The sequence below is a fragment of the Phyllobates terribilis genome, unplaced genomic scaffold, assembly GCF_046119375.1.
Source record: "Phyllobates terribilis strain yellow unplaced genomic scaffold, ASM4611937v1 Scaffold_253__1_contigs__length_2831437, whole genome shotgun sequence".
Lineage (NCBI taxonomy): Eukaryota > Metazoa > Chordata > Amphibia > Anura > Dendrobatidae > Phyllobates > Phyllobates terribilis.
Window position 1 is genome coordinate 1130740 of NW_027363013.1, and position 72089 is coordinate 1202828.

Sequence of the window (72089 nt, forward strand, 5' to 3'; positions counted from 1 at the left end):
TGAAAACGACTAAATATTAAGGACTCATTGGGCGAATCGCTCTGGAACTGAAATCTGAACGCTCACTGACATTTCCCCTATCTGTGAAAGTCTGATAAACGCCGGAAAAATTACTAAGTCCCAAAAAAAAATGTTTTCAACTTTTTTCAATTTTACCCCCGTGGGATATATATTCTACCAACACACGTTTGGAATTCTCCTGGGGTACCCTCACACATATTATTCTCTCATTTAGTGAATATTTTCACAAAAAAGTGAAATTTTCAAAAATCCAGAAAATTGGCTGAAAACGACTAAATATCAAGGACTCATTGGGCGAATCGCTCTGGAACTGAAATCGGAATGCTCGCTGACATTTCCCCTATCTGAAAGTCTGATGTACGCCGGAAAAATTACTAAGTCCAAAAAAAATTTTTTTTCAACTTTTTTCAATTTCATCCCCGTGGGATATATATTCTACCCACACACATTTGGAACTCTCCTGGGGTACCCTCACACATATTATGCCCTCATTTAGTGGATATTTTCACAAAAAAGTGAAATTTTCAAAAATCCAGAAAATTGGCTGAAAACAACTAAATATCATGGACTCATTGGGCGAATCGCTCTGGAACTGTAATCGGAACGCTCACTGACATTTTCCCTATCTGAAAGTCTGATAAACAACGGAAAAATTACTAAGTCCAAAAAAAATTTTTTTTTAACTTTTTTCAATTTTACCCCCGTGGGATATATATTCTACCCACACACATTTGGAACTCTCCTGGGGTACCCTCACACATATTATTCTCTCATTTAGTGGATATCTTCACAAAAAAGTGAAATTTTCAAAAATCCAGAAAATTGGCTGAAAACGACTAAATATCAAGGACTCATTGGGTGAATCGCTCTGGAACTGAAATCTGAACACTCACTGACCTTTCCCCTATTTGAAAGTCTGATAAATGCCGGAAAAATTACTAAGTCCAAAAAAAAATTTTTTTCAACTTTTTTCAATTTTACCCCCGTGGGATATATATTCTACCCACACACATTTGGAACTCTCCTGGGGTACCCTCACACATATTATTCCCTCATTTAGTGGATATTTTCACAAAAAAGTGAAATTTTCAAAAATCCTAAAAATTGGCTGAAAACGACTAAATATCAAGGACTCATTGGGCAAATCGCTCTGGAACTGAAATCGGAACGCTCACTGACATTTCCCCTATCTGTGAAAGTCTGATAAATGCCGGAAAAATTACTAAGTCCAAAAAAAATTTTTTTTAAACTTTTTTCAATTTTACCCCCGTGGGATATATATTCTACCCACACACATTTGGAACTCTCCTGGGGTACCCTCACACATATTATTCTCTCATTTAGTGGATATCTTCACAAAAAAGTGAAATTTTCAAAAATCCAGAAAATTGGCTGAAAACGACTAAATATCAAGGACTCATTGGGCGAAGCGCTCTGGAACTGAAATCTGAACGCTCACTGACATTTCCCCTTTGTGAAAGTCTGATAAACGCAGGAAAAATGACTAAGTCCAAAAAAAAAAATTTAAAAACTTTTTTCAATTTTACCCCCGTGGGATATATATTCTCCCCACACACATTTGGAACTCTCCTGGGGTACCCTCACACATATTATGCCCTCATTTAGTGGATATTTTCACAAAAAAAGTGAAATTTTCAAAAATCCAGAAAATTGGCTGAAAACGACTAAATATCAAGGACTCATTGGGCGAATCGCTCCTGAACTGAAATCTGAACGCTCACTGACATTTCCCGTATCTGAAAGTCTGATAAATGCCGGAAAAATTACTAAGTCCAAAAAAAAATGTTTTTCAACTTTTTTCAATTTTACCCCCGTGGGATATATATTCTACCCACACACATTTGGAACTCTCCTGGGGTACCCTCACACATATTATTCTCTCATTTAGTGAATATTTTCACAAAAAAGTGAAATTTTCAAAAATCCAGAAAATTGGCTGAAAACGACTAAATATCAAGGACTCATTGGGCGAATCGCTCTGGAACTGAAATCGGAATGCTCGCTGACATTTCCCCTATCTGAAAGTCTGATGTACGCCGGAAAAATTACTAAGTCCAAAAAAAATTTTTTTTCAACTTTTTTCAATTTCATCCCCGTGGGATATATATTCTACCCACACACATTTGGAACTCTCCTGGGGTACCCTCACACATATTATGCCCTCATTTAGTGGATATTTTCACAAAAAAGTGAAATTTTCAAAAATCCAGAAAATTGGCTGAAAACAACTAAATATCATGGACTCATTGGGCGAATCGCTCTGGAACTGTAATCGGAACGCTCACTGACATTTTCCCTATCTGAAAGTCTGATAAACAACGGAAAAATTACTAAGTCCAAAAAAAATTTTTTTTTAACTTTTTTCAATTTTACCCCCGTGGGATATATATTCTACCCACACACATTTGGAACTCTCCTGGGGTACCCTCACACATATTATTCCCTCATTTAGTGGATATTTTCACAAAAAAGTGAAATTTTCAAAAATCCTAAAAATTGGCTGAAAACGACTAAATATCAAGGACTCATTGGGCAAATCGCTCTGGAACTGAAATCGGAACGCTCACTGACATTTCCCCTATCTGTGAAAGTCTGATAAATGCCGGAAAAATTACTAAGTCCAAAAAAAATTTTTTTTAAACTTTTTTCAATTTTACCCCCGTGGGATATATATTCTACCCACACACATTTGGAACTCTCCTGGGGTACCCTCACACATATTATTCTCTCATTTAGTGGATATCTTCACAAAAAAGTGAAATTTTCAAAAATCCAGAAAATTGGCTGAAAACGACTAAATATCAAGGACTCATTGGGCGAAGCGCTCTGGAACTGAAATCTGAACGCTCACTGACATTTCCCCTTTGTGAAAGTCTGATAAACGCAGGAAAAATGACTAAGTCCAAAAAAAAAAATTTAAAAACTTTTTTCAATTTTACCCCCGTGGGATATATATTCTCCCCACACACATTTGGAACTCTCCTGGGGTACCCTCACACATATTATGCCCTCATTTAGTGGATATTTTCACAAAAAAAGTGAAATTTTCAAAAATCCAGAAAATTGGCTGAAAACGACTAAATATCAAGGACTCATTGGGCGAATCGCTCCTGAACTGAAATCTGAACGCTCACTGACATTTCCCGTATCTGAAAGTCTGATAAATGCCGGAAAAATTACTAAGTCCAAAAAAAAATGTTTTTCAACTTTTTTCAATTTTACCCCCGTGGGATATATATTCTACCCACACACATTTGGAACTCTCCTGGGGTACCCTCACACATATTATGCCCTCATTTAGTGGATATTTTCACAAAAAAGTGAAATTTTCAAAAATCCAGAAAATTGGCTGAAAACGACTAAATATCAAGGACTCATTGGGCGAATCGCTCTGGAACTGAAATCGGAATGCTCACTGACATTTCCCCTATCTGAAAGTCTGATAAATGCCGGAAAAATTACTAAGTCCAAAAAAAAATTTTTTTCAACTTTTTTCAATTTTACCCCCGTGGGATATATATTCTACCCACACACATTTGGAACTCTCCTGGGGTACCCTCACACATATTATTCCCTCATTTAGTGGATATTTTCACAAAAAAGTGAAATTTTCAAAAATCCTAAAAATTGGCTGAAAACGACTAAATATCAAGGACTCATTGGGCAAATCGCTCTGGAACTGAAATCGGAACGCTCACTGATATTTCCCCTATCTGTGAAAGTCTGATAAACGCCAGAAAAATTACTAAGTCCCAAAAATAAATGTTTTCAACTTTTTTCAATTTTACCCCCGTGGGATATATATTCTACCCACACACATTTGGAACTCTCCTGGGGTACCCTCACACATATTATGCCCTCATTTAGTGGATATTTTCACAAAAAAGTGAAATTTTCAAAAATCCAGAAAATTGGCTGAAAACGACTAAATATCAAGGACTCATTGGGCGAATCGCTCTGGAACTGAAATCGGAATGCTCGCTGACATTTCCCCTATCTGAAAGTCTGATGAACGCCGGAAAAATTACTAGGTCCAAAAAAAATTTTTTTTCAACTTTTTTCAATTTCATCCCCGTGGGATATATATTCTACCCACACACATTTGGAACTCTCCTGGGGTACCCTCACACATATTATGCACTCATTTAGTGGATATTTTCACAAAAAAGTGAAATTTTCAAAAATCCAGAAAATTGGCTGAAAACAACTAAATATCAAGGACTCATTGGGCGAATCGCTCTGGAACTGTAATCGGAACGCTCACTGACATTTTCCCTATCTGAAAGTCTAATAAACAGCGGAAAAATTACTAAGTCCAAAAAAAATTTTTTTTAAACTTTTTTCAATTTTACCCCCGTGGGATATATATTCTACCCACACACATTTGGAACTCTCCTGGGGTACCCTCACACATATTATGCCCTCATTTAGTGGATATTTTCACAAAAAAAGTGAAATTTTCAAAAATCCAGAAAATTGGCTGAAAACGACTAAATATCAAGGACTCATTGGGCGAATCGCTCTGGAACTGAAATCGGAACGCTCACTGACATTTCCCCTATGTGAAAGTCTGATAAACGCCGGAAAAATAACTAAGTTAAAAAAAAATTTTTTTTCAACTTTTTTCAATTTTATCCCCGTGGGATATATATTCTACCCACACACATTTGGAACTCTCCTGGGGTACCCTCACACATATTATTCTCTCATTTAGTGGATATTTTCACAAAAAAGTGAAATTTTCAAAAATCCAGAAAATTGGCTGAAAACGACTAAATATCACGGACTCATTGGGCGAATGGCTCTGGAACTGAAATCGGAACGCTCACTGACATTTCCCCTATGTGAAAGTCTGATAAACGCCGGAAAAATGACTAAGTTCAAAAAAAAAATTTTTTCAACTTTTTTCAATTTTACCCCCGTGGGATATTTTCCTGACCTTTCTGATAAACGCAGGTAAAATGACAAAGTCCAAAAAAAAAAATTTTTAAACTTTTTTCAATTTTACCCCCGTGGGATATATATTCTACCCACACACATTTGGAACTCTCCTGGGGTACCCTCACACATATTATGCCCTCATTTAGTGGATATTTTCACAAAAAAAGTGAAATTTTCAAAAATCCAGAAAATTGGCTGAAAACGACTAAATATCAAGGACTCATTGGGCGAATCGCTCTGGAACTGAAATCTGAACACTCACTGACATTTCCCCTATCTGAAAGTCTGATAAATGCCGGAAAAATTACTAAGTCCAAAAAAAAATGTTTTTCAACTTTTTTCAATTTTACCCCCGTGGGATATATATTCTACCCACACACATGTGGAACTCTCCTGGGGTACCCTCACACATATTATGCCCTCATTTAGTGGATATTTTCACAAAAAAGTGAAATTTTCAAAAATCTAGAAAATTGGCTGAAAACGACTAAATATCAAGGACTCATTGTGCGAATCGCTCTGGAACTGAAATCGGAACGCTCACTGACATTTCCCCTATGTGAAAGTCTGATAAACGCCGGAAAAATAACTAAGTTCAAAAAAATATTTTTTTCAACCTTTTTCAATTTTACCCCCGTGGGATATATATTCTACCCACACACATTTGGAACTCTCCTGGGGTACCCTCACACATATTATGCCCTCATTTAGTGGATATTTTCACAAAAAAGTGAAATTTTCAAAAATCCAGAAAATTGGCTGAAAACGACTAAATATGAAGGACTCATTGGGCGAATCGCTCTGGAACTGAAATCGGAACGCTCACTGACATTTCCCCTATGTGAAAGTCTGATAAACGCCGGAAAAATAACTAAGTTCAAAAAAAAAATTTTTTCAACTTTTTTCAATTTTATCCCCGTGGGATATATATTCTACCCACACACATTTGGAACTCTCCTGGGGTACCCTCACACATATTATTCTCTCATTTAGTGGATATTTTCACAAAAAAGTGAAATTTTCAAAAATCCAGAAAATTGGCTGAAAACGACTAAATATGAAGGACTCATTGGGCGAAGCGCTCTGGAACTGAAATCTGAATGCTCACTGACATTTCCCCTATGTGAAAGTCTGATAAACGCTGGAAAAATGACTAAGTTCAAAAAAAAAATTTTTTTCAACTTTTTTCAATTTTACCGCCGTGGGATATTTGCCTGACCTTTCTGATAAACGCAGGAAAAATTACTAAGTCCAAAAAAAAAAATTTTTCAACTTTTATCAATTTTACCCCCGTGGGATATATATTCTACCCACACACATTTGGAACTCTCCTGGCGTACCCTCACACATATTATGCCCTCATTTAGTGTATATTTTCACAAAAAAGTGAAATTTTCAAAAATCCAGAAAATTGGCTGAAAACGACTAAATATCAAGGACTCATTGGACAAATCGCTCTGGAACTATAATCGGAATGCTCACTGACATTTTCCCTATCTGAAAGTCTGATAAACAGCGGAAAAATTACTAAGTCCCAAAAAAAATTTTTTAAACTTTTTTCAATTTTACCCCCGTGGGATATATATTCTACCCACACACATTTGGAACTCTCCTGGGGTACCCTCACACATATTATGCCCTCATTTAGTGGATATTTTCACAAAAATGTGAAATTTTCAAAAATCATGAAAATTGGCTGAAAACGACTAAATATCAAGGACTCATTGGGCGAATCGCTCTGGAACTGAAATCGAAACGCTCACTGACATTTCCCCTATGTGAAAGTCTGATAAACGCAGGAAAAATGAGTGTCCAAAAAAAAAAATTTTTAAACTTTTTTCAATTTTACCCCCGTGGGATATATATTCTACCCACACACATTTGGAACTGTCCTGGGGTACCCTCACACATATTATTCCCTCATTTAGTGGATATTTTCACAAAAAAGTGAAATTTTCAAAAATCCAGAAAATTGGCTGAAAACGACTAAATATCAAGGACTCATTGGGAGAATCGCTCTGGAACTGAAATCTGAACGCTCACTGACATTTCCCCTATGTGAAAGTCTGATAAACGCAGGAAAAATGAGTGTCCAAAAAAAAAAATTTTTAAACTTTTTTCAATTTTACCCCCGTGGGATATATATTCTACCCACACACATTTGGAACTGTCCTGGGGTACCCTCACACATATTATTCCCTCATTTAGTGGATATTTTCACAAAAAAGTGAAATTTTCAAAAATCCAGAAAATTGGCTGAAAACGACTAAATATCAAGGACTCATTGGGAGAATCGCTCTGGAACTGAAATCTGAACGCTCACTGACATTTCCCCTATCTGAAAGTCTGATAAATGCCGGAAAAATTACTAACTCCAAAAAAATTTTTTTTTCAACTTTTTTCAATTTTACCCCCGTGGGATATATATTCTACCCACACACATTTGGAACTCTCCTGGGGTACCCTTACACATATTATTCCCTCATTTAGTGGATATTTTCACAAAAAAGTGAAATTTTCAAAAATCCAGAAAATTGGCTGAAAACGACTAAATATCAAGGACTCATTGGGCGAATCGCTCTGGAACTGAAATCGGAACGCTCACTGACATTTCCCCTATGTGAAAGTCTGATAAACGCCGGAAAAATAACTAAGTTCAAAAAAAAAATTTTTTCAACTTTTTTCAATTTTATCCCCGTGGGATATATATTCTACCCACACACATTTGGAACTCTCCTGGGGTACCCTCACACATATTATTCTCTCATTTAGTAGATATTTTCACAAAAAAGTGAAATTTTCAAAAATCCAGAAAATTGGCTGAAAACGACTAAATATCACGGACTCATTGGGCGAATCGCTCTGGAACTGAAATCGGAACGCTCACTGACATTTCCCCTATGTGAAAGTCTGATAAACGCCGGAAAAATGACTAAGTTCAAAAAAAAAATTTTTTCAACTTTTTTCAATTTTACCCCCGTGGGATATTTTCCTGACCTTTCTGATAAACGCAGGTAAAATGACTAAGTCCAAAAAAAAAAATTTTTAAACTTTTTTCAATTTTACCCCCGTGGGATATATATTCTACCCACACACATTTGGAACTCTCCTGGGGTACCCTCACACATATTATTCTCTCATTTAGTGGATATTTTCACAAAAAAGTGAAATTTTCAAAAATCCAGAAAATTGGCTGAAAACGACTAAATATCACGGACTCATTGGGCGAATCGCTCTGGAACTGAAATCGGAACGCTCACTGACATTTCCCCTATGTGAAAGTCTGATAAACGCCGGAAAAATGACTAAGTTCAAAAAAAAAATTTTTTCAACTTTTTTCAATTTTACCCCCGTGGGATATTTTCCTGACCTTTCTGATAAACGCAGGTAAAATGACTAAGTCCAAAAAAAAAAATTTTTAAACTTTTTTCAATTTTACCCCCGTGGGATATATATTCTACCCACACACATTTGGAACTCTCCTGGGGTACCCTCACACATATTATTCCCTCATTTAGTGGATGTTTTCACAAAAAAAAGTGAAATTTTCAAAAATCCAGAAAATTGGCTGAAAACGACTAAATATCAAGGACTCATTGGGTGAATCGCTCTGGAACTGAAATCTGAACGCTCACTGACATTTCCCCATCTGAAAGTTTGATAAATGCCGGAAAAATTACTAAGTCCAAAAAAAATTTTTTTCAACTTTTTTCAATTTTACCCCCGTGGGATATATATTCTACCCACACACATTTGGAACTCTCCTGGGGTACCCTCACACATATTATTCTCTCATTTAGTGGATATTTTCACAAAAAAGTGAAATTTTCAAAAATCCAGAAAATTGGCTGAAAACGACTAAATATCAAGGACTCATTGGGCGAAGCGCTCTGGAACTGAAATCTGAACGCTCACTGACATTTCCCCTATGTGAAAGTCTGATAAACGCAGGAAAAATGACTAAGTCCAAAAAAAAAAAATTTAAAACTTTTTTCAATTTTACCCCCGTGGGATATATATTCTACCCACACACATTTGGAACTCTCCTGGGGTACCCTCACACATATTATTTTCTCATTTAGTGGATATTTTCACAAAAAAGTGAAATTTTCAAAAATTCAGAAAATTGGCTGAAAACGACTAAATATCAAGGACTCATTGGGCGAATCGCTCTGGAACTGAAATCGGAACGCTCACTGACATTTCCCCTATCTGAAAGTCTGATAAATGCCGGAAAAATTACTAAGTCCAAAAAAAAATTTTTTTCAACTTTTTTCAATTTTACCCCCGTGGGATATTTGCCTGACCTTTCTGATAAACGCAGGAAAAATTACTAAGTCCAAAAAAAAAATTTTTTAAACTTTTATCAATTTTACCCCCGTGGGATATATATTCTACCCACACACATTTGGAACTCTCCTGGCGTACCCTCACACATATTATGCCCTCATTTAGTGTATATTTTCACAAAAAAGTGAAATTTTCAAAAATCCAGAAAATTGGCTGAAAACGACTAAATATCAAGGACTCATTGGGCAAATCGCTTTGGAACTATAATCGGAATGCTCACTGACATTTTCCCTTTCTGAAAGTCTGATAAACAGCGGAAAAATTACTAAGTCCCAAAGAAAATTTTTTAAACTTTTTTCAATTTTACCTCCGTGGGATATATATTCTACCCACACACATTTGGAACTCTCCTGGGGTACCCTCACACATATTATTCCCTCATTTAGTGGATGTTTTCACAAAAAAAAGTGAAATTTTCAAAAATCCAGAAAATTGGCTGAAAACGACTAAATATCAAGGACTCATTGGGCGAATCGCTCTGGAACTGAAATCTGAACGCTCACTGACATTTACCCTATCTGAAAGTCTGATAAATGCCGGAAAAATTACTAAGTCCAAAAAAAATTTTTTTTCAACTTTTTTCAATTTTACCCCCGTGGGATATATATTCTACCCACACACATTTGGAACTCTCCTGGGGTACCCTCACACATATTATGCCCTCATTTAGTGGATATTTTCACAAAAAAAGTGAAATTTTCAAAAATCCAGAAAATTGGCTGAAAACGACTAAATATCAAGGACTCATTGGGCGAATCGCTCTGGAACTGAAATCTGAACACTCACTGACATTTCCCCTATCTGAAAGTCTGATAAATGCCGGAAAAATTACTAAGTCCAAAAAAAAATGTTTTTCAACTTTTTTCAATTTTACCCCCGTGGGATATATATTCTACCCACACACATTTGGAACTCTCCTGGGGTACCCTCACACATATTATTCTCTCATTTAGTGGATATTTTCACAAAAAAGTGAAATTTTCAAAAATCTAGAAAATTGGCTGAAAACGACTAAATATCAAGGACTCATTGGGCGAAGCGCTCTGGAACTGAAATCTGAACGCTCACTGACATTTCCCCTATGTGAAAGTCTGATAAACGCAGGAAAAATGACTAAGTCCAAAAAAAAAAATTTTAAAACTTTTTTCAATTTTACCCCCATGGGATATATATTCTACCCACACACATTTGGAACTCTCCTGGGGTACCTTCACACATATTATTCCCTCATTTAGTGGATGTTTTCACAAAAAAGTGAAATTTTCAAAAATCTAGAAAATTGGCTGAAAACGACTAAATATCAAGGACTCATTGGGCGAATCGCTCTGGAACTGAAATCTGAACGCTCACTGACCTTTCCCCTATGTGAAAGTCTGATAAACGCAGGAAAAATGACTAAGTCCAAAAAAAAAATTTTTCAACTTTTTTCAATTTTACCACCGTGGGATATATATTCTACCCACACACATTTGGAACTCTCCTGGGGTACCCTCACACATATTATGCCCTCATTTAGTGGATATTTTCACAAAAAAAGTGAAATTTTCAAAAATCCAGAAAATTGGCTGAAAACGACTAAATATCAAGGACTCATTGGGCGAATCGCTCTGGAACTGAAATCTGAACACTCACTGACATTTCCCCTATCTGAAAGTCTGATAAATGCCGGAAAAATTACTAAGTCCAAAAAAAAATGTTTTTCAACTTTTTTCAATTTTACCCCCGTGGGATATATATTCTACCCACACACATTTGGAACTCTCCTGGGGTACCCTCACACATATTATTCTCTCATTTAGTGGATATTTTCACAAAAAAGTGAAATTTTCAAAAATCCAGAAAATTGGCTGAAAACGACTAAATATGAAGGACTCATTGGGCGAATCGCTCTGGAACTGAAATCGGAACGCTCACTGACATTTCCCCTATGTGAAAGTCTGATAAACGCCGGAAAAATGACTAAGTTCAAAAAAAAAATTTTTTCAACTTTTTTCAATTTTACCCCCGTGGGATATTTTCCTGACCTTTCTGATAAACGCAGGTAAAATGACTAAGTCCAAAAAAAATTTTTTTTCAACTTTTTTCAATTTTACCCCCGTGGGATATATATTCTACCCACACACATTTGGAACTCTCCTGGGGTACCCTCACACATATTATGCCCTCATTTAGTGGATATTTTCACAAAAAAAGTGAAATTTTCAAAAATCCAGAAAATTGGCTGAAAACGACTAAATATCAAGGACTCATTGGGCGAATCGCTCTGGAACTGAAATCTGAACACTCACTGACATTTCCCCTATCTGAAAGTCTGATAAATGCCGGAAAAATTACTAAGTCCAAAAAAAAATGTTTTTCAACTTTTTTCAATTTTACCCCCGTGGGATATATATTCTACCCACACACATTTGGAACTCTCCTGGGGTACCCTCACATATATTATGCCCTCATTTAGTGGATATTTTCACAAAAAAGTGAAATTTTCAAAAATCCAGAAAATTGGCTGAAAACGACTAAATATCAAGGACTCATTGGGCGAAGCGCTCTGAAACTGAAATCTGAATGCTCACTGACATTTCCCCTATGTGAAAGCCTGATAAACGCCGGAAAAATGACTAAGTTAAAAAAAAAATTTTTTTCAACTTTTTTCAATTTTACCCCCGTGGGATATTTGCCTGACCTTTCTGATAAACGCAGGAAAAATTACTAAGTCCAAAAAAAAAAATTTTTAAACTTTTATCAATTTTACCCCCGTGGGATATATATTCTACCCACACACATTTGGAACTCTCCTGGGATACCCTCACACATATTATGCCCTCATTTAGTGGATATTTTCACAAAAAAGTGAAATTTTCAAAAATCCAGAAAATTGGCTGAAAACGACTAAATATCAAGGACTCATTGGGCGAATCGCTCTGGAACTGAAATCGGAACGCTCACTGACATTTCCCCTATCTGAAAGTCTGATGAACGCCGGAAAAATTACTAAGTCCAAAAAAAATTTTTTTTCATCTTTTTTCAATTTTATCCCCGTGGGATATATTTTCTACCCACACACATTTGGAACTCTCCTGGCGTACCATCACACATATTATGCCCTCATTTAGTGTATATTTTCACAAAAAAGTGAAATTTTCAAAAATCCAGAAAATTGGCTGAAAACGACTAAATATCAAGGACTCATTGGGCAAATCGCTCTGGAACTATAATCGGAATGCTCACTGACATTTTCCCTATCTGAAAGTCTGATAAACAGCGGAAAAATTACTAAGTCCCAAAAAAAATTTTTTAAACTTTTTTCAATTTTACCCCCGTGGGATATATATTCTACCCACACACATTTGGAACTCTCCTGGGGTACCCTCACACATATTATTCTCTCATTTAGTGGATATTTTCACAAAAAAGTGAAATTTTCAAAAATCGAAAAAATTGGCTGAAAACGACTAAATATCAAGGACTCATTGGGCGAATCGCTCTGGAACTGAAATCGGAACGCTCACTGACATTTTCCCTATGTGAAAGTCTGATAAACGCAGGAAAAATGACTAAGTCCAAAAAAAGAAATTTTTCAACTTTTTTCAATTTTATCCCCGTGGGATATATATTCTACCCACACACATTTGGAACTCTCCTGGGGTACCCTCACACATATTATGCCCTCATTTAGTGGATATTTTCACAAAAAAGTGAAATTTTCAAAAATCATGAAAATTGGCTGAAAACGACTAAATATCAAGGACTCATTGGGCGAATCGCTCTGGAACTGAAATCGAAACGCTCACTGACATTTCCCCTATCTGAAAGTCTGATAAATGCCGAAAAAATTACTAAGTCCAAAAAGAATTTTTTTTCAACTTTTTTCAATTTTACCCCCGTGGGATATATATTCTACCCACACACATTTGGAACTCTCCTGGGGTACCCTCACACATATTATGCCCTCATTTAGTGGATATTTTCACAAAAAAGTGAAATTTTCAAAAATCCAGAAAATTGGCTGAAAACTACTAAATATCAAGGACTCATTGGGCGAATCGCTCTGGAACTGAAATCGGAATGCTCACTGACATTTCCCCTATGTGAAAGTCTGATAAACGCAGGAAAAATGACTAAGTCCAAAAAAAAAAAGTTTTCAACTTTTTTCAATTTTACCCCCTTGGGATTTATATTCTACCCACACACATTTGGAACTCTCCTGGGGTACCCTCACACATATTATTCCCTCATTTAGTGGATGTTTTCACAAAAAAGTGAAATTTTCAAAAATCCAGAAAATTGGCTGAAAATGACTAAATATCAAGGACTCATTGGGCAAATCGCTCTGGAACTGAAATCGGAATGCTCACTGACATTTCCCCTATCTGAATGTCTGATGAACGGCGGAAAAATTACTAAGTCCAAAAAAAAATTTTTTTAAACTTTTTTCAATTTTACCCCCGTGGGATATATATTCTACCCACACACATTTGGAACTCTCCTGGGGTACCCTCACACATATTATTCTCTCATTTAGTGGATATTTTCACAAAAAAGTGAAATTTTCAAAAATCCAGAAAATTGGCTGAAAACGACTAAATATCAAGGACTCATTGGGCGAATCGCTCTGGAACTGAAATCGGAACGCTCACTGACATTTCACCTATCTGAAAGTCTGATAAACGCAGGAAAAATGACTAAGTCCAAAAAAAGAAATTTTTCAACTTTTTTCAATTTTATCCCCGTGGGAAATATATATTCTACCCACACGCATTTGGAACTCTCCTGGGGTACCCTCACACATATTATGCCCTCATTTAGTGGATATTTTCACAAAAAAGTGAAATTTTCAAAAATCCAGAAAATTGGCTGAAAACGACTAAATATCAAGGACTCATTGGGCGAATCGCTCTGGAACTGAAATCGAAACGCTCACTGACATTTCCCCTATGTGAAAGTCTGATAAACGCAGGAAAAATGAGTGTCCAAAAAAAAAAATTTTTAAACTTTTTTCAATTTTACCCCCGTGGGATATATATTCTACCCACACACATTTGGAACTCTCCTGGGGTACCCTCACACATATTATTCCCTCATTTAGTGGATATTTTCACAAAAAAGTGAAATTTTCAAAAATCCAGAAAATTGGCTGAAAACGACTAAATATCAAGGACTCATTGGGCGAATCGCTCTGGAACTAAAATCGGAACGCTCACTGACATTTCCCCTATGTGAAAGTCTGATAAACGCAGGAAAAATGACTAAGTCCAAAAAATAAAATTTATCAACTTTTTTCAATTTTTTCCCCGTGGGATATATATTCTACCCACACACATTTGGAACTCTCCTGGGGTACCCTCACACATATTATGCCCTCATTTAGTGGATATTTTCACAAAAAAGTGAAATTTTCAAAAATCCAGAAAATTAGCTGAAAACGACTAAATATCAAGGACTCATTGGGCGAATCACTCTGGAACTGAAATCTGAACGCTCACTGACTTTTCCCCTATCTTAAAGTCTGATAAATGCCGGAAAAATTACTAAGTCCAAAAACAATTTTTTTTAAACTTTTTTCAATTTTACCCCCGTGGGATATATATTCTACCCACACACATTTGGAACTCTCCTGGGGTACCCTCACACATATTATTCTCTCATTTAGTGGATATTTTCACAAAAAAGTGAAATTTTCAAAAATCCAGAAAATTGGCTGAAAACGACTAAATATCAAGGACTCATTGGGCGAATCGCTCTGGAACTGAAATCGAAACGCTCACTGACATTTCCCCTATGTGAAAGTCTGATAAACGCAGGAAAAATGAGTGTCCAAAAAAAAAAATTTTTAAACTTTTTTCAATTTTACCCCCGTGGGATATATATTCTACCCACACACATTTGGAACTCTCCTGGGGTACCCTCACACATATTATGCCCTCATTTAGTGGATATTTTCACAAAAAAGTGAAATTTTCAAAAATCCAGAAAATTAGCTGAAAACGACTAAATATCAAGGACTCATTGGGCGAATCACTCTGGAACTGAAATCTGAACGCTCACTGACTTTTCCCCTATCTTAAAGTCTGATAAATGCCGGAAAAATTACTAAGTCCAAAAACAATTTTTTTTAAACTTTTTTCAATTTTACCCCCGTGGGATATATATTCTACCCACACACATTTGGAACTCTCTTGGGGTACCCTCACACATATTATTCTCTCATTTAGTGGATATTTTCACAAAAAAGTGAAATTTTCAAAAATCCAGAAAATTGGCTGAAAACGACTAAATATCAAGGACTCATTGGGCGAATCGCTCTGGAACTGAAATCGAAACGCTCACTGACATTTCCCCTATGTGAAAGTCTGATAAACGCAGGAAAAATGAGTGTCCAAAAAAAAAAATTTTTAAACTTTTTTCAATTTTACCCCCGTGGGATATATATTCTACCCACACACATTTGGAACTCTCCTGGGGTACCCTCACACATATTATTCCCTCATTTAGTGGATATTTTCACAAAAAAGTAAAATTTTCAAAAATCCAGAAAATTGGCTGAAAACGACTAAATATCAAGGACCCATTGGGCGAATCGCTCTGGAACTGAAATCGGAATGCTCACTGACATTTCCCCTATGTGAAAGTCTGATAAACGCAGGAAAAATGAGTGTCCAAAAAGAAAAATTTTAAATTTTTTTTTCAATTTTACCCCCGTGGGATATGTATTCTACCCACACACATTTGGAACTCTCCTGGGGTACCCTCACACATATTATTCCCTCATTTAGTGGATATTTTCACAAAAAAGTGAAATTTTCAAAAATCCAGAAAATTGGCTGAAAACGACTAAATATCAAGGACTCATTGGGAGAATCACTCTGGAACTGAAATCTGAATGCTCACTGACATTTCCCCTATCTGAAAGTCTGATAAATGCCGGAAAAATTACTAAGTCCAAAAAAAATTTTTTTTCAACTTTTTTCAGTTTTACCCCCGTGGGATATATATTCTACCCACACACATTTGGAACTCTCCTGGGGTACCCTCACACATATTATTCCCTCATTTAGTGGATATTTTCACAAAAAAGTGAAATTTTCAAAAATCTAGAAAATTGGCTGAAAACGACTAAATATCAAGGACTCATTGGGCGCATCGCTCTGGAACTGAAATCGGAATGCTCACTGACATTTCCCCTATGTGAAAGTCTGATAAACGCAGGAAAAATGACTAAGTCCAAAAAAAAAAAGTTTTCAACTTTTTTCAATTTTACCCCGTGGGATTTATATTCTACCCACACACATTTGGAACTCTCCTGGGGTACCCTCACACATATTATTCCCTCATTTAGTGGATGTTTTCACAAAAAAGTGAAATTTTCAAAAATCCAGAAAATTGGCTGAAAACGACTAAATATCAAGGACTCATTGGGCAAATCGCTCTGGAACTGAAATCGGAATGCTCACTGACATTTCCCCTATCTGAAAGTCTGATGAACGCCGGAAAAATTACTAAGTCCAAAAAAAAATTTTTTTCAACTTTTTTCAATTTTATCCCCGTGGGATATATATTCTACCCACACACATTTGGAACTCTCCTGGGGTACCCTCACACATATTATTCTCTCATTTAGTTGATATTTTCACAAAAAAGTGAAATTTTCAATAATCCAGAAAATTGGCTGAAAACGACTAAATATCAAGGAATCATTGGGCGAATCGCTCTGGAACTAAAATCGGAACGCTCACTGACATTTCCCCTATGTGAAAGTCTGATAAACGCAGGAAAAATGACTAAGTCCAAAAAAAAAAATTTATCAACTTTTTTCAATTTTTTCCCCGTGGGATATATATTCTACCCACACACATTTGGAACTCTCCTGGGGTACCCTCACACATATTATGCCCTCATTTAGTGGATATTTTCACAAAAAAGTGAAATTTTCAAAAATCCAAAAAATTGGCTGAAAACGACTAAATATCAAGGACTCATTGGGCGAATCGCTCTGGAACTGAAATCGGAACGCTCACTGACATTTCACCTATCTGAAAGTCTGATAAACGCAGGAAAAATGACTAAGTCCAAAAAAAGAAATTTTTCAACTTTTTTCAATTTTATCCCCGTGGGAAATATATATTCTACCCACACGCATTTGGAACTCTCCTGGGGTACCCTCACACATATTATGCCCTCATTTAGTGGATATTTTCACAAAAAAGTGAAATTTTCAAAAATCCAGAAAATTGGCTGAAAACGACTAAATATCAAGGACTCATTGGGCGAATCGCTCTGGAACTGAAATCGAAACGCTCACTGACATTTCCCCTATGTGAAAGTCTGATAAACGCAGGAAAAATGAGTGTCCAAAAAAAAAAATTTTTAAACTTTTTTCAATTTTACCCCCGTGGGATATATATTCTACCCACACACATTTGGAACTCTCCTGGGGTACCCTCACACATATTATTCCCTCATTTAGTGGATATTTTCACAAAAAAGTGAAATTTTCAAAAATCCAGAAAATTGGCTGAAAACGACTAAATATCAAGGACTCATTGGGCGAATCGCTCTGGAACTAAAATCGGAACGCTCACTGACATTTCCCCTATGTGAAAGTCTGATAAACGCAGGAAAAATGACTAAGTCCAAAAAATAAAATTTATCAACTTTTTTCAATTTTTTCCCCGTGGGATATATATTCTACCCACACACATTTGGAACTCTCCTGGGGTACCCTCACACATATTATGCCCTCATTTAGTGGATATTTTCACAAAAAAGTGAAATTTTCAAAAATCCAGAAAATTAGCTGAAAACGACTAAATATCAAGGACTCATTGGGCGAATCACTCTGGAACTGAAATCTGAACGCTCACTGACTTTTCCCCTATCTTAAAGTCTGATAAATGCCGGAAAAATTACTAAGTCCAAAAACAATTTTTTTTAAACTTTTTTCAATTTTACCCCCGTGGGATATATATTCTACCCACACACATTTGGAACTCTCCTGGGGTACCCTCACACATATTATTCTCTCATTTAGTGGATATTTTCACAAAAAAGTGAAATTTTCAAAAATCCAGAAAATTGGCTGAAAACGACTAAATATCAAGGACTCATTGGGCGAATCGCTCTGGAACTGAAATCGAAACGCTCACTGACATTTCCCCTATGTGAAAGTCTGATAAACGCAGGAAAAATGAGTGTCCAAAAAAAAAAATTTTTAAACTTTTTTCAATTTTACCCCCGTGGGATATATATTCTACCCACACACATTTGGAACTCTCCTGGGGTACCCTCACACATATTATGCCCTCATTTAGTGGATATTTTCACAAAAAAGTGAAATTTTCAAAAATCCAGAAAATTAGCTGAAAACGACTAAATATCAAGGACTCATTGGGCGAATCACTCTGGAACTGAAATCTGAACGCTCACTGACTTTTCCCCTATCTTAAAGTCTGATAAATGCCGGAAAAATTACTAAGTCCAAAAACAATTTTTTTTAAACTTTTTTCAATTTTACCCCCGTGGGATATATATTCTACCCACACACATTTGGAACTCTCTTGGGGTACCCTCACACATATTATTCTCTCATTTAGTGGATATTTTCACAAAAAAGTGAAATTTTCAAAAATCCAGAAAATTGGCTGAAAACGACTAAATATCAAGGACTCATTGGGCGAATCGCTCTGGAACTGAAATCGAAACGCTCACTGACATTTCCCCTATGTGAAAGTCTGATAAACGCAGGAAAAATGAGTGTCCAAAAAAAAAAATTTTTAAACTTTTTTCAATTTTACCCCCGTGGGATATATATTCTACCCACACACATTTGGAACTCTCCTGGGGTACCCTCACACATATTATTCCCTCATTTAGTGGATATTTTCACAAAAAAGTAAAATTTTCAAAAATCCAGAAAATTGGCTGAAAACGACTAAATATCAAGGACCCATTGGGCGAATCGCTCTGGAACTGAAATCGGAATGCTCACTGACATTTCCCCTATGTGAAAGTCTGATAAACGCAGGAAAAATGAGTGTCCAAAAAGAAAAATTTTAAATTTTTTTTTCAATTTTACCCCCGTGGGATATGTATTCTACCCACACACATTTGGAACTCTCCTGGGGTACCCTCACACATATTATTCCCTCATTTAGTGGATATTTTCACAAAAAAGTGAAATTTTCAAAAATCCAGAAAATTGGCTGAAAACGACTAAATATCAAGGACTCATTGGGAGAATCACTCTGGAACTGAAATCTGAATGCTCACTGACATTTCCCCTATCTGAAAGTCTGATAAATGCCGGAAAAATTACTAAGTCCAAAAAAAATTTTTTTTCAACTTTTTTCAGTTTTACCCCCGTGGGATATATATTCTACCCACACACATTTGGAACTCTCCTGGGGTACCCTCACACATATTATTCCCTCATTTAGTGGATATTTTCACAAAAAAGTGAAATTTTCAAAAATCTAGAAAATTGGCTGAAAACGACTAAATATCAAGGACTCATTGGGCGCATCGCTCTGGAACTGAAATCGGAATGCTCACTGACATTTCCCCTATGTGAAAGTCTGATAAACGCAGGAAAAATGACTAAGTCCAAAAAAAAAAAGTTTTCAACTTTTTTCAATTTTACCCCGTGGGATTTATATTCTACCCACACACATTTGGAACTCTCCTGGGGTACCCTCACACATATTATTCCCTCATTTAGTGGATGTTTTCACAAAAAAGTGAAATTTTCAAAAATCCAGAAAATTGGCTGAAAACGACTAAATATCAAGGACTCATTGGGCAAATCGCTCTGGAACTGAAATCGGAATGCTCACTGACATTTCCCCTATCTGAAAGTCTGATGAACGCCGGAAAAATTACTAAGTCCAAAAAAAAATTTTTTTCAACTTTTTTCAATTTTATCCCCGTGGGATATATATTCTACCCACACACATTTGGAACTCTCCTGGGGTACCCTCACACATATTATTCTCTCATTTAGTTGATATTTTCACAAAAAAGTGAAATTTTCAATAATCCAGAAAATTGGCTGAAAACGACTAAATATCAAGGAATCATTGGGCGAATCGCTCTGGAACTAAAATCGGAACGCTCACTGACATTTCCCCTATGTGAAAGTCTGATAAACGCAGGAAAAATGACTAAGTCCAAAAAAAAAAATTTATCAACTTTTTTCAATTTTTTCCCCGTGGGATATATATTCTACCCACACACATTTGGAACTCTCCTGGGGTACCCTCACACATATTATGCCCTCATTTAGTGGATATTTTCACAAAAAAGTGAAATTTTCAAAAATCCAAAAAATTGGCTGAAAACGACTAAATATCAAGGACTCATTGGGCGAATCACTCTGGAACTGAAATCTGAACGCTCACTGACTTTTCCCCTATCTGAAAGTCTGATAAATGCCGGAAAAATTACTAAGTCCAAAAACAATTTTTTTAAAACTTTTTTCAATTTTACCCCCGTGGGATATATATTCTACCCACACACATTTGGAACTCTCCTGGGGTACCCTCACACATATTATTCTCTCATTTAGTGGATATTTTCACAAAAAAGTGAAATTTTCAAAAATCCAGAAAATTGGCTGAAAACGACTAAATATCAAGGACTCATTGGGCGAATCGCTCTGGAACTGAAATCGGAACGCTCACTGACATTTCACCTATCTGAAAGTCTGATAAACGCAGGAAAAATGACTAAGTCCAAAAAAAGAAATTTTTCAACTTTTTTCAATTTTATCCCCGTGGGAAAAATATATTCTACCCACACGCATTTGGAACTCTCCTGGGGTACCCTCACACATATTATGCCCTCATTTAGTGGATATTTTCACAAAAAAGTGACATTTTCAAAAATCCAGAAAATTGGCTGAAAACGACTAAATATCAAGGACTCATTGGGCGAATCGCTCTGGAACTGAAATCGAAACGCTCACTGACATTTCCCCTATGTGAAAGTCTGATAAACGCAGGAAAATTGAGTGTCCAAAAAAAAAATTTTTTAAACTTTTTTCAATTTTACCCCCGTGGGATATATATTCTACCCACACACATTTGGAACTCTCCTGGGGTACCCTCACACATATTATTCCCTCATTTAGTGGATATTTTCACAAAAAAGTGAAATTTTCAAAAATCCAGAAAATTGGCTGAAAACGACTAAATATCAAGGACTCATTGGGAGGATCGCTCTGGAACTGAAATCTTAACGCTCACTGACATTTCCCCTATCTGAAAGTCTGATAAATGCCGTAAAAATTACTAAGTCCAAAAAAAATTTTTTTTCAACTTTTTTCAGTTTTACCCCCGTGGGATATATATTCTACCCACACACATTTGGAACTCTCCTGGGGTACCCTCACACATATTATTCCCTCATTTAGTGGATATTTTCACAAAAAAGTGAAATTTTCAAAAATCCAGAAAATTGGCTGAAAACGACTAAATATCAAGGACTCATTGGGCGAATCGCTCTGGAACTGAAATCGGAATGCTCACTGACATTTCCCCTATGTGAAAGTCTGATAAACGCAGGAAAAATGACTAAGTCCAAAAAAAAAAAAGTTTTCAACTTTTTTCAATTTTACCCCCGTGGGATTTATATTCTACCCACACACATTTGGAACTCTCCTGGGGTACCCTCACACATATTATTCCCTCATTTAGTGGATGTTTTCACAAAAAAGTGAAATTTTCAAAAATCCAGAAAATTGGCTGAAAACGACTAAATATCAAGGACTCATTGGGCGAATCGCTCTGGAACTGTAATTGGAACGCTCACTGACATTTTCCCTATCTGAAAGTCTGATAAACAGCGGAAAAATTACTAAGTCCAAAAAAAATTTTTTTAAAACTTTTTTCAATTTTACCCTGTGGGATATATATTCTACCCACACACATTTGGAACTCTCCTGGGGTACCCTCACACATATTATTCCCTCATTTAGTGGATATTTTCACAAAAAAGTGAAATTTTCAAAAATCCAGAAAATTGGCTGAAAACGACTAAATATCAAGGACTCATTGGGCGAATCGCTCTGGAACTGAAATCTGAACGCTCACTGACATTTCCCCTATCTGAAAGTCTGATAAATGCCGGAAAAATTACTAAGTCCAAAAAAAATTTTTTTTAAACTTTTTTCAATTTTACCCCCGTGGGATATATATTCTACCCACACACATTTGGAACTCTCCTGGGGTACCCTCACACATATTATTCCCTCATTTAGTGGATATTTTCACAAAAAAGTGAAATTTTCAAAAATCCAGAAAATTGGCTGAAAACGACTAAATATCAAGGACTCATTGGGCGAATCGCTCTGGAACTGAAATCTGAACGCTCACTGACATTTCCCCTATCTGAAAGTCTGATAAATGCCGGAAAAATTACTAAGTCCAAAAAAAAATTTTTTAAAACTTTTTTCAATTTTACCCCCGTGGGATATATATTCTACCCACACACATTTGGAACTCTCCTGGGGTACCCTCACACATATTATTCCCTCATTTAGTGGATATTTTCACAAAAAAGTGAAATTTTCAAAAATCCAGAAAATTGGCTGAAAACTACTAAATATCAAGAACTCATTGGGCGAATCGCTCTGGAACTAAAATCGGAACGCTCACTGACATTTCCCCTATGTGAAAGTCTGATAAACGCAGGAAAAATGACTAAGTCCAAAAAATAAAATTTATCAACTTTTTTCAATTTTTTCCCCGTGGGATATATATTCTACCCACACACATTTGGAACTCTCCTGGGGTACCCTCACACATATTATGCCCTCATTTAGTGGAAATTTTCACAAAAAAGTGAAATTTTCAAAAATCTAGAAAATTGGCTGAAAACGACTAAATATCAAGGACTCATTGGGTGAATCACTCTGGAACTGAAATCTGAACGCTCACTGACTTTTCCCCTATCTGAAAGTCTGATAAATGCCGGAAAAATTACTAAGTCCAAAAACAATTTTTTTTAAACTTTTTTCAATTTTACCCCCGTGGGATATGTATTCTACCCACACACATTTGGAACTCTCCTGGGGTACCCTCACACATATTATTCCCTCATTTAGTGGATGTTTTCACAAAAAAGTGAAATTTTCAAAAATCCAGAAAATTGGCTGAAAAAGACTAAATATCAAGGACTCATTGGGCGAATCGCTCTGGAACTGAAATCGGAATGCTCACTGACATTTCCCCTATCTGAAAGTCTGATGAACGCCGGAAAAATTACTAAGTCAAAAAAAATTTTTTTTAAACTTTTTTCAATTTTACCCCCGTGGGATATATATTCTACCCACAAACATTTGGAACTCTCCTGGGGTACCCTCACACATATTATGCCCTCATTTAGTGGATATTTTCACAAAAAAGTGAAATTTTCAAAAATCCAGAAAATTGGCAGAAAACGACTAAATATCAAGGACTCATTGGGCGAATCGCTCTGGAACTGAAATCGGAATGCTCACTGACATTTCCCCTATCTGAAAGTCTGATGAACGCCGGAATAATTACTAAGTCCAAAAAAAAATTTTTTTAAACTTTTTTGAATTTTACCCCGGTGGGATATATATTCTACCCACACACATTTGGAACTCTCCTGGGGTACCCTCACACATATTATTCCCTCATTTAGTGGATATTTTCACAAAAAAGTGAAATTTTAAAAAATCCAGAAAATTGGCTGAAAACGACTAAATATCAAGGACTCATTGGGCGAATCGCTCTGGAACTGAAATTGGAACGCTCACTGACATTTCCCCCATGTGAAAGTCTGATAAACGCCGGAAAAATGACTAAGTTAAAAAAAAAATTTTTTTCAACTTTTTTCAATTTTACCCCCGTGGGATATTTATTCTACCCACACACATTTGGAACTCTCCTGGGGTACCCTCACACATATTATGCCCTCATTTAGTGGATATTTTCACAAAAAAGTGAAATTTTCAAAAATCCAGAAAATTGGCTGAAAACGACTAAATATCAAGGACTCATTGGGCGAATCACTCTGGAACTGAAATCTGAATGCTCACTGACTTTTCCCCTATCTGAAAGTCTGATAAATGCCGGAAAAATTACTAAGTCCAAAAACAATTTTTTTTAAACTTTTTTCAATTTTACCCCCGTGGGATATATATTCTACCCACACACATTTGGAACTCTCCTGGGGTGCCCTCACACATATTATTCCCTCATTTAGTGGATGTTTTCACAAAAAAGTGAAATTTTCAAAAATCCAGAAAATTGGCTGAAAACGACTAAACATCAAGGACTCATTGGGCGAATCGCTCTGGAACTGAAATCGGAATGCTCACTGACATTTCCCCTATCTGAAAGTCTGATGAACGCCGGAAAAATAACTAAGTCCAAAAAAAAAATTTTTTCAACTTTTTTCAATTTTATCCCCGTGGGATATATATTCTACCCAAACACATTTGGAACTCTCCTGGGGTACCCTCACACATATTATGCCCTCATTTAGTGGATATTTTCACAAAAAAGTGAAATTTTCAAAAATCCAGAAAATTGGCAGAAAACGACTAAATATCAAGGACTCATTGGGCGAATCGCTCTGGAACTGAAATCGGAAAGCTCACTGACATTTCCCCTATCTGAAAGTCTGATGAACGCCGGAATAATTACTAAGTCCAAAAAAAAATTTTTTAAACTTTTTTGAATTTTACCCCCGTGGGATATATATTCTACCCACACACATTTGGAACTCTCCTGGGGTACCCTCACACATATTATTCCCTCATTTAGTGGATATTTTCACAAAAAAGTGAAATTTTCAAAAATCCAGAAAATTGGCTGAAACGACTAAATTTCAAGGACTCATTGGGCGAATCGCTCTGGAACTGAAATCGGAACGCTCACTGACCTTCCCCTATCTGAAAGTCTGATAAATGCCAGAAAAATTACTAAGTCCAAAAAAAATTTTTTTTCAACTTTTTTCAATTTTACCCCTGTGGGATATATATTCTACCCACACACATTTGGAACTCTCCTGGGGTACCCTCACACATATTATTCCCTCATTTAGTGGATGTTTTCACAAAAAAGTGAAATTTTCAAAAATCCAGAAAATTGGCTGAAAACGACTAAATATCAAGGACTCATTGGGCGAATCGCTCTGGAACTGAAATCGGAATGCTCACTGACATTTCCACTATCTGAAAGTTTGATGAACGCCGGAAAAATAACTAAGTCCAAAAAAAAATTTTTTTCAACTTTTTTCAATTTTATCCCCGTGGGATATATATTCTACCCAAACACATTTGGAACTCTAGTGGGGTATCCTCACACATATTATGCCCTCATTTAGTGGATATTTTCACAAAAAAGTGAAATTTTCAAAAATCCAGAAAATTGGCAGAAAACGACTAAATATCAAGGACTCATTGGGCGAATCGCTCTGGAGCTGAAATCGGAATGCTCACTGACATTTCCCCTATCTGAAAGTCTGATGAACGCCGGAATAATTACTAAGTCCAAAAAAAAATTTTTTTAAACTTTTTTGAATTTTACCCCCGTGGGATATATTTTCTACCCACACACATTTGGAACTCTCCTGGGGTACCCTCACACATATTATTCCCTCATTTAGTGGATATTTTCACAAAAAAGTGAAATTTTTAAAAATCCAGAAAATTGGCTGAAAACGACTAAATATCAAGGACTCATTGGGCGAATCGCTCTGGAACTGAAATCTGAACGCTCACTGACATTTCCCCTATCTGAAAGTCTGATAAATGCAGGAAAAATTACTAAGTCCAAAAAAATTTTTTTTTAAACTTTTTTCAATTTTACCCCCGTGGGATATATATTCTACCCACAAACATTTGGAACTCTCCTGGGGTACCCTCACACATATTATGCCCTCATTTAGTGGATATTTTCACAAAAAAGTGAAATTTTCAAAAATCCAGAAAATTGGCTGAAAACGACTAAATATCAAGTACTCATTGGGCGAATCGCTCTGGAACTGAAATCTGAACGCTCACTGACATTTCCCCTATCTGAAAGTCTGATAAACGCCGGAAAAATGACTAAGTTCAAAAAAAAATTTTTTTCAACTTTTTTCTATTTTACCCCCGTGGGATATATATTCTACCCACACACATTTGGAACTCTCCTGGGGTACCCTCACACATATTATTCCCTCATTTAGTGGATATTTTCACAAAAAAGTGAAATTTTCAAAAATCCAGAAAATTGGCTGAAAACTACTAAATATCAAGGACTCATTGGGCGAATCGCTCTGGAACTGAAATTTGAACGCTCACTGACCTTTCCCCTATCTGAAAGTCTGATAAATGCCGGAAAAATTACTAAGTTCAAAAAAAAATTTTTTTCAACTTTTTTCAATTTTACCCCCGTGGGATATGTATTCTACCCACACACATTTGGAACTCTCCTGGGGTACCCTCACACATATTATTCCCTCATTTAGTGGATGTTTTCACAAAAAAGTGAAATTTTCAAAAATCCAGAAAATTGGCAGAAAATGACTAAATATCAAGGACTCATTGGGCGAATCGCTCTGGAACTGAAATTGGAATGCTCACTGACATTTCCCCTATCTGAAAGTCTGATGAACGCCGGAATAATTACTAAGTCCAAAAAAAAATTTTTTTAAACTTTTTTGAATTTTACCCCCGTGGGATATATATTCTACCCACACACATTTGGAACTCTCCTGGGGTACCCTCACACATATTATTCCCTCATTTAGTGGATATTTTCACAAAAAAGTGAAATTTTCAAAAATCCAGAAAATTGGCTGAAACGACTAAATTTCAAGGACTCATTGGGCGAATCGCTCTGGAACTGAAATCGGAACGCTCACTGACCTTCCCCTATCTGAAAGTCTGATAAATGCCAGAAAAATTACTAAGTCCAAAAAAAAATTTTTTTCAACTTTTTTCAATTTTATCCCCGTGGGATATATATTCTACCCAAACACATTTGGAACTCTAGTGGGGTATCCTCACACATATTATGCCCTCATTTAGTGGATATTTTCACAAAAAAGTGAAATTTTCAAAAATCCAGAAAATTGGCAGAAAACGACTAAATATCAAGGACTCATTGGGCGAATCGCTCTAGAACTGAAATCGGAATGCTCACTGACATTTCCCCTATCTGAAAGTCTGATGAACGCCGGAATAATTACTAAGTCCAAAAAAAAATTTTTTTAAACTTTTTTGAATTTTACCCCCGTGGGATATATATTCTACCCACACACATTTGGAACTCTCCTGGGGTACCCTCACACATATTATTCCCTCATTTAGTGGATATTTTCACAAAAAATGAAATTTTCAAAAATCCAGAAACTTGTCTGAAAACGACTAAATATCAAGGACTCATTGGGCGAATCGCTCTGGAACTGAAATCGGAACGCTCACTGACCTTTCCGCTATGTGAAAGTCTGATAAACGCAGGAAAAATTACTAAGTCCAAAAAAATTTTTTTTAAACTTTTTTCAATTTTACCCCCGTGGGATATATATTCTACCCACACACATTTGGAACTCTCCTGGGGTACCCTCACACATATTATTCTCTCATTTAGTGAATATTTTCACAAAAAAGTGAAATTTTCAAAAATCCAGAAAATTGGCTGAAAATGACTAAATATCAAGGACTCATAGGGCGAATCGCTCTGGAACTGAAATCTGAACGCTCACTGACATTTCCCCTATCTGAAAGTCTGATAAATGCAGGAAAAATTACTAAGTCCAAAAAAATTTTTTTTTAAACTTTTTTCAATTTTACCCCCGTGGGATATATGTTCTACCCACAAACATTTGGAACTCTCCTGGGGTACCCTCACACATATTATGCCCTCATTTAGTGGATATTTTCACAAAAAAGTGAAATTTTCAAAAATCCAGAAAATTGGCTGAAAACGACTAAATATCAAGTACTCATTGGGCGAATCGCTCTGGAACTGAAATCTGAACGCTCACTGACATTTCCCCTATCTGAAAGTCTGATAAACGCCGGAAAAATGACTAAGTTCAAAAAAAAATTTTTTTCAACTTTTTTCTATTTTACCCCCGTGGGATATATATTCTACCCACACACATTTGGAACTCTCCTGGGGTACCCTCACACATATTATTCCCTCATTTAGTGGATATTTTCACAAAAAAGTGAAATTTTCAAAAATCCAGAAAATTGGCTGAAAACTACTAAATATCAAGGACTCATTGGGCGAATCGCTCTGGAACTGAAATTTGAACGCTCACTGACCTTTCCCCTATCTGAAAGTCTGATAAATGCCGGAAAAATTACTAAGTTCAAAAAAAAATTTTTTTCAACTTTTTTCAATTTTACCCCCGTGGGATATGTATTCTACCCACACACATTTGGAACTCTCCTGGGGTACCCTCACACATATTATTCCCTCATTTAGTGGATGTTTTCACAAAAAAGTGAAATTTTCAAAAATCCAGAAAATTGGCAGAAAATGACTAAATATCAAGGACTCATTGGGCGAATCGCTCTGGAACTGAAATTGGAATGCTCACTGACATTTCCCCTATCTGAAAGTCTGATGAACGCCGGAATAATTACTAAGTCCAAAAAAAAATTTTTTTAAACTTTTTTGAATTTTACCCCCGTGGGATATATATTCTACCCACACACATTTGGAACTCTCCTGGGGTACCCTCACACATATTATTCCCTCATTTAGTGGATATTTTCACAAAAAAGTGAAATTTTCAAAAATCCAGAAAATTGGCTGAAACGACTAAATTTCAAGGACTCATTGGGCGAATCGCTCTGGAACTGAAATCGGAACACTCACTGACCTTCCCCTATCTGAAAGTCTGATAAATGCCAGAAAAATTACTAAGTCCAAAAAAAAATTTTTTTCAACTTTTTTCAATTTTATCCCCGTGGGATATATATTCTACCCAAACACATTTGGAACTCTAGTGGGGTATCCTCACACATATTATGCCCTCATTTAGTGGATATTTTCACAAAAAAGTGAAATTTTCAAAAATCCAGAAAATTGGCAGAAAACGACTAAATATCAAGGACTCATTGGGCGAATCGCTCTAGAACTGAAATCGGAATGCTCACTGACATTTCCCCTATCTGAAAGTCTGATGAACGCCGGAATAATTACTAAGTCCAAAAAAAAATTTTTTTAAACTTTTTTGAATTTTACCCCCGTGGGATATATATTCTACCCACACACATTTGGAACTCTCCTGGGGTACCCTCACACATATTATTCCCTCATTTAGTGGATATTTTCACAAAAAATGAAATTTTCAAAAATCCAGAAACTTGTCTGAAAACGACTAAATATCAAGGACTCATTGGGCGAATCGCTCTGGAACTGAAATCGGAACGCTCACTGACCTTTCCGCTATGTGAAAGTCTGATAAACGCAGGAAAAATTACTAAGTCCAAAAAAATTTTTTTTAAACTTTTTTCAATTTTACCCCCGTGGGATATATATTCTACCCACACACATTTGGAACTCTCCTGGGGTACCCTCACACATATTATTCTCTCATTTAGTGAATATTTTCACAAAAAAGTGAAATTTTCAAAAATCCAGAAAATTGGCTGAAAATGACTAAATATCAAGGACTCATAGGGCGAATCGCTCTGGAACTGAAATCTGAACGCTCACTGACATTTCCCCTATCTGAAAGTCTGATAAATGCAGGAAAAATTACTAAGTCCAAAAAAATTTTTTTTTAAACTTTTTTCAATTTTACCCCCGTGGGATACATATTCTACCCACACACATTTGGAACTCTCCTGGGGTACCCTCACACATATTATTCTCTCATTTAGTGGATATTTTCACAAAAAAGTGAAATTTTCAAAAATCCAGAAAATTAGCTGAAAACGACTAAATATCAAGGACTCATTGGGCGAATCGCTCTGGAACTGAAATCGGAACGCTCACTGACATTTCCCTTATGTGAAAGTCTGATAAACGCAGGAAAAATGACTAAGTCCAAAAAAAAAAATTTTTTCAACTTTTTTCAATTTTATCCCCGTGGGATATATATTCTACAAACACACATTTGGAACTCTCCTGGGGTATCTCACACATATTATGCCCTCATTTAGTGGATATTTTCACAAAAAAGTGAAATTTTCAAAAATCCAGAAAATTGGCTGAAAACGACTAAATATCAAGGACTCATTGGGCGAATCGCTCTGGAACTGAAATCTGAACGCTCACTGACATTTCCCCTATCTGAAAGTCTGATAAACGCCGGAAAAATGACTAAGTCCAAAAAAAAAATTTTTTCAACTTTTTTCAATTTTACCCCCGTGGGATATATATTCTACCCACACACATTTGGAACTCTCCTGGGGTACCCTCACACATATTATTCTCTCATTTAGTGGATATTTTCACAAAAAAGTGAAATTTTCAAAAATCCAGAAAATTGGCTGAAAACGACTAAATATCAAGGACTCATTGGGCGAATCGCTCTGGAACTGAAATCTGAACGCTCACTGACCTTTCCCCTATCTGAAAGTCTGATAAACGCAGGAAAAATGACTAAGTCCAAAAAAAGAAATTTTTCAACTTTTTTCAATTTTATCCCCGTGGGAAATATATATTCTACCCACACGCATTTGGAACTCTCCTGGGGTACCCTCACACATATTATGCCCTCATTTAGTGGATATTTTCCTATCTGAAAGTCTGATAAATGCTGGAAAAATTACTAAGTCCAAAAAAAATTTTTTTTCAACTTTTTTCAATTTTACCCCTGTGGGATATATATTCTACCCAAACACATTTGGAACTCTCCTGGGGTACCCTCACACATATTACTCTCTCATTTAGTGGATATTTTCACAAAAAAGTGAAATTTTCAAAAATCCAGAAAATTAGCTGAAAACGACTAAATATCAAGGACTCATTGGGCGAATCGCTCTGGAACTGAAATCGGAACGCTCACTGACCTTTCCGCTATGTGAAAGTCTGATAAACGCAGGAAAAATTACTAAGTCCAAAAAAATTTTTTTTAAACTTTTTTCAATTTTACCCCCGTGGGATATATATTCTACCCACACACATTTGGAACTCTCCTGGGGTACCCTCACACATATTATTCTCTCATTTAGTGAATATTTTCACAAAAAAGTGAAATTTTCAAAAATCCAGAAAATTGGCTGAAAATGACTAAATATCAAGGACTCATAGGGCGAATCGCTCTGGAACTGAAATCTGAACGCTCACTGACATTTCCCCTATCTGAAAGTCGGATAAATGCAGGAAAAATTACTAAGTCCAAAAAAATTTTTTTTTAAACTTTTTTCAATTTTACCCCCGTGGGATACATATTCTACCCACACACATTTGGAACTCTCCTGGGGTACCCTCACACATATTATTCTCTCATTTAGTGGATATTTTCACAAAAAAGTGAAATTTTCAAAAATCCAGAAAATTAGCTGAAAACGACTAAATATCAAGGACTCATTGGGCGAATCGCTCTGGAACTGAAATCGGAACGCTCACTGACATTTCCCCTATCTGAAAGTCTGATAAACACCGGAAAAATGACTACGTCCAAAAGAAAAAAAATTTCAACTTTGTTCAATTTTACCCCGGTGGGATATATATTCTACCCACACACATTTGAAACTCTCCTGGGGCACCCTCACACATATTATTCCCTCATTTAGTGGATATTTTCACAAAAAAGTGAAATTTTCAAAAATCCAGAAAATTGGCTGAAAACGATTAAATATCAAGGACTCATTGGGCGAATCGCTCTGGAACTGAAATCGGAACGCTCACTGACATTTGCCGTATCTGAAAGTCTGATAACCGCCGGAAAAATGACTAAGTCCAAGAAAAAATTTTTTTCAACTTTTTTCAATTTTACCCCCGTGGGATATATATTCTACCCACACACATTTGGAACTCTCCTGGGGTAACCTCACGCATATTATTCCCTCATTTAGTGGATACTTTCACAAAAAAGTGAAATTTTCAAAAATCGAGAAAATTGGCTGAAAATGATTAAATATCAAGGACTCATTGGGCGAATCGCTCTGGAACTGAAATCGGAATGCTCACTGACATTTCCCCTATCTGAAAGTCTGATAAACACCGGAAAAATGACTAAGTCCAAAAAAAAAAAATTTCAACTTTTTTCAATTTTACCCCGGTGGGATATATATTCTACCCACACACATTTGGAACTCTCCTGGGGCACCCTCACACATATTATTCCCTCATTCAGTGGATATTTTCACAAAAAAGTGAAATTTTCAAAAATCCAGAAAATTGGCTGCAAACGATTAAATATCATGGACTCATTGGGCGAATCGCTCTGGAACTGAAATCGGAACGCTCACTGACATTTCCCCTATCTGAAAGTCTGCTAAATGCCTGAAAAATGACTAAGTCCCAAAAAAAATTTTCTTAAACTTTTTTCAATTTTACCCCTGTGGGATATATATTCTACCCACACACATTTGGAACTCTCCTGGGGTACCCTCACACATATTATTCCCTCATTTAGTGGATATTTTCACAAAAAAGTGAAATTTTCAAAAATACAGAAAATTGGCTGAAAACGACTATATATCAAGGACTCATTGGGCGAATCGCTCTGGAACTGAAATCGGAACGCTCACTGACATATACCCTATCTGAAAGTCTCATAAATGACGGAAAAATTACTAAGTCCAAAAAAAATTTTTTTCAACTTTTTTCAATTTTACCCCCGTGAGATATATATTCTACCCACACACATTTGGAACTCTCCTGGGGTACCCTCACACATATTATTCCCTCATTTAGTGGATATTTTCACAAAAAAGTGAAATTTTCAAAAATCGAGAAAATTGGCTGAAAATGATTAAATATCAAGGACTCATTGGGCGAATCGCTCTGGAACTGAAATCGGAATGCTCCCTGACATTTCCCTATCTGAAAGTCTGATAAACACCGGAAAAATGACTAAGTCCAAAAAAAAAAAATTTCAACTTTTTTCAATTTTACCCCGGTGGGATATATATTCTACCCACACACATTTGAAACTCTCCTGGGGCACCCTCACACATATTATTCCCTCATTTAGTGGATATTTTCACAAAAAAGTGAAATTTTCAAAAATCCAGAAAATTGGCTGAAAACGATTAAATATCAAGGACTCATTGGGCGAATCGCTCTGGAACTGAAATCGGAACGCTCACTGACATTTCCCCTATCTGAAAGTCTGATAAACACCGGAAAAATGACTAAGTCCAAAAAAAAAAAAATTTCAACTTTTTTCAATTTTACCCCACGTGGGATATATATTCTACCCACACACATTTGGAACTCTCCTGGGGTACCCTCACACATATTATTCCCTCATTTAGTGGATACTTTCTCAAAAAAGTGAAATTTTCAAAAATCCAGAAAATTGGCTGAAAATGATTAAATATCAAGGACTCATTGGGCGAATCGCTCTGGAACTGAAATCGGAACGCTCACTGACATTTCCCCTATCTGAAAGTCTGATAAACACCGGAAAAATGACTAAGTCCAAAAGAAAAAAAATTTCAACTTTGTTCAATTTTACCCCAGTGGGATATATATTCTACCCACACACATTTGGAACTCTCCTGGGGTAACCTCACGCATATTATTCCCTCATTTAGTGGATACTTTCACAAAAAAGTGAAATTTTCAAAAATCCAGAAAATTGGCTGAAAACGATTAAATATCAAGGACTCATTGGGCGAATCGCTCTGGAACTGAAATCGGAACGCTCACTGACATTTCCCCTATCTGAAAGTCTGCTAAATGCCTGAAAAATGACTAAGTCCAAAAAAAAATTTTTTCAACTTTTTTCAATTTTACCCACGTGGGATATATATTCTACCCACACACATTTGGAACTCTCCTGGGGTACCCTCACACATATTATTCCCTCATTTAGTGGATACTTTCTCAAAAAAGTGAAATTTTCAAAAATCCAGAAAATTGGCTGAAAACGACTAAATATCAAGGACTCATTGGGCGAATCGCTCTGGAACTGAAATCGGAACGCTCACTGACATTTGCCGTATCTGAAAGTCTGATAACCGCCGGAAAAATGACTAAGTCCAAGAAAAAATTTTTTTCAACTTTTTTCAATTTTACCCCCGTGGGATATATATTCTACCCACACACATTTGGAACTCTCCTGGGGTAACCTCACGCATATTATTCCCTCATTTAGTGGATACTTTCACAAAAAAGTGAAATTTTCAAAAATCTAGAAAATTGGCTGAAAATGATTAAATATCAAGGACTCATTGGGCGAATCGCTCTGGAACTGAAATCGGAATGCTCACTGACATTTCCCCTATCTGAAAGTCTGATAAACACCGGAAAAATGACTAAGTCCAAAAAAAAAAAAATTTCAACTTTTTTCAATTTTACCCCACGTGGGATATATATTCTACCCACACACATTTGGAACTCTCCTGGGGTACCCTCACACATATTATTCCCTCATTTAGTGGATATTTTCACAAAAAAGTGAAATTTTCAAAAATCCAGAAAATTGGCTGAAAACGATTAAATATCAAGGACTCATTGGGCGAATCGCTCTGGAACTGAAATCGGAACGCTCACTGACATTTCCCCTATCTGAAAGTCTGCTAAATGCCTGAAAAATGACTAAGTCCAAAAAAAATTTTTTTCAACTTTTTTCAATTTTACCCACGTGGGATATATATTCTACCCACACACATTTGGAACTCTCCTGGGGTACCCTCACACATATTATTCCCTCATTTAGTGGATACTTTCTCAAAAAAGTGAAATTTTCAAAAATCCAGAAAATTGGCTGAAAACGACTAAATATCAAGGACTCATTGGGCGAATCGCTCTGGAACTGAAATCGGAACGCTCACTGACATTTGCCGTATCTGAAAGTCTGATAACCGCCGGAAAAATGACTAAGTCCAAGAAAAAATTTTTTTCAACTTTTTTCAATTTTACCCCCGTGGGATATATATTCTACCCACACACATTTGGAACTCTCCTGGGGTACCCTCACACATATTATTCCCTCATTTAGTGGATATTTTCACAAAAAAGTGAAATTTTCAAAAATCGAGAAAATTGGCTGAAAATGATTAAATATCAAGGACTCATTGGGAGAATCGCTCTGGAACTGAAATCGGAATGCTCACTGACATATCCCCTATCTGAAAGTCTGATAAATGCCGGAAAAATGACTAAGTCCAAAAAAATTTTTTTTCAACTATTTTCAATTTTACCCCCGTGGGATATCTATTCTACCCACACACATTTGGAACTCTCCTGGGGTACCCTCACGCATATTATTCCCTCATTTAGTGGATATTTTCCCAAAAAAGTGAAATTTTCAAAAATCCAGAAAATTGGCTGAAAACGACTAAATATCAAGGACTCATTGGGCGAATCGCTCTGGAACTGAAATCGGAACGCTCACTGACATTTCCCCCATCTGAAAGTCTGATAAACTAAGGAAAAATGACTAAGTCCAAAAAAATTTTTTTTAAACTTTTTTCAATTTTACCCCCGTGGGATATATATTCTACCCACACACATTTGGTACTCTCCTGGGGTACCCTCACACATATTATTCCCTCATTTAGTGGATACTTTCATAAAAAAGTGAAATTTTCAAAAATCGAGAAAATTGGCTGAAAATGATTAAATATCAAGGACTCATTGGGCGAATCGCTCTGGAACTGAAATCGGAACGCTCACTGACATTTCCCCTATCTGAAAGTCTGATAAACACCGGAAAAATGACTACGTCCAAAAGAAAAAAAATTTCAACTTTGTTCAATTTTACCCCGGTGGGATATATATTCTACCCACACACATTTGAAACTCTCCTGGGGCACCCTCACACATATTATTCCCTCATTTAGTGGATATTTTCACAAAAAAGTGAAATTTTCAAAAATCCAGAAAATTGGCTGAAAACGATTAAATATCAAGGACTCATTGGGCGAATCGCTCTGGAACTGAAATCGGAACGCTCACTGACATTTCCCCTATCTGAAAGTCTGCTAAATGCCTGAAAAATGACTAAGTCCAAAAAAAATTTTTTTCAACTTTTTTCAATTTTACCCACGTGGGATATATATTCTACCCACACACATTTGGAACTCTCCTGGGGTACCCTCACACATATTATTCCCTCATTTAGTGGATACTTTCTCAAAAAAGTGAAATTTTCAAAAATCCAGAAAATTGGCTGAAAACGACTAAATATCAAGGACTCATTGGGCGAATCGCTCTGGAACTGAAATCGGAACGCTCACTGACATTTGCCGTATGTGAAAGTCTGATAACCGCCGGAAAAATGACTAAGTCCAAGAAAAAATTTTTTTCAACTTTTTTCAATTTTACCCCCGTGGGATATATATTCTACCCACACACATTTGGAACTCTCCTGGGGTAACCTCACGCATATTATTCCCTCATTTAGTGGATACTTTCACAAAAAAGTGAAATTTTCAAAAATCGAGAAAATTGGCTGAAAATGATTAAATATCAAGGACTCATTGGGCGAATCGCTCTGGAACTGAAATCGGAATGCTCACTGACATTTCCCCTATCTGAAAGTCTGATAAACACCGGAAAAATGACTAAGTCCAAAAAAAAAAAAATTTCAACTTTTTTCAATTTTACCCCACGTGGGATATATATTCTACCCACACACATTTGGAACTCTCCTGGGGTACCCTCACACATATTATTCCCTCATTCAGTGGATATTTTCACAAAAAAGTGAAATTTTCAAAAATCCAGAAAATTGGCTGCAAACGATTAAATATCAAGGACTCATTGGGCGAATCGCTCTGGAACTGAAATCGGAACGCTCACTGACATTTCCCCTATCTGAAAGTCTGCTAAATGCCTGAAAAATGACTAAGTCCCAAAAAAAATTTTCTTAAACTTTTTTCAATTTTACCCCTGTGGGATATATATTCTACCCACACACATTTGGAACTCTCCTGGGGTACCCTCACACATATTATTCCCTCATTTAGTGGATATTTTCACAAAAAAGTGAAATTTTCAAAAATACAGAAAATTGGCTGAAAACGACTATATATCAAGGACTCATTGGGCGAATCGCTCTGGAACTGAAATCGGAACGCTCACTGACATATACCCTATCTGAAAGTCTCATAAATGACGGAAAAATTACTAAGTCCAAAAAAAATTTTTTTCAACTTTTTTCAATTTTACCCCCGTGAGATATATATTCTACCCACACACATTTGGAACTCTCCTGGGGTACCCTCACACATATTATTCCCTCATTTAGTGGATATTTTCACAAAAAAGTGAAATTTTCAAAAATCGAGAAAATTGGCTGAAAATGATTAAATATCAAGGACTCATTGGGCGAATCGCTCTGGAACTGAAATCGGAATGCTCACTGACATTTCCCCTATCTGAAAGTCTGATAAACACCGGAAAAATGACTAAGTCCAAAAAAAAAAAATTTCAACTTTTTTCAATTTTACCCCGGTGGGATATATATTCTACCCACACACATTTGGAACTCTCCTGGGGCACCCTCACACATATTATTCCCTCATTTAGTGGATATTTTCACAAAAAAGTGAAATTTTCAAAAATCCAGAAAATTGGCTGAAAACGATTAAATATCAAGGACTCATTGGGCGAATCGCTCTGGAACTGAAATCGGAACGCTCACTGACATTTCCCCTATCTGAAAGTCTGCTAAATGCCTGAAAAATGACTAAGTCCCAAAAAATTTTTTCTTAAACTTTTTTCAATTTTACCCCTGTGGGATATATATTCTACCCACACGCATTTGGAACTCTCCTGGGGTACCCTCACACATATTATTCCCTCATTTAGTGGATATTTTCACAAAAAAGTGAAATTTTCAAAAATACAGAAAATTGGCTGAAAACGACTATATATCAAGGACTCATTGGGCGAATCGCTCTGGAACTGAAATCGGAACGCTCACTGACATATACCCTATCTGAAAGTCTCATAAATGACGGAAAAATTACTAAGTCCAAAAAAAATTTTTTTCAACTTTTTTCAATTTTACCCCCGTGAGATATATATTCTACCCAAACACATTTGGAACTCTCCTGGGGTACCCTCACACATATTATTCCCTCATTTAGTGGATATTTTCACAAAAAAGTGAAATTTTCAAAAATCGAGAAAATTGGCTGAAAATGATTAAATATCAAGGACTCATTGGGCGAATCGCTCTGGAACTGAAATCGGAATGCTCACTGACATTTCCCCTATCTGAAAGTCTGATAAACACCGGAAAAATGACAAAGTCCAAAAAAAAAAAAATTTCAACTTTTTTCAATTTTACCCCGGTGGGATATATATTCTACCCACACACATTTGAAACTCTCCTGGGGCACCCTCACACATATTATTCCCTCATTTAGTGGATATTTTCACAAAAAAGTGAAATTTTCAAAAATCCAGAAAATTGGCTGAAAACGATTAAATATCAAGGACTCATTGGGCGAATCGCTCTGGAACTGAAATCGGAACGCTCAATGACATTTCCCCTATCTGAAAGTCTGATAAACACCGGAAAAATGACTAAGTCCAAAAAAAAAAAAATTTCAACTTTTTTCAATTTTACCCCACGTGGGATATATATTCTACCCACACACATTTGGAACTCTCCTGGGGTACCCTCACACATATTATTCCCTCATTTAGTGGATACTTTCTCAAAAAAGTGAAATTTTCAAAAATCCAGAAAATTGGCTGAAAACGACTAAATATCAAGGACTCATTGGGCGAATCGCTCTGGAACTGAAATCGGAACGCTCACTTACATTTGCCGTATCTGAAAGTCTGATAACCGCCGGAAAAATGACTAAGTCCAAGAAAAATTTTTTTTCAACTTTTTTCAATTTTACCCCCGTGGGATATATATTCTACCCACACACATTTGGTACTCTCCTGGGGTACCCTCACACATATTATTCCCTCATTTAGTGGATACTTTCATAAAAAAGTGAAATTTTCAAAAATCGAGAAAATTGGCTGAAAATGATTAAATATCAAGGACTCATTGGGCGAATCGCTCTGGAACTGAAATCGGAACGCTCACTGACATTTCCCCTATCTGAAAGTCTGATAAACACCGGAAAAATGACTAAGTCCAAAAGAAAAAAAATTTCAACTTTGTTCAATTTTACCCCAGTGGGATATATATTCTACCCACACACATTTGGAACTCTCCTGGGGTAACCTCACGCATATTATTCCCTCATTTAGTGGATACTTTCACAAAAAAGTGAAATTTTCAAAAATCCAGAAAATTGGCTGAAAACGATTAAATATCAAGGACTCATTGGGCGAATCGCTCTGGAACTGAAATCGGAACGCTCACTGACATTTCCCCTATCTGAAAGTCTGCTAAATGCCTGAAAAATGACTAAGTCCAAAAAAAATTTTTTTCAACTTTTTTCAATTTTACCCACGTGGGATATATATTCTACCCACACACATTTGGAACTCTCCTGGGGTACCCTCACACATATTATTCCCTCATTTAGTGGATACTTTCTCAAAAAAGTGAAATTTTCAAAAATCCAGAAAATTGGCTGAAAACGACTAAATATCAAGGACTCATTGGGCGAATCGCTCTGGAACTGAAATCGGAACGCTCACTGACATTTGCCGTATCTGAAAGTCTGATAACCGCCGGAAAAATGACTAAGTCCAAGAAAAAATTTTTTTCAACTTTTTTCAATTTTACCCCCGTGGGATATATATTCTACCCACACACATTTGGAACTCTCCTGGGGTAACCTCACGCATATTATTCCCTCATTTAGTGGATACTTTCACAAAAAAGTGAAATTTTCAAAAATCGAGAAAATTGGCTGAAAATGATTAAATATCAAGGACTCATTGGGCGAATCGCTCTGGAACTGAAATCGGAATGCTCACTGACATTTCCCCTATCTGAAAGTCTGATAAACACCGGAAAAATGACTAAGTCCAAAAAAAAAAAAATTTCAACTTTTTTCAATTTTACCCCACGTGGGATATATATTCTACCCACACACATTTGGAACTCTCCTGGGGTACCCTCACACATATTATTCCCTCATTTAGTGGATACTTTCTCAAAAAAGTGAAATTTTCAAAAATCCAGAAAATTGGCTGAAAACGACTAAATATCAAGGACTCATTGGGCGAATCGCTCTGGAACTGAAATCGGAACGCTCACTGACATTTGCCGTATCTGAAAGTCTGATAACCGCCGGAAAAATGACTAAGTCCAAGAAAAAATTTTTTTCAACTTTTTTCAATTTTACCCCCGTGGGATATATATTCTACCCACACACATTTGGAACTCTCCTGGGGTAACCTCACGCATATTATTCCCTCATTTAGTGGATACTTTCACAAAAAAGTGAAATTTTCAAAAATCGAGAAAATTGGCTGAAAATGATTAAATATCAAGGACTCATTGGGCGAATCGCTCTGGAACTGAAATCGGAATGCTCACTGACATTTCCCCTATCTGAAAGTCTGATAAACACCGGAAAAATGACTAAGTCCAAAAAAAAAAAAATTTCAACTTTTTTCAATTTTACACCACGTGGGATATATATTCTACCCACACACATTTGGAACTCTCCTGGGGTACCCTCACACATATTATTCCCTCATTTAGTGGATACTTTCTCAAAAAAGTGAAATTTTCAAAAATCCAGAAAATTGGCTGAAAACGACTAAATATCAAGGACTCATTGGGCGAATCGCTCTGGAACTGAAATCGGAACGCTCACTGACATTTGCCGTATCTGAAAGTCTGATAACCGCCGGAAAAATGACTAAGTCCAAGAAAAAATTTTCTTCAACTTTTTTCAATTTTACCCCCGTGGGATATATATTCTACCCACACACATTTGGAACTCTCCTGGGGTAACCTCACGCATATTATTCCCTCATTTAGTGGATACTTTCACAAAAAAGTGAAATTTTCAAAAATCTAGAAAATTGGCTGAAAATGATTAAATATCAAGGACTCATTGGGCGAATCGCTCTGGAACTGAAATCGGAATGCTCACTGACATTTCCCCTATCTGAAAGTCTGATAAACACCGGAAAAATGACTAAGTCCAAAAAAAAAAAATTTCAACTTTTTTCAATTTTACCCCGGTGGGATATATATTCTACCCACACACATTTGGAACTCTCCTGGGGCACCCTCACACATATTATTCCCTCATTTAGTGGATATTTTCACAAAAAAGTGAAATTTTCAAAAATCCAGAAAATTGGCTGAAAACGATTAAATATCAAGGACTCATTGGGCGAATCGCTCTGGAACTGAAATCGGAACGCTCACTGACATTTCCCCTATCTGAAAGTCTGCTAAATGCCTGAAAAATGACTAAGTCCCAAAAAAATTTTTCTTAAACTTTTTTCAATTTTACCCCTGTGGGATATATATTCTACCCACACACATTTGGAACTCTCCTGGGGTACCCCCACACATATTATTCCCTCATTTAGTGGATATTTTCACAAAAAAGTGAAATTTTCAAAAATACAGAAAATTGGCTGAAAACGACTATATATCAAGGACTCATTGGGCGAATCGCTCTGGAACTGAAATCGGAACGCTCACTGACATATACCCTATCTGAAAGTCTCATAAATGACGGAAAAATTACTAAGTCCAAAAAAAATTTTTTTCAACTTTTTTCAATTTTACCCCCGTGAGATATATATTCTACCCACACACATTTGGAACTCTCCTGGGGTACCCTCACACATATTATTCCCTCATTTAGTGGATATTTTCACAAAAAAGTGAAATTTTCAAAAATCGAGAAAATTGGCTGAAAATGATTAAATATCAAGGACTCATTGGGCGAATCGCTCTGGAACTGAAATCGGAATGCTCACTGACATTTCCCCTATCTGAAAGTCTGATAAACACCGGAAAAATGACTAAGTCCAAAAAAAAAAAAATTTCAACTTTTTTCAATTTTACCCCGGTGGGATATATATTCTACCCACACACATTTGAAACTCTCCTGGGGCACCCTCACACATATTATTCCCTCATTTAGTGGATATTTTCACAAAAAAGTGAAATTTTCAAAAATCGAGAAAATTGGCTGAAAACGATTAAATATCAAGGACTCATTGGGCGAATCGCTCTGGAACTGAAATCGGAATGCTCACTGACATTTCCCCTATCTGAAAGTCTGATAAACACCGGAAAAATGACTAAGTCCAAAAAAAAAAAAATTTCAACTTTTTTCAATTTTACCCCACGTGGGATATATATTCTACCCACACACATTTGGAACTCTCCTGGGGTACCCTCACACATATTATTCCCTCATTTAGTGGATACTTTCTCAAAAAAGTGAAATTTTCAAAAATCCAGAAAATTGGCTGAAAACGACTAAATATCAAGGACTCATTGGGCGAATCGCTCTGGAACTGAAATCGGAACGCTCACTGACATTTGCCGTATCTGAAAGTCTGATAACCGCCGGAAAAATGACTAAGTCCAAGAAAAAATTTTTTTCAACTTTTTTCAATTTTACCCCCGTGGGATATATATTCTACCCACACACATTTGGAACTCTCCTGGGGTAACCTCACGCATATTATTCCCTCATTTAGTGGATACTTTCACAAAAAAGTGAAATTTTCAAAAATCGAGAAAATTGGCTGAAAATGATTAAATATCAAGGACTCATTGGGCGAATCGCTCTGGAACTGAAATCGGAATGCTCACTGACATTTCCCCTATCTGAAAGTCTGATAAACACCGGAAAAATGACTAAGTCCAAAAAAAAAAAAATTTCAACTTTTTTCAATTTTACCCCGGTGGGATATATATTCTACCCACACACATTTGGAACTCTCCTGGGGCACCCTCACACATATTATTCCCTCAATTAGTGGATATTTTCACAAAAAAGTGAAATTTTCAAAAATCCAGAAAATTGGCTGAAAACGATTAAATATCAAGGACTCATTGGGCGAATCGCTCTGGAACTGAAATCGGAACGCTCACTGACATTTCCCCTATCTGAAAGTCTGCTAAATGCCTGAAAAATGACTAAGTCCCAAAAAAAATTTTCTTAAACTTTTTTCAATTTTACCCCTGTGGGATATATATTCTACCCACACACATTTGGAACTCTCCTGGGGTACCCTCACACATATTATTCCCTCATTTAGTGGATACTTTCTCAAAAAAGTGAAATTTTCAAAAATCCAGAAAAATTGGCTGAAAACGACTAAATATCAAGGACTCATTGGGCGAATCGCTCTGGAACTGAAATCGGAACGCTCACTGACATTTGCCGTATCTGAAAGTCTGATAACCGCCGGAAAAATGACTAAGTCCAAGAAAAAAAATTTTTCAACTTTTTTCAATTTTACCCCCGTGGGATATATATTCTACCCACACACATTTGGAACTCTCCTGGGGTAACCTCACGCATATTATTCCCTCATTTACTGGATACTTTCACAAAAAAGTGAAATTTTCAAAAATCGAGAAAATTGGCTGAAAATGATTAAATATCAAGGACTCATTGGGCGAATCGCTCTGGAACTGAAATCGGAATGCTCACTGACATTTCCCCTATCTGAAAGTCTGATAAACACCGGAAAAATGACTAAGTCCAAAAAAAAAAAAATTTCAACTTTTTTCAATTTTACCCCACGTGGGATATATATTCTACCCACACACGTTTGGAATTCTCCTGGGGTACCCTCACACATTATTCCCTCATTTAGTGGATACTTTCTCAAAAAAGTGAAATTTTCAAAAATCCAGAAAATTGGCTGAAAACGACTAAATATCAAGGACTCATAGGGCGAATCGCTCTGGAACTGAAATCGGAACGCTCACTGACATTTGCCGTATCTGAAAGTCTGATAACCGCCGGAAAAATGATAAGTCCAAGAAAAAATTTTTTCAACTTTTTTCAATTTTACCCCGGTGGGACATATATTCTACCCACACACATTTGGAACTCTCCTGGGGCACCTTCACACATATTATTCCCTCATTTAGTGGATATTTTCACAAAAAAGTGAAATTTTCAAAAATCTAGAAAATTGGCTGAAAATGACTAAATATCAAGGACTCATTGGGCGAATCGCTCTGGAACTGAAATCGGAACGCTCACTGACATTTCCCCCATCTGAAAGTCTGATAAACTAAGGAAAAATGACTAAGTCCAAAAAAAATTTTTTTTAAACTTTTTTCAATTTTACCCCCGTGAGATATATATTCTACCCACACACATTTGAAACTCTCCTGGGGCACCCTCACACATATTATTCCCTCATTTAGTGGATATTTTCTCAAAAAAGTGAAATTTTCAAAAATCCCGAAAATTGGCTGAAAACGACTAAATATCAAGGACTCATTGGGCGAATCGCTCTGGAACTGAAATCGGAACGCTCACTGACATTTGCCGTATCTGAAAGTGTGATAACCGCCGGAAAAATGACTAAGTCCAAGAAAAAATTTTTTTCAACTTTTTTCAATTTTACCCCGGTGGGATATATATTCTACCCACACACATTTGCAACTCTCCTGGGGTACCCTCACACATATTATTCCCTCATTTAGTGGATACTTTCTCAAAAAAGTGAAATTTTCAAAAATCCAGAAAATTGGCTGAAAACGACTAAATATCAAGGACTCATTGGGCGAATCGCTCTGGAACTGAAATCGGAACGCTCACTGACATTTGCCGTATGTGAAAGTCTGATAACCGCCGGAAAAATGACTAAGTCCAAGAAAAAATTTTTTTCAACTTTTTTCAATTTTACCCCCGTGGGATATATATTCTACCCACACACATTTGGAACTCTCCTGGGGTAACCTCACGCATATTATTCCCTCATTTAGTGGATACTTTCACAAAAAAGTGAAATTTTCAAAAATCGAGAAAATTGGCTGAAAATGATTAAATATCAAGGACTCATTGGGCGAATCGCTCTGGAACTGAAATCGGAACGCTCACTGACATTTCCCCCATCTGAAAGTCTGATAAACTAAGGAAAAATGACTAAGTCCAAAAAAAATTTTTTTTAAACTTTTTTCAATTTTACCCCCGTGGGATATATATTCTACCCACACACATTTGAAACTCTCCTGGGGTACCCTCACACATATTATTCCCTCATTTAGTGGATACTTTCTCAAAAAAGTGAAATTTTCAAAAATCGAGAAAATTGGCTGAAAATGATTAAATATCAAGGACTCATTGGGCGAATCGCTCTGGAACTGAAATCGGAATGCTCACTGACATTTCCCCTATCTGAAAGTCTGATAAACACCGGAAAAATGACTAAGTCCAAAAAAAAACAAATTTCAACTTTTTTCAATTTTACCCCACGTGGGATATATATTCTACCCACACACATTTGGAACTCTCCTGGTGTACCCTCACACATATTATTCCCTCATTTAGTGGATACTTTCTCAAAAAAGTGAAATTTTCAAAAATCCAGAAAATTGGCTGAAAACGACTAAATATCAAGGACTCATTGGGCGAATCGCTCTGGAACTGAAATCGGAACGCTCACTGACATTTCCCCTATCTGAAAGTCTGCTAAATGCCTGAAAAATGACTAAGTCCCAAAAAAAATTTTCTTAAACTTTTTTCAATTTTACCCCTGTGGGATATATATTCTACCCACACACATTTGGAACTCTCCTGGGGTACCCTCACACATATTATTCCCTCATTTAGTGGATACTTTCTCAAAAAAGTGAAATTTTCAAAAATCCAGAAAAATTGGCTGAAAACGACTAAATATCAAGGACTCATTGGGCGAATCGCTCTGGAACTGAAATCGGAACGCTCACTGACATTTGCCGTATCTGAAAGTCTGATAACCGCCGGAAAAATGACTAAGTCCAAGAAAAAAAATTTTTCAACTTTTTTCAATTTTACCCCCGTGGGATATATATTCTACCCACACACATTTGGAACTCTCCTGGGGTAACCTCACGCATATTATTCCCTCATTTACTGGATACTTTCACAAAAAAGTGAAATTTTCAAAAATCGAGAAAATTGGCTGAAAATGATTAAATATCAAGGACTCATTGGGCGAATCGCTCTGGAACTGAAATCGGAATGCTCACTGACATTTCCCCTATCTGAAAGTCTGATAAACACCGGAAAAATGACTAAGTCCAAAAAAAAAAAAATTTCAACTTTTTTCAATTTTACCCCACGTGGGATATATATTCTACCCACACACGTTTGGAATTCTCCTGGGGTACCCTCACACATTATTCCCTCATTTAGTGGATACTTTCTCAAAAAAGTGAAATTTTCAAAAATCCAGAAAATTGGCTGAAAACGACTAAATATCAAGGACTCATAGGGCGAATCGCTCTGGAACTGAAATCGGAACGCTCACTGACATTTGCCGTATCTGAAAGTCTGATAACCGCCGGAAAAATGATAAGTCCAAGAAAAAATTTTTTCAACTTTTTTCAATTTTACCCCGGTGGGACATATATTCTACCCACACACATTTGGAACTCTCCTGGGGCACCTTCACACATATTATTCCCTCATTTAGTGGATATTTTCACAAAAAAGTGAAATTTTCAAAAATCTAGAAAATTGGCTGAAAATGACTAAATATCAAGGACTCATTGGGCGAATCGCTCTGGAACTGAAATCGGAACGCTCACTGACATTTCCCCCATCTGAAAGTCTGATAAACTAAGGAAAAATGACTAAGTCCAAAAAAAATTTTTTTTAAACTTTTTTCAATTTTACCCCCGTGGGATATATATTCTACCCACACACATTTGAAACTCTCCTGGGGCACCCTCACACATATTATTCCCTCATTTAGTGGATATTTTCTCAAAAAAGTGAAATTTTCAAAAATCCCGAAAATTGGCTGAAAACGACTAAATATCAAGGACTCATTGGGCGAATCGCTCTGGAACTGAAATCGGAACGCTCACTGACATTTGCCGTATCTGAAAGTCTGATAACCGCCGGAAAAATGACTAAGTCCAAGAAAAATTTTTTTTCAACTTTTTTCAATTTTACCCCGGTGGGATATATATTCTACCCACACACATTTGCAACTCTCCTGGGGTACCCTCACACATATTATTCCCTCATTTAGTGGATACTTTCTCAAAAAAGTGAAATTTTCAAAAATCCAGAAAATTGGCTGAAAACGACTAAATATCAAGGACTCATTGGGCGAATCGCTCTGGAACTGAAATCGGAACGCTCACTGACATTTGCCGTATGTGAAAGTCTGATAACCGCCGGAAAAATGACTAAGTCCAAGAAAAAATTTTTTTCAACTTTTTTCAATTTTACCCCCGTGGGATATATATTCTACCCACACACATTTGGAACTCTCCTGGGGTAACCTCACGCATATTATTCCCTCATTTAGTGGATACTTTCACAAAAAAGTGAAATTTTCAAAAATCGAGAAAATTGGCTGAAAATGATTAAATATCAAGGACTCATTGGGCGAATCGCTCTGGAACTGAAATCGGAATGCTCACTGACATTTCCCCTATCTGAAAGTCTGATAAACACCGGAAAAATGACTAAGTCCAAAAAAAAACAAATTTCAACTTTTTTCAATTTTACCCCACGTGGGATATATATTCTACCCACACACATTTGGAACTCTCCTGGGGTACCCTCACACATATTATTCCCTCATTTAGTGGATATTTTCACAAAAAAGTGAAATTTTCAAAAATACAGAAAATTGGCTGAAAACGACTATATATCAAGGACTCATTGGGCGAATCGCTCTGGAACTGAAATCGGAACGCTCACTGACATATACCCTATCTGAAAGTCTCATAAATGACGGAAAAATGACTAAGTCCAAAAAAAATTTTTTTCAACTTTTTTCAATTTTACCCACGTGGGATATATATTCTACCCACACACATTTGGAACTCTCCTGGGGTACCCTCACACATATTATTCCCTCATTTAGTGGATACTTTCTCAAAAAAGTGAAATTTTCAAAAATCCAGAAAAATTGGCTGAAAACGACTAAATATCAAGGACTCATTGGGCGAATCGCTCTGGAACTGAAATCGGAACGCTCACTGACATTTGCCGTATCTGAAAGTCTGATAACCGCCGGAAAAATGACTAAGTCCAAGAAAAATTTTTTTTCAACTTTTTTCAATTTTACCCCCGTGGGATATATATTCTACCCACACACATTTGGAACTCTCCTGGGGTAACCTCACGCATGTTATTCCCTCATTTAGTGGATACTTTCACAAAAAAGTGAAATTTTCAAAAATCGAGAAAATTGGCTGAAAATGATTAAATATCAAGGACTCATTGGGCGAATCGCTCTGGAACTGAAATCGGAATGCTCACTGACATTTCCCCTATCTGAAAGTCTGATAAACACCGGAAAAATGACTAAGTCCAAAAAAAAAAAAATTTCAACTTTTTTCAATTTTACCCCACGTGGGATATATATTCTACCCACACACGTTTGGAACTCTCCTGGGGTACCCTCACACATATTATTCCCTCATTTAGTGGATACTTTCTCAAAAAAGTGAAATTTTCAAAAATCCAGAAAATTGGCTGAAAACGACTAAATATCAAGGACTCATTGGGCGAATCGCTCTGGAACTGAAATCGGAACGCTCACTGACATTTGCCGTATCTGAAAGTCTGATAACCGCCGGAAAAATGATAAGTCCAAGAAAAAATTTTTTCAACTTTTTTCAATTTTACCCCCGTGGGATATATATTCTACCCACACACATTTGGAACTCTCCTGGGGCACCCTCACACATATTATTCCCTCATTTAGTGGATATTTTCACAAAAAAGTGAAATTTTCAAAAATCCAGAAAATTGGCTGAAAACGATTAAATATCAAGGACTCATTGGGCAAATCGCTCTGGAACTGAAATCGGAACGCTCACTGACATTTCCCCTATCTGAAAGTCTGCTAAATGCCTGAAAAATGACTAAGTCCCAAAAAAATTTTTCTTAAACTTTTTTCAATTTTACCCCTGTGGGATATATATTCTACCCACACACATTTGGAACTCTACTGGGGTACCCTCACACATATTATTCCCTCATTTAGTGGATATTTTCACAAAAAAGTGAAATTTTCAAAAATACAGAAAATTGGCTGAAAACGACTATATATCAAGGACTCATTGGGCGAATCGCTCTGGAACTGAAATCGGAACGCTCACTGACATATACCCTATCTGAAAGTCTCATAAATGACGGAAAAATGACTAAGTCCAAAAAAAATTTTTTTCAACTTTTTTCAATTTTACCCACGTGGGATATATATTCTACCCACACACATTTGGAACTCTCCTGGGGTACCCTCACACATATTATTCCCTCATTTAGTGGATATTTTCACAAAAAAGTGAAATTTTCAAAAATACAGAAAATTGGCTGAAAACGACTATATATCAAGGACTCATTGGGCGAATCGCTCTGGAACTGAAATCGGAACGCTCACTGACATATACCCTATCTGAAAGTCTCATAAATGACGGAAAAATGACTAAGTCCAAAAAAAATTTTTTTCAACTTTTTTCAATTTTACCCACGTGGGATATATATTCTACCCACACACATTTGGAACTCTCCTGGGGTACCCTCACACATATTATTCCCTCATTTAGTGGATACTTTCTCAAAAAAGTGAAATTTTCAAAAATCCAGAAAAATTGGCTGAAAACGACTAAATATCAAGGACTCATTGGGCGAATCGCTCTGGAACTGAAATCGGAACGCTCACTGACATTTGCCGTATCTGAAAGTCTGATAACCGCCGGAAAAATGACTAAGTCCAAGAAAAATTTTTTTTCAACTTTTTTCAATTTTACCCCCGTGGGATATATATTCTACCCACACACATTTGGAACTCTCCTGGGGTAACCTCACGCATGTTATTCCCTCATTTAGTGGATACTTTCACAAAAAAGTGAAATTTTCAAAAATCGAGAAAATTGGCTGAAAATGATTAAATATCAAGGACTCATTGGGCGAATCGCTCTGGAACTGAAATCGGAATGCTCACTGACATTTCCCCTATCTGAAAGTCTGATAAACACCGGAAAAATGACTAAGTCCAAAAAAAAAAAAATTTCAACTTTTTTCAATTTTACCCCACGTGGGATATATATTCTACCCACACACGTTTGGAACTCTCCTGGGGTACCCTCACACATATTATTCCCTCATTTAGTGGATACTTTCTCAAAAAAGTGAAATTTTCAAAAATCCAGAAAATTGGCTGAAAACGACTAAATATCAAGGACTCATTGGGCGAATCGCTCTGGAACTGAAATCGGAACGCTCACTGACATTTGCCGTATCTGAAAGTCTGATAACCGCCGGAAAAATGATAAGTCCAAGAAAAAATTTTTTCAACTTTTTTCAATTTTACCCCCGTGGGATATATATTCTACCCACACACATTTGGAACTCTCCTGGGGCACCCTCACACATATTATTCCCTCATTTAGTGGATATTTTCACAAAAAAGTGAAATTTTCAAAAATCCAGAAAATTGGCTGAAAACGATTAAATATCAAGGACTCATTGGGCAAATCGCTCTGGAACTGAAATCGGAACGCTCACTGACATTTCCCCTATCTGAAAGTCTGCTAAATGCCTGAAAAATGACTAAGTCCCAAAAAAATTTTTCTTAAACTTTTTTCAATTTTACCCCTGTGGGATATATATTCTACCCACACACATTTGGAACTCTACTGGGGTACCCTCACACATATTATTCCCTCATTTAGTGGATATTTTCACAAAAAAGTGAAATTTTCAAAAATACAGAAAATTGGCTGAAAACGACTATATATCAAGGACTCATTGGGCGAATCGCTCTGGAACTGAAATCGGAACGCTCACTGACATATACCCTATCTGAAAGTCTCATAAATGACGGAAAAATGACTAAGTCCAAAAAAAATTTTTTTCAACTTTTTTCAATTTTACCCACGTGGGATATATATTCTACCCACACACATTTGGAACTCTCCTGGGGTACCCTCACACATATTATTCCCTCATTTAGTGGATATTTTCACAAAAAAGTGAAATTTTCAAAAATACAGAAAATTGGCTGAAAACGACTATATATCAAGGACTCATTGGGCGAATCGCTCTGGAACTGAAATCGGAACGCTCACTGACATATACCCTATCTGAAAGTCTCATAAATGACGGAAAAATGACTAAGTCCAAAAAAAATTTTTTTCAACTTTTTTCAATTTTACCCACGTGGGATATATATTCTACCCACACACATTTGGAACTCTCCTGGGGTACCCTCACACATATTATTCCCTCATTTAGTGGATACTTTCTCAAAAAAGTGAAATTTTCAAAAATCCAGAAAAATTGGCTGAAAACGACTAAATATCAAGGACTCATTGGGCGAATCGCTCTGGAACTGAAATCGGAACGCTCACTGACATTTGCCGTATCTGAAAGTCTGATAACCGCCGGAAAAATGACTAAGTCCAAGAAAAATTTTTTTTCAACTTTTTTCAATTTTACCCCCGTGGGATATATATTCTACCCACACACATTTGGAACTCTCCTGGGGTAACCTCACGCATGTTATTCCCTCATTTAGTGGATACTTTCACAAAAAAGTGAAATTTTCAAAAATCGAGAAAATTGGCTGAAAATGATTAAATATCAAGGACTCATTGGGCGAATGGCTCTGGAACTGAAATCGGAATGCTCACTGACATTTCCCCTATCTGAAAGTCTGATAAACACCGGAAAAATGACTAAGTCCAAAAAAAAAAAAATTTCAACTTTTTTCAATTTTACCCCACGTGGGATATATATTCTACCCACACACGTTTGGAACTCTCCTGGGGTACCCTCACACATATTATTCCCTCATTTAGTGGATACTTTCTCAAAAAAGTGAAATTTTCAAAAATCCAGAAAATTGGCTGAAAACGACTAAATATCAAGGACTCATTGGGCGAATCGCTCTGGAACTGAAATCGGAACGCTCACTGACATTTGCCGTATCTGAAAGTCTGATAACCGCCGGAAAAATGATAAGTCCAAGAAAAAATTTTTTCAACTTTTTTCAATTTTACCCCGGTGGGACATATATTCTACCCACACACATTTGGAACTCTCCTGGGGTACCCTCACACATATTATTCCCTCATTTAGTGGATATTTTCACAAAAAAGTGAAATTTTCAAAAATACAGAAAATTGGCTGAAAACGACTATATATCAAGGACTCATTGGGCGAATCGCTCTGGAACTGAAATCGGAACGCTCACTGACATATACCCTATCTGAAAGTCTCATAAATGACGGAAAAATGACTAAGTCCAAAAAAAATTTTTTTCAACTTTTTTCAATTTTACCCACGTGGGATATATATTCTACCCACACACATTTGGAACTCTCCTGGGGTACCCTCACACATATTATTCCCTCATTTAGTGGATACTTTCTCAAAAAAGTGAAATTTTCAAAAATCCAGAAAAATTGGCTGAAAACGACTAAATATCAAGGACTCATTGGGCGAATCGCTCTGGAACTGAAATCGGAACGCTCACTGACATTTGCCGTATCTGAAAGTCTGATAACCGCCGGAAAAATGACTAAGTCCAAGAAAAATTTTTTTTCAACTTTTTTCAATTTTACCCCCGTGGGATATATATTCTACCCACACACATTTGGAACTCTCCTGGGGTAACCTCACGCATGTTATTCCCTCATTTAGTGGATACTTTCACAAAAAAGTGAAATTTTCAAAAATCGAGAAAATTGGCTGAAAATGATTAAATATCAAGGACTCATTGGGCGAATCGCTCTGGAACTGAAATCGGAATGCTCACTGACATTTCCCCTATCTGAAAGTCTGATAAACACCGGAAAAATGACTAAGTCCAAAAAAAAAAAAATTTCAACTTTTTTCAATTTTACCCCACGTGGGATATATATTCTACCCACACACGTTTGGAACTCTCCTGGGGTACCCTCACACATATTATTCCCTCATTTAGTGGATACTTTCTCAAAAAAGTGAAATTTTCAAAAATCCAGAAAATTGGCTGAAAACGACTAAATATCAAGGACTCATTGGGCGAATCGCTCTGGAACTGAAATCGGAACGCTCACTGACATTTGCCGTATCTGAAAGTCTGATAACCGCCGGAAAAATGATAAGTCCAAGAAAAAATTTTTTCAACTTTTTTCAATTTTACCCCGGTGGGACATATATTCTACCCACACACATTTGGAACTCTCCTGGGGCACCCTCACACATATTATTCCCTCATTTAGTGGATATTTTCACAAAAAAGTGAAATTTTCTAAAATCTAGAAAATTGGCTGAAAATGACTAAATATCAAGGACTCATTGGGCGAATCGCTCTGGAACTGAAATCGCAACGCTCACTGACATTTCCCCCATCTGAAAGTCTGATAAACTAAGGAAAAATGACTAAGTCCAAAAAAAATTTATTTTCAACTTTTTTCAATTTTACCCCCATGGGATATATATTCTACCCACACACATTTGGAACTCTCCTGGGGTAACCTCACGCATATTATTCCCTCATTTACTGGATATTTTCACAAAAAAGTGAAATTTTCAAAAATACAGAAAATTGGCTGAAAACGACTATATATCAAGGACTCATTGGGCGAATCGCTCTGGAACTGAAATCGGAACGCTCACTGACATATACCCTATTTGAAAGTCTCATAAATGACGGAAAAATTACTAAGTCCAAAAAAAATTTTTTTCAACTTTTTTCAATTTTACCCCGGTGGGATATATATTCTACCCACACACATTTGGAACTCTCCTGGGGCACCCTCACACATATTATTCCCTCATTTAGTGGATATTTTCACAAAAAAGTGAAATTTTCAAAAATCCAGAAAATTGGCTGAAAACGATTAAATATCAAGGACTCATTGGGCGAATCGCTCTAGAACTGAAATCGGAATGCTCACTGACATTTCCCCTATCTAAAAGTCTGCTAAATGCCTGAAAAATGACTAAGTCCAAAAAAAAATTTTTTTTCAACTTTTTTCAATTTTACGCACGTGGGATATATATTCTACCCACACACATTTGGAACTCTCCTGTGGTACCCTCACACATATTAATCCCTCATTTAGTGGATACTTTCTCAAAAAAGTGAAATTTTCAAAAATACAGAAAATTGGCTGAAAACGACTAAATATCAAGGACTCATTGGGCGAATCGCTCTGGAACTGAAATCGGAATGCTCACTGACATTTGCCATATTTGAAAGTCTGATAACCGACGGAAAAATGACTAAGTCCAAAAAAAAATTTTTTTCAACTTTTTTCAATTTTACCCCCGTGGGATATATATTCTACCCACACACATTTGGAACTCTCCTGGGGTAACCTCACGCATATTATTCCCTCATTTAGTGGATACTTTCACAAAAAAGTGAAATTTTCAAAAATCGAGAAAATTGGCTGAAAATGATTAAATATCAAGGACTCATTGGGAGAATCGCTCTGTAACTGAAATCGGAACGCTCACTGACATTTCCCCTATCTGAAAGTCTGATAAACACCGGAAAAATGACTAAGTCCAAAAAAAAAAAAATTTCAACTTTTTTCAATTTTACCCCGGTGGGATATATATTCTACCCACACACATTTGGAACTCTCCTGGGGCACCCTCACACATATTATTCCCTCATTTAGTGGATATTTTCACAAAAAAGTGAAATTTTCAAAAATCCAGAAAATTGGCTGAAAACGATTAAATATCAAGGACTCATTGGGCGAATCGCTCTGGAACTGAAATCGGAACGCTCACTGACATTTCCCCTATCTGAAAGTCTGCTAAATGCCTGAAAAATGACTAAGTCCCAAAAAAATTTTTCTTAAACTTTTTTCAATTTTACCCCTGTGGGATATATATTCTACCCACACACATTTGGAACTCTACTGGGGTACCCTCACACATATTATTCCCTCATTTAGTGGATATTTTCACAAAAAAGTGAAATTTTCAAAAATACAGAAAATTGGCTGAAAACGACTATATATCAAGGACTCATTGGGCGAATCGCTCTGGAACTGAAATCGGAACGCTCACTGACATTTCCCCTATCTGAAAGTCTGCTAAATGCCTGAAAAATGACTAAGTCCCAAAAAAATTTTTCTTAAACTTTTTTCAATTTTACCCCTGTAGGATATATATTCTACCCACACACATTTGGAACTCTCCTGGGGTACCCTCACACATATTAATCCCTCATTTAGTGGATACTTTCTCAAAAAAGTGAAATTTTCAAAAATCCAGAAAATTGGCTGAAAACGACTAAATATCAAGGACTCATTGGGCGAATCGCTCTGGAACTGAAATCGGAACGCTCACTGACATTTGCCGTATCTGAAAGTCTGATAAACGCCGGAAAAAAGACTAAGTCCAAAAAAAAAAAATTTCAACTTTTTTCAATTTTACCCCCGTGGGATATATATTCTACCCACACACATTTGGAACTCTCCAGGGGTACCCTCACACATATTATTCCCTCATTTTGTGGATATTTTCACAAAAAAGTGACATTTTCAAAAATCCAGAAAATTGGCTGAAAACGACTAAATATCAAGGACTCATTGGGCGAATCGCTCTGGAACTGAAATCGGAACGCTCACTGACATATCCCCTATCTGAAAGTCTCATAAATGATGGAAAAATTACTAAGTCCAAAAAAAATTTTTTTCAACTTTTTTCAATTTTACCCCCGTGAGATATATATTGTACCCACACACATTTGGAACTCTCCTGGGGTACCCTCACACATATTATTCCCTCATTTAGTGGATATTTTCACAAAAAAGTGAAATTTTCAAAAATCCAGAAAATTGGCTGAAAACAATTAAATATCAAGGACTCATTGGACGAATCGCTCTGGAACTGAAATCGGAACGCTCACTGACATTTAACCTATCTGAAAGTCTGCTAAATGCCTGAAAAATGACTAAGTCCACAAAAAAAATTTTTTAAACTTTTTTCAATTTTACCCCTGTGGGATATATATTCTACCCACACACAATTGGAACTATCCTGGGGTACCCTCTCACATATTATTCCCTCATTTAGTGGATATTTTCAAAAAAAGTAAAATTTTCAAAAATCCAGAAAATTGGCTGAAAACGTCTTAATATCAAGGACTCATTGGGAGAATCGCTCTGGAACTGAAATCGGAATGCTCACTGACATATCCCCTATCTGAAAGTCTGATAAATGCCGGAAAAATGACTAAGTCCAAAAAAAAAAAAATTTCAACTTTTTTCAATTTTACCCCACGTGGGATATATATTCTACCCACACACGTTTGGAACTCTCCTGGGGTACCCTCACACATATTATTCCCTCATTTAGTGGATACTTTCTCAAAAAAGTGAAATTTTCAAAAATCCAGAAAATTGGCTGAAAACGACTAAATATCAAGGACTCATTGGGCGAATCGCTCTGGAACTGAAATCGGAACGCTCACTGACATTTGCCGTATCTGAAAGTCTGATAACCGCCGGAAAAATGATAAGTCCAAGAAAAAATTTTTTCAACTTTTTTCAATTTTACCCCGGTGGGACATATATTCTACCCACACACATTTGGAACTCTCCTGGGGTACCCTCACACATATTATTCCCTCATTTAGTGGATATTTTCACAAAAAAGTGAAATTTTCAAAAATACAGAAAATTGGCTGAAAACGACTATATATCAAGGACTCATTGGGCGAATCGCTCTGGAACTGAAATCGGAACGCTCACTGACATATACCCTATTTGAAAGTCTCATAAATGACGGAAAAATTACTAAGTCTAAAAAAAATTTTTTTAAACTTTTTTCAATTTTACCCCGGTGGGATATATATTCTACCCACACACATTTGGAACTCTCCTGGGGCACCCTCACACATATTATTCCCTCATTTAGTGGATATTTTCACAAAAAAGTGAAATTTTCAAAAATCCAGAAAATTGGCTGAAAACGATTAAATATCAAGGACTCATTGGGCGAATCGCTCTAGAACTGAAATCGGAACGCTCACTGACATTTCCCCTATCTGAAAGTCTGCTAAATGCCTGAAAAATGACTAAGTCCAAAAAAAAATTTTTTTTCAACTTTTTTCAATTTTACCCACGTGGGATATATATTCTACCCACACACATTTGGAACTCTCCTGTGGTACCCTCACACATATTAATCCCTCATTTAGTGGATACTTTCTCAAAAAAGTGAAATTTTCAAAAATACAGAAAATTGGCTGAAAACGACTAAATATCAAGGACTCATTGGGCGAATCGCTCTGGAACTGAAATCGGAATGCTCACTGACATTTGCCATATTTGAAAGTCTGATAACCGACGGAAAAATGACTAAGTCCAAAAAAAAATTTTTTTCAACTTTTTTCAATTTTACCCCCGTGGGATATATATTCTACCCACACACATTTGGAACTCTCCTGGGGTAACCTCACGCATATTATTCCCTCATTTAGTGGATACTTTCACAAAAAAGTGAAATTTTCAAAAATCGAGAAAATTGGCTGAAAATGATTAAATATCAAGGACTCATTGGGCGAATCGCTCTGGAACTGAAATCGGAACGCTCACTGACATTTCCCCTATCTGAAAGTCTGATAAACACCGGAAAAATGACTAAGTCCAAAAAAAAAAAAATTTCAACTTTTTTCAATTTTACCCCGGTGGGATATATATTCTACCCACACACATTTGGAACTCTCCTGGGGTACCCTCACACATATTATTCCCTCATTTAGTGGATATTTTCACAAAAAAGTGAAATTTTCAAAAATCCAGAAAATTGGCTGAAAACGATTAAATATCAAGGACTCATTGGGCGAATCGCTCTGGAACTGAAATCGGAACGCTCACTGACATTTCCCCTATCTGAAAGTCTGCTAAATGCCTGAAAAATGACTAAGTCCAAAAAAAAATTTTTTTTCAACTTTTTTCAATTTTACCCACGTGGGATATATATTCTACCCACACACATTTGGAACTCTCCTGTGGTACCCTCACACATATTAATCCCTCATTTAGTGGATACTTTCTCAAAAAAGTGAAATTTTCAAAAATACAGAAAATTGGCTGAAAACGACTAAATATCAAGGACTCATTGGGCGAATCGCTCTGGAACTGAAATCGGAATGCTCACTGACATTTGCCATATTTGAAAGTCTGATAACCGACGGAAAAATGACTAAGTCCAAAAAAAAATTTTTTTCAACTTTTTTCAATTTTACCCCCGTGGGATATATATTCTACCCACACACATTTGGAACTCTCCTGGGGTAACCTCACGCATATTATTCCCTCATTTAGTGGATACTTTCACAAAAAAGTGAAATTTTCAAAAATCGAGAAAATTGGCTGAAAATGATTAAATATCAAGGACTCATTGGGAGAATCGCTCTGTAACTGAAATCGGAACGCTCACTGACATTTCCCCTATCTGAAAGTCTGATAAACACCGGAAAAATGACTAAGTCCAAAAAAAAAAAAATTTCAACTTTTTTCAATTTTACCCCGGTGGGATATATATTCTACCCACACACATTTGGAACTCTCCTGGGGCACCCTCACACATATTATTCCCTCATTTAGTGGATATTTTCACAAAAAAGTGAAATTTTCAAAAATCCAGAAAATTGGCTGAAAACGATTAAATATCAAGGACTCATTGGGCGAATCGCTCTGGAACTGAAATCGGAACGCTCACTGACATTTCCCCTATCTGAAAGTCTGCTAAATGCCTGAAAAATGACTAAGTCCCAAAAAAATTTTTCTTAAACTTTTTTCAATTTTACCCCTGTAGGATATATATTCTACCCACACACATTTGGAACTCTCCTGGGGTACCCTCACACATATTAATCCCTCATTTAGTGGATACTTTCTCAAAAAAGTGAAATTTTCAAAAATCCAGAAAATTGGCTGAAAACGACTAAATATCAAGGACTCATTGGGCGAATCGCTCTGGAACTGAAATCGGAACGCTCACTGACATTTGCCGTATCTGAAAGTCTGATAAACGCCGGAAAAAAGACTAAGTCCAAAAAAAAAAAATTTCAACTTTTTTCAATTTTACCCCCGTGGGATATATATTCTACCCACACACATTTGGAACTCTCCAGGGGTACCCTCACACATATTATTCCCTCATTTTGTGGATATTTTCACAAAAAAGTGACATTTTCAAAAATCCAGAAAATTGGCTGAAAACGACTAAATATCAAGGACTCATTGGGCGAATCGCTCTGGAACTGAAATCGGAACGCTCACTGACATATCCCCTATCTGAAAGTCTCATAAATGATGGAAAAATTACTAAGTCCAAAAAAAATTTTTTTCAACTTTTTTCAATTTTACCCCCGTGAGATATATATTGTACCCACACACATTTGGAACTCTCCTGGGGTACCCTCACACATATTATTCCCTCATTTAGTGGATATTTTCACAAAAAAGTGAAATTTTCAAAAATCCAGAAAATTGGCTGAAAACAATTAAATATCAAGGACTCATTGGACGAATCGCTCTGGAACTGAAATCGGAACGCTCACTGACATTTAACCTATCTGAAAGTCTGCTAAATGCCTGAAAAATGACTAAGTCCACAAAAAAAATTTTTTAAACTTTTTTCAATTTTACCCCTGTGGGATATATATTCTACCCACACACAATTGGAACTATCCTGGGGTACCCTCTCACATATTATTCCCTCATTTAGTGGATATTTTCAAAAAAAGTAAAATTTTCAAAAATCCAGAAAATTGGCTGAAAACGTCTTAATATCAAGGACTCATTGGGAGAATCGCTCTGGAACTGAAATCGGAATGCTCACTGACATATCCCCTATCTGAAAGTCTGATAAATGCCGGAAAAATGACTAAGTCCAAAAAAATTTTTTTTCAACTTTTTTCAATTTTACCCCCGTGGGATATATATTCTACCCACACATATTTGGAACTCTCCTGGGGTACCGTCACACATATTATTCCCTCATTTAGTGGATATTTTCACAAAAAAGTGAAATTTTCAAAAATCCAGAAAATTGGCTGAAAACGACTAAATATCAAGGACTCATTGGGCGAATCGCTCTGGAACTGAAATCGGAACGCTCACTGACATATCCCCTATCTGAAAGTCTCATAAATGACGGAAAAATTACTAAGTCCGAAAAAAAAAATTTTCAACTTTTTTCAATTTTACCCCCGTGAGATATATATTCTACCCACACACATTTGGAACTCTCCTGGGGTACCCTCACACATATTATTCCCTCATTTAGTGGATATTTTCACAAAAAAGTGAAATTTTCAAAAATCCAGAAAATTGGCTGAAAACGATTAAATATCAAGGACTCATTGGACGAATCGCTCTGGAACTGAAATCGGAACGCTCACTGACATTTCCCCTATCTGAAAGTCTGCTAAATGCCTGAAAAATGACTAAGTCCAAAAAAAATTTTTTTTAAACTTTTTTCAATTTTACCCCTGTGGGATATATATTCTACCCACACACAATTGGAACTCTCCTGGGGTACCCTCACACATATTATTCCCTCATTTAGTGGATATTTTCAAAAAAACTAAAATTTTCAAAAATCCAGAAAATTGGCTGAAAATGACTAAATATCAAGGAGTCATTGGGCGAATCGCTCTGGAACTGAAATCGGAACGCTCACTGACATTTCCCCCATCTGAAAGTGTGATTAACGTCGGAAAAATGACTAAGTCCAAAAAAAAAATGTTTTCAAATTTTTTCAATTTTACCCCCGTGGGATATATATTCTACCCACACACATTTGGAACTCTCCTCGGGTACCCTCACACATATTATTCCTTCATTTAGTGGATATTTTCACAAAAAATTGAAATTTTCAAAAATCCAGAAAATTAGCTGAAAACAACTTAATATCAAGGACTCATTGGGCGAATCGCTCTGGAACTGAAATCAGAATGCTCTCTGACATTTCCCCTATCTGAAAGTCTGATAAACGCCGGAAAAATGACTAAGTCCAAGGAAAAAAATTTGTTCAACTTTTTTCAATTTTACCCCCGTGGGATATATATTCTACCCACACACATTTGGAACTCTCCTGGGGTACCCTCACACATATTATTCCCTCATTTAGTGGATATTTTCACAAAAAAGTGAAATTTTCAAAAATCCAGAAAATTGGCTGAAAACAAATAAATATCAAGGACTCATTGGGCGAATCGCTCTGGAACTGAAATCGGAACGCTCACTGACATTTGCCGTATCTGAAAGTCTGATAAACGCGGGAAAAATGACTAAGTCCAAAAAAAAAATTTTTTTCAACTTTTTTCAATTTTACCCCTGTGGGATATATATTCTACCCACACACATTTGGAACTCTCATGGGGTACCCTCACACATATTATTCCCTCATTTAGTGAATATTTTCACAAAAAAGTGAAATTTTCAAAAATCCAGAAAATTGACTGAAAACGATTAAATATCAAGGACTCATTGGACGAATCGCTCTGGAACTGAAATCAGAACGCTCACTGACAATTCCCCTATCTGAAAGTCTGATAAACACCGGAAAAATGACTAAGTCCAAAAAAAAATTTGTTTAACTTTTTTCAATTTTACGGTTATGTTCTGCTACCAGAGCTAAGGAAAGAGAGGAGATCTGTCCCTACGATAGAACTCAGCTTAATCCCTACGATGTAACAGGGAACCTGATCCTGCGATCAGACCTGCTAAAGTCCTAAGCTAGTCTGTACGGAGACCTATAGATATGGGGAAGGAATCCCTACAAGTACTAAGGACTGGGAGGAAAATGGGACACCTCCTAACAGAAATAGTAGCAGACAGACGAACAAACAAAATATATAGAACAAAGAGTTTTGTAGAGCAAGCAAACTAACAGAGTTAGATACAGAGCACAGGCTAGCTAGAAAGTAGTTATACAATGAAGTCCAGCAAAGCCAGAAGGGCGGAGCAGGATTAAATAGGCCAACAAGGTCATGTGACCAGCAAAGGAAAAAACCTAAGAGCAAGGTTCTAACAGTACCCCCCCTTCTAAGAGGATCCTCCGGATCCCCTAGGACCAGGCTTATCAGGAAATCTCCTGTGAAACGCTCTGATAAGTCTGGACGCGGAAACATCATCCGACCTCACCCAAGAGTTATCCTCGGGTCCGAAACCTTTCCAGGCCACAAGATACTGCAAACTACCTCTATACCATCTAGAGTTAAGGATGCGAGAAATTTCATATTCCCCGTCCTCCACCACCGGAGGAACAGAGGCAGAGGCGTCACAATCCGATACAACAGCTTTTTCAACAGAGAGACATGAAATACCGGATTAATTCTCCAGGAGGTAGGAACCTCCAACCTAACAGCAGATTGGTTGACAACCTGAAGCACCTTAAAGGGCCCTACAAACTTGGGACCCAATTTCTTAGAAGGAATCCTCAACCGCAGATTCCTAGAGGACAACCAAACCATGTCACCAACAGCGAACAAAACCTCCTGTCGTTTCCTATCAAAGTAGTCTTTAGATTTTCTGTTGGCCTCCTGAAGATTACCACGCACATCCGTCCAAACTCTCTCCAAATCACCGGAAAAATTCTCCTCCTCAGGCACGGCAGATCCCAACTTGGAGAACGACCCAAACGACGAATGTCTCCCAGAACAACAAAAAAAAGGCGAACAACCAGCAGAAGAAGATGTATGATTGTTCAGAACAAATTCAGCAAGTGGCAGAAACTCAGACCACCCCTCTTGATTGTCTGCCACAAAACAACGCAAGAACTGCTCAACATCCTGTTTTTTCCTTTCTGTCTGGCCATTAGATTCAGGATGATATCCGGACGAGAACGACAAATGAACTCCCAACCTGTCACAAAAGGCACGCCAAAAACGAGCCACGACCTGAGGACCCCTGTCAGAAACAATGTCAGTAGGAACGCCATGAAGTCTGACAATTTCCTTGACAAAGGCCTTAGCGAGAGTTTTAGCGCAGGGCTGTTTGATGAAGGGAACCAAGTGACACATCTTGCTAAAACGGTCCACGACCACCCAGATGACAGTAAAACCCTCAGAGGGGGGAAGGTCAGTTATAAAGTCCATAGCCAAATGTGTCCAAGGAGCACTGGGAACCTCCAAAGGACAAAGCAACCCCGCAGCAGGAGTATGTGAGGACTTAGATCTAGCACATATAGTACATTGACGCACCCACTTAATGACTTCCTTCTGCCATCCAGGCCACCAAAAACTGCGACCCACCAGTCTCTTGGTCTCAGAGATTCCGGGATGATCTGCCAACCGAGATTCGTGACACTCAACAAACAAATCTCTCCTAAAGGTCCCAGGCACAAACAACCTCCCATGAGGAGTGTTAGATGGGGCATTCTCCTGTGCTTTAAGAATCTCATCTTCCAAAACGGAGTCCAAAGCAGCTATCACAACACCTTCTTGTAAAATGTTCTCCTCTTTCTCAGCACCGACTATGGGAGAAAAACTGCGAGACAAGGCATCCGCCTTAACATTCTTAGTACCAGGGATGTAAGTAACGGAGAAATTAAACCGTGAGAAAAACAGTGCCCACCTAGCCTGACGGGCATTCAGGCGCTTGGCAGCATCAAGATATATCAGATTTTTATGATCCGTAAGAACCTGAACGGGAAATTCCGCACCTTCCAAGAAGTGGCGCCAGTGTTCAAATGCGAGTTTAATAGCCAATAATTCCCGATTACCAATATCGTAATTCAGTTCAGTCTCCGAAAAATTTTTTGAAAAAAAGGCACAGGGATGTAATCCATCCCCGTTATCCTGAGACAATACTGCGCCAACCCCCACAGAGGAAGCATCAACCTCAACCAAAAACGGCTTAGTCACATCAGGCTGCATAAGGATGGGAGCAGAGGTGAACCTCTCCTTGAGATACACAAAAGCTTCAATGGCCTCAGAAGACCACTGAACCGCATCAGCACCTTTCTGGTGAGATCGGTCAGAGGTTTGACAATACTAGAAATTTTTTTTATGAATTTTCTGTAATAATTGGCGAAACCTAAAAACCTCTGTATCGATTTCAAACCAATAGGCCTAGGCCATTCCTGTACAGCTTGAACTTTAACCGGGTCCATCTCAAAACCTTCGCTGGAGATAATGTAACCCAAAAAACTAATTCTCTGTACAGCGAACTCACATTTCTCCAGCTTAGCAAAAAGCGAATTGTCCATTAATAACTGTAATACCTCACGTACGCTCCGCCAATGAGACTCCAGATCCGGCGAATAAATCAAAATGTCATCCAAATACACAACCACATTTTTGCCGATCAAAGGTCTAAGGATGTCATTAATAAGATTCTGAAAAAATGCAGGAGCATTAGTAAGACCAAAAGACATAACCAGATTCTCAAAATGACCCACAGGAGTGTTAAAAGCAGTCTTCCATTCGTCACCCTCCTTCATGCGCAACAGATTGTATGCCCCCTTAAGGTCAATTTTAGAGAACCACTTGGCCCCCATTAACTGGTTAAACAGATCAGGAATCAATGGCAGTGGGTAAGGATTGCGTACAGTAATTTTGTTAATCTCACGAAAATCCAGACAAGGACGTAAACCGCCGTCCTTTTTTTTTACAAAAAAAAATCCAACCGCCACAGGAGACTTAGAGGGCCTAATGTGACCGGCGGCCAAACTTGTCTGTATGTATTCCTCCAAAGCCTTCCTCTCAGGAATAGTAAGGTTAAATAAACGACTTTTAGGAAGAGTCGCTCCAGGGACAAATTCAATAGAACAATCATAGTCTCTATGGGGAGGCAAAACCTGCGATTCCTTCTCAGAAAAAACTCTCCAAAAATCCTGAATAGGAACAGGCAATTCTCCCCTATCCAAAGCTGCAATACGCCCGTTACAACACTTGTTATAACATTTATGGCTCCAGGATTTAATTTCACTGGTAGACCAATCCAGTACAGGATTGTGAAATTTTAACCAGGGCAATCCCAATGTTACTGGAGAAGGCAAGTTATTCAAAACTACCAAATCCAATTTCTCATGGTGAACACCATTAATAGTGAGAGGAAATTCACAGACCTTGAGAGTAATATTCTTCAAAGGGGAACCATCCACAGAAACCACAGCAATGGGGGATGATAAAGGTTCGGGTTTTAAATTGAGTCTTTCCAAGAATCCCCCATCAATTACATTCAGAGTAGACCCACAATCAACAAACACCCGAAATTCCATTAATTTTTCCTGAGCAATCGTGGAAGCAGCTAAAAATACACCCTTGGAATTTAAACAGGCAATACGGGCATGACTGACCATTTTTTTTTCTTTCTTCATACGAAGCTCACAGCCTTTAATCAAATGACCAGATTTTCCGCAATAGAAACACAAGCCTTCAGAAAATCTACGGTCTTTTTCTTGAGAGCGAGGTGCCACCGATCCAATCTCCATCGGTTCACCACTGTTAGTACACACATTCTCATAACCAGAAACTGACATAGCAGAGGATTTGCTCTCATTAACCCTTGCACGCAGTCTCCTATCCACCCGTATAGCTAATTGCATAGGCTGTTGCAAATCTTCAGGTGTAGGATAAGCAATTAGCAGGTCTTTAACCCTTTCATTGAGCCCAGCAAGAAATAGACTTTTCAGAGCAGAATCGTTCCACCCTGTTTGAGTAGACCAACGACGGAAATGAGTACAATATTTTTCCACATTACCTGATCCCTGTCTCAAACGTCTTAACTCAGTCTCAGCTGATGAGACACGGTCAGGATTATCATATAATAGTCCCAAAGCAGAAAAAAAACTATCCACTGATCTGAAGCATGTATCACTAGGTTGCAAAGAAAAGGCCCACTCCTGAGACTCTTTGCGCAAAAGTGACATTATGAACCCTATGCGCTGGGATTCATCCCCAGAGGACTTGGGTCTCAAACGAAAATACAATAAGCAAGCATTTTTAAATGAAAAAAATTCTCGGTGTTCACCAAAAAATAAATCCGGCAAACATACCTTAGGCTCCAAGAAATGTGCTCCAGGACAGTTACTCACGTGCTGACGGAGCTCGGCCACCTCCAGAGAGAGTCCCTGCAGGCGTTTAGCCAAATCCAGAACCGACACCATGATGGAACAGAAAAATCTTTCCTTAGAGAATTTGCAGGCTGGACTTACTGTTATGTTCTGCTACCAGAGCTAAGGAAAGAGAGGAGATCTGTCCCTACGATAGAACTCAGCTTAATCCCTACGATGTAACAGGGAACCTGATCCTGTGATCAGACCTGCTAAAGTCCTAAGCTAGTCTGTACGGAGACCTATAGATATGGGGAAGGAATCCCTACAAGTACTAAGGACTGGGAGGAAAATGGGACACCTCCTAACAGAAATAGTAGCAGACAGACGAACAAACAAAATATATAGAACAAAGAGGTCCGTAGACCAAGCAAACTAACAGAGTTAGATACAGGGCACAGGCTAGCTAGAAAGTAGTTATACAATGAAGTCCAGCAAAGCCAGAAGGGCGGAGCAGGATTAAATAGGCCAACAAGGTCATGTGACCAGCAAAGGAATAAACCTAAGAGAAAGGTTCTAACATTTACCCCCGTGGGATATATATTCTACCCACACACATTTGGAACTCTCCTGGGGTACCCTCACACATATGATTCCCTCATTTAGTGAATATTTTCACAAAAAAGTTAAATTTTCAAAAATCCAGAAAATTTTCTGAAATCGACTAAATATCAAGGAATCATTGGACGAATCGCTCTGGAACTGAAATCGAAACGCTCACTGACATTTCCCCTATCTGAAAGTCTGATAAACTCCGGAAAAATGACTAAGTCCAAGAAAAAAAATGCTTCAACTTTTTTCAATTTTACCCCCGTGGGATATATATTCTACCCACACACATTTGGAACTCTCCTGGGGTACCCTCACACATATTATTCGTTCATTTAGTGGATATTTTCACAAAAAAGTGAAATTTTCAAAAATCCAGAAAATTAGCTGAAAACGACTAAATATCAAGGACTCATTGGGCAAATCGCTCTGGAACTGAAATCGGAAAGCTCACTAACATTTGCCCTATCTGAAAGTCTGATAAACGCCGGAAAAATGACTAAGTCCAAGAAAAAATTTTTTTAAACTTTTTTCAATTTTACCCCCGTGGGATATATATTCTACCCACACACATTTGGAACTCTCCTGGGGTACCCTCACACATATTATTCCCTCATTTAGTGGATATTTTCACAAAAAAGTGAAATTTTCAAAAATCCAGAAAATTGGCTGAAAACGACTAAATATCAAGGACTCATTGGGCGAATCGCTCTGGAACTGAAATCGCAACGCTCACTGACATTTCCCCTATCTGAAAGTCTGATAAACGCCGGAAAAATGACTAAGTCCCAAAAAAAAAAATTTCAACTTTTTTCAATTTTACCCCCGTGGGATATATATTCTACCCACACACATTTGGAACTCTCCTGTTGTACCCTCACACATATTATTCCCTCATTTAGTGGATATTTTCACAAAAAAGTGAAATTTTCAAAAATCCAGAAAATTGGCTGAAAACGACTAAATATCAAGGACTCATTGGGCGATTCGCTCTGGAACAGAAATCGCAACGCTCACTGACATTTCCCCTATCTGAAAGTCTGATAAACGCCGGAAAAATGACTAATTCCAAAAAAAATTTTTTTAACTTTTTTCAATTTTACCCCCGTGGGATATATATTCTACCCACACACATTTGGAACTCTCCTGGGGTACCCTCACACATATTATTCCCTCATTTAGTGAATATTTTCACAAAAAAAGTTAAATTTTCACAAATCAAGAAAATTTTCTGAAATCGACTAAATATCAAGGAATCATTGGGCGAATCGCTCTGGAACTGAAATCTGAATGCTCACTGACATTTCCCCTATCTGAAAGTCTGATAAACGCCGGAAAAATGACTAAGTCCAAGAAAAAAAATGTTTCAACTTTTTTCAATTTTACCCCCGTGGGATATATATTCTACCCACACACATTTGGAACTCTCCTGGGGTACCCTCACACATATTATTCCCTCATTTAGTGGATATTTTCACAAAAAAGTGAAATTTTCAAAAATCCAGAAAATTGGCTGAAAACGACTAAATATCAAGGACTCATTAGGCGAATCGCTATGGAACTAAAATCAGAGCGCTCACTGACATTTCCCCTATCTGAAAGTCTGATAAACGCCGGAAAAATGACTAAGTCCAAGAAAAAAAATGTTCAACTTTTTTCAATTTTACCCCCGTGGGATATATATTCTACCCACACACATTTGGAACTCTCCTGGGGTACCCTCACACATATTATTCCCTCATTTAGTGGATATTTTCACAAAAAAGTAAAATTTTCAAAAATCCAGAAAATTGGCTGAAAACGACTAAATATCAAAGGACTCATTGGGCGAATCGCTCTGGAACTGAAATCAGAACGCTCACTGACATTTTCCCTATCTGAAAGTCTGATAAACACCGGAAAAATGACTAAGTCCAAAAAAAAATTTTTTTACTTTTTTCAATTTTACCCCCGTGGGATATATATTCTACCCACACACATTTGGAACTCTCCTGGGGTACCCTCACACATATTATTCCCTCATTTAGTGAATATTTTCACAAAAAAAGTTAAATTTTCACAAATCAAGAAAATTTTCTGAAATCGGCTAAATATCAAGGAATCATTGGGCGAATCGCTCTGGAACTGAAATCGGAATGCTCACTGACATTTCCTCTATCTGAAAGTCTGATAAACGCCGGAAAAATGACTAATTCCAAGAAAAAAAATGTTTCAACTTTTTTCAATTTTACCCCCGTGGGATATATATTCTACCCACACACATTTGGAACTCTCCTGGGGTACCCTCACACATATTATTCACTCATTTAGTGGATATTTTCACAAAAAAGTGAAATTTTCAAAAATCCAGAAAATTGGCTGAAAACGACTAAATATCAAGGACTCATTGGGCGAATCGCTATGGAACTAAAATCAGAGCGCTCACTGACATTTCCCCTATCTGAAAGTCTGATAAACGCCGGAAAAATGACTAAGTCCAAGAAAAAAAATTTTCAACTTTTTTCAATTTTACCCCCGTGGGATATATATTCTACCCACACACATTTGGAACTCTCCTGGGGTACCCTCACACATATTATTCCCTCATTTAGTGGATATTTTCACAAAAAAGTGAAATTTTTAAAAATCCAAAATATTGGCTAAAAACGACTAAATATCAAGGACTCATTGGGCGAATCGCTCTGGAACTGAAATCGGAAAGCTCACTAACATTTGCCCTATCTGAAAGTCTGATAAACGCCGGAAAAATGACTAAGTCCAAGTAAAAATTTTTTTCAACTTTTTTCAATTTTACCCCCGTGGGATATATATTCTACCCACACACATTTGGAACTCTCCTCGGGTACCCTCACACATATTATTCCCTCATTTAGTGGATATTTTCACAAAAAAGTGAAATTTTCAAAAATCCAGAAAATTGGCTGAAAACGACTAAATATCAAGGACTCATTGGGCGAATCGCTCTGGAACTGAAATCGCAACGCTCACTGACATTTCCCCTATCTGAAAGTCTGATAAACACGGGAAAAATGACTAAGTCCAAAAAAAAAAAATTTCAACTTTTTTCAATTTTACCCCCGTGGTATATATATTCTACCCACACACATTTGGAACTCTCCTGGGGTACCCTCACACATATTATTCCCTCATTTAGTGGATATTTTCACAAAAAAGTGAAATTTTCAAAAATCCAGAAAATTGGCTGAAAACGACTAAATATCAAGTACTCATTGGGCGAATCGCTCTGGAACTGAAATCAGAATGCTCACTGACATTTCTCCTATCTGAAAGTCTGATAAACGCCGGAAAAATGACTAAGTCCAAGAAAAAAAATTTGTTCAACTTTTTTCAATTTTACCCCCTTGGGATATACATTCTACCCACACACATTTGGAACTCTCCTGGGGTACCCTCACACATATTATTCCCTCATTTAGTGGATATTTTCACAAAAAAGTGAAATTTTCAAAAATCCAGAAAATTGGCTGAAAACGACTAAATATCAAGTACTCATTGGGCGAATCGCTCTGGAACTGAAATCAGAACGCTCACTGACATTTCCCCTATCTGAAAGTCTGATAAACGCCGGAAAAATGACTAAATCCAAGAAAAAAAATGTTTCAACTTTTTTCAATTTTACCCCCGTGGGATATATATTCTACCCACACACATTTGGAACTCTCCTGTTGTACCCTCACACATATTATTCCCTCATTCAGTGGATATTTTCACAAAAAAGTGAAATTTTCAAAAATCCAGAAAATTGGCTGAAAACGACTAAATATCAAGGACTCATTGGGCGCATAGCTCTGGAAGTGAGAATGGAACACTCACTGACATTCCCCTATCTGAAAGTCTGATAAACGCCGGAAAAATGACTAAGTCCAAGGAAAAAAATTTGTTCAACTTTTTTCAATTTTACCCCCGTGGGATATATATTCTACCCACACACATTTCGAACTCTCCTGGGGTACCCTCACACATATTATTCCCTCATTTAGTGGATATTTTCACAAAAAAGTGACATTTTTAAAAATCCAAAATATTGGCTGAAAACGACTAAATATCAAGGACTCATTGGGCGAATCGCTCTGGAACTGAAATCGGAACGCTCACTAACATTTGCCCTATCTGAAAGTCTGATAAACACCGGAAAAATGACTACGTCCAAAAAAAAATTTTTTTCAACTTTTTTCAATTTTACCCCCGTGGGATATATATTCTACCCACACACATTTGGAACTCTCCTGTTGTACCCTCACACATATTATTCCCTCATTTAGTGGATATTTTCACAAAAAAGTGAAATTTTCAAAAATCCAGAAAATTGGCTGAAAACGACTAAATATCAAGGACTAATTGGGCGAATCGCTCTGGAACTGAAATCGGAACGCTCACTGACATTTCCCCTATCTGAAAGTCTGATAAACGCCGGAAAAATGACTAAATCCAAGAAAAAAAATGTTTCAACTTTTTTCAATTTTACCCCCGTGGGATATATATTCTACCCACACACATTTGGAACTCTTCTGTTGTACCCTCACACATATTATTCCCTCATTTAGTGGATATTTTCACAAAAAAGTGAAATTTTTAAAAATCCAAAATATTGGCTAAAAACGACTAAATATCAAGGACTCATTGGGCGAATCGCTCTGGAACTGAAATCGGAAAGCTCACTAACATTTGCCCTATCTGAAAGTCTGATAAACGCCGGAAAAATGACTAAGTCCAAGTAAAAATTTTTTTCAACTTTTTTCAATTTTACCCCCGTGGGATATATATTCTACCCACACACATTTGGAACTCTCCTCGGGTACCCTCACACATATTATTCCCTCATTCAGTAGATATTTTCACAAAAAAGTGAAATTTTCAAAAATCCAGAAAATTGGCTGAAAACGACTAAATATCAAGGACTAATTGGGCGAATCGCTCTGGAACTGAAATCGGAACGCTCACTGACATTTCGCCTATCTGA